Below are 70,689 nucleotides of genomic sequence, written 5' to 3'. Positions count from 1 at the left end.
GAACAGAAAGGGACATCCTTAACCTGATTAAGGACATCTACAAAAAACAAACATCTTGCTTAAAGGTGAAAAATGGGAAGCTTTCCTCTGAGATTAATAACAAGGAAAAGATGTCCACTCTCACCACTCGTATTTAACATTGTTTGGAGTTCCTAGCCAGTGCAGTAAGGTGAGATAAAGAAATAAAAGGCATAGAGATTGGAAAAGTTGAAAGAGAACTTATTGTCTTATAGTCTTATTGTCAGATGACATGACTGTCTACATAGAAAATCTCAAGGAAAATGGAACAAAGGCCTAAATATAATAACTAAAACTATAAAATTTCCAGAAGAAAACATAAGAGAAAATATGCATGACCCTGGGTTAGCGAAGATTTCTTAATATGACAACCAAAAGATGATTCATCCAAAAAAAATTCTTTTGATAAATCGGACATCATTAAAATTAAGAACCTCTGCTCAGTGAAAGACACTGTTCGGAGAATGAAAGAACAAATCCAGAATATGAGAAAATGTTTGCAAAACACATTTCTGAAAAATCTTTTGTTTCAGAATATAAAAAGAACTCAAAACTCAGTGTAAGAAAACAAGCAATCCAATTTTATACAGGCAAAAGATTCGAATACTTCATGAAAGAAAATATATGGATGGCAAGTAAGCATATGAAAAGATGCTTAACATCATTAGTCCTTAGGGAAATGCAAGACCAAGACCACAGTGGAAGATGACTATGCCTTAATAGAACGACAGAAAAAAAAAAAATACAACTGCTGGGGAGGCACTGCAACTCTGGTACATTGCTGTGTGTATAAACACACGAGTACAAATATATGTGTTCTATACATAAATACTTGTGTGTACACACACACATGCAAACAAAATGATTCTCTCATTGCTTTGTGTGTGTGTGTGTGTATATCACCCCAAACTGGAAACAACCCAACATGTCTTTCATCTGACGAAGGAATGAGCACCTTGTGGTGCACCCACATGGTGAAATACGACTCAGCGATAAAGAGAAATGAACAACTGATAGATTCAACAACCTGATGAAATTCAGTGCCTTACGCTGAGGAAAAGAAGCCAGGCTCAAAGGGGTACACATTGTATGATGCTATGACAGTTTGGAAAATGTCATAGACATTATGACATTCTGAAAAGGCCAAATTATAGGAACAAATCAGCAGTTGTCAGGGGCTAGAGGCTAAGGGGGAACATGACTACCAAGGGACAGCGCCAGGTCATCCTGGGGTGAATTGGAACTGTTCTGTATCTTGATTATGGGATGATTACATGACTACATGCATTTGTTAAAATTCAGACACCAATAAAGTGTGAATTTTCCTGTAATTTAGAAAAGGGAATGCGGGACCTGGCTGCAGTGGGGCAGGGGCTGGGTCACGGCTGTAGCTGGATTTCGAACTGGGGTTAGAGTGATGGTTAGAGATAACGTGACGGGACAGCCTCTGCAGGAGCATTGGAGAGAGGGCTAGGGACGGACGAGGAGCAGGTGGGAGGACCCATAAGGGCTCCAGCCAGCAAGGCAGTGGAAACTACAAGACTGCCACAGATCTCAGACATCTCATCCATGCCTTCCCCCACTTGATGTGTATGAGAATCATTTGGAGAATGCATCAGACAGACAGATTCCTGCCAGTGCAGTCCACATGCTCCCAGGTGCCCCTGGGAGGGTACGTGGGTACCTCTTTTGTGAGGGCAGTTGAGGAGGTCCCCACACTGGCCATGTGCCCTGAGAAGCCAAAGGATGGGGTCAGCGCTGAGAACAACTTTCACATTAATGTGACGAGGGCAGGGTGGATGCTCCTACGGTGAGGTTTTCAATGAAGAGGCACGTGTCACTCAGTAAAACCTTTCATGAGCACGTATGCAAACTCGATGGGCAATCCCAGCAAAAGAGACACAGCTCACACAGCTGTCGAGGGAGGATGGACATAGAATTATGTGCTCCGGCAGCAGGCAGGAGGGATCTACCACATCCTGATGACTCTAATCCAGTTTTCTCTCCCCTTCCATTTCCTTTATTGCACATAAAGCCACAAATGCATGTGCAAAAGTGTATTGCAATTTTACTTTTTTATTTTTTGCTACATGGCCAGTGATTCATTTTCATGGACATCAAATGCAGATGAAAAATGAATTTTGTTAAAATCCCTCCTTGCTTCATTACCGAATTGCTCATTCTACTTTTATCTTCATCTTCTAGTAAATTTTTTTTGTCCTCCATGTTTAGCAGCAACAAATCCTTGCGTATCTTATTTGGAGAATTTCAATGTTTTCCATTTTTTGTAAAGAAAGGACTGTTTTGTAACTTTTTGGCATGTAACCATTTCATGTGAGGCAATTTATCTTAGCTGGGAATATGACACTCTAAGTAGAGACTTTTCCCTTCATGTCAAGTATCTGGGTTTTCTGATTCTGAGGTTCTGGCTCTGTGGCTCTGGAGCGAGACCCAGGATGCTGTAGTTTGAACAAGTGTCGGAAGTGAGACTGATGCTATCAACGTCCACCAGCCTGTGGGGCACACTGTTCTCATCTAGAGATGGAAAAACTGAGGTCCTGTCCCGTGTGTTTGACTGAAGTTGGGACGCTCTGTGAGAGGATGCTCCTGACTCGCTTTTGGAGGCAGGAAGAGAGAATGGTTTAAACACCAACGGCGCCTAATACAGCGCTTGCTGCCCAGAAGGCATAGCAGAAGAAGAAAGCATGGTTTCTACTTGGGTGCCTTGGACAATGGACCGTGGGAGGGGTGAGTGGGAGTCTGGGCTGTGAGCCCCTGGGTGTGGCGGGATGAGGGATGGCTGGAGACCAGGTCTGAAGCCACAGAGAGGCACATCAGAGGGACATTTTCATACAACACTTTGGGTTCTTTGTAAAAGATTTGGGGGTATGGGAAGGGAGGGTTCCCACCTATCCTCCGCATACCCCATCCACTAGAAAGCCAGCTCTTCCTCCCAGGGCTGTCTTGGATAATCGTCACCCCAACTCTCTAACCTCCCAAGAGCCCAAGGAAGAGCTTTGGGTTGCAGCGTGTGCCAAGGGTGCAGTATGAGGACATCAGTTGCAGGGGTCAAAAGAGGGATGAATTGACCTGCAAGCAAAAGCGTGTGCGCCTCATAGCGGCCACCTCCTCCGCCAAGCCTGAGCGTCTCCCCGTCCCAGCCCCCCGGCCCCTCCCCAGGTGGGGCTGTGAGCCTTGCCTGACCAGAGAAGGCACCATGGTGGCCATTTAACATTCAGGGGCTCCTTCCTTCCCTCCCCTCCCACCCCCAGGGAACACTCAGGGTCTTTCTTCCTCCTTCCCTTCAGGAGACAAAGGCTCTTCCACTGTCACGGGTAATTTCAGGCTCTTTTCAAGGCAGAGTTTCTCATCACACCTAAGCCGGACATACTTACTTGCCTGGTTCTGCAGATCACTCAGAGAGCAGGGCACAGACAATAATAGCACAGGGAAAAATTCCACTCCTTCTGGGCAGGGATCCATTTTCCAATTATTTCTTTATCCCATTTACTTGATGACCAAATCTAGTGTCATCCCATATTTTTATGGCCATGAGCAGACCCCTGATAAGGGGAACTGGCTTCATGTCACTGCCAATGGGGGGCCTGCCTCCTGAAAGCCTGGAGGGACGCAAGGTTGCTACTCCTCTTTCTCTGCACCTGTGCACCTGCCACGCCTCCAGGAGCACCTACCCCTGCCCACATTTGAAGCTTCAGCTCTGTCCATTCCTGGGTCAGTCCACGAAGCAGCAAACCCCACCCCCAGCCTTGCAAAGCTCTTCTCGCCCTGGCTCTCTCTTAAGCATCCTCACCTCCTTGCCCGCACCTTGCACAGAAGCTGCCGGTGACTGGCACTATCCACGGCAAGGCACTGTGCCAAGTGCTTTTCTAACCATTGTGTCCATTAGTAGACCAGAGCTGTTAAGTGATTTGCCCAAGGTCACACAGGCAGGAAGTAAAGGAGCTACAACCTGAACCCAGCTCTGATTGTAAAACCTGTGCTCTCAATCAGTGCCCCAACCAGGCCCCCCAAGGCCACCAGGGGCCTCCCCAAACCAACCTGTGGCTCCCCTTGGCCTCAGCCTCCTTGACGTTCAAGTAACATTTGACTCCTCTGACTTCTGAGATCTCCTTTGCTGTCCTCCTCTGTGTCTCTTCCCCTCGACCCTCCCCTCTCGGCCATCAGTGCCCCATCCCTTCCCCCACCCCAGGTCAGATCTTCAGCCTTCTTCTCTTCTCCCTCTACTTTATCCAGTTGACTCCAAGTTCCAACTCTTTACCAAATGCCTGTCCAATCTGTGTGAAGAGCTCTCCCCAAACTTCTCAGCTCTATATGTGTGTTTGCAAAGGATTCACCCTTCCTCCCCATACTCTCTTTGCCAGAATCTGTGTCAGAGATACCTGGGCCGCCTTCTTCCTGCCCACGTGGGCTTGAGACTCCAGGGTCAGCTTTGCCTCCCTCCATCTTGCCGTACTCTGCACTAATGAAATCGGCTGCCCACATTTCTCTCCCTGTGAATTCTCATCCTTCATCCTGCAGCTTAGGTGTCCCTTGGAAGCCATTGGGAGCTTGTAATCTCCATCCTCTTCAGGAACCTGCAGTGTACTGATGGGTACCAGTCCTGGAACCCCTCATCTGAGCCGAGACCTCTGTGCCTTTCTTGCCAGTCAAGTTGGCACACAGAGGGTTAGCACTGGACTTGGCTCAGGAGTCACCTCCACCTGGAAGCCACCCCTCTTAACTGGGCACTTTCTCCTCTGGACTCTGATAGCACCTGGACTAACCTTAATACATGGTTTTTCTGTGCTAGGCAAGGTATGTGCCTAGTAGTGGGATCGCTGGGTCATATGGTAGTTCTATTTTTAGTTTTTTAAGGAACCTCCATATTGTTCTCCATAGAGGCTGTATCAATTTACATTCCAACCAACAGTGTAGGAGGGCTCCCTTTTCTCCACACCCTTGCCAGCATTTATTTTTTGTAGATTTTTTGATGATGGCCATTCTGACTGGTGTGAGGTGATACCTCACTGTAGTTTTGATTTGCATTTCTCTAATAATAAGTGATGTTGAGCAGCTTTTCATGTGCTTCTTGGCCATCTGTATGCCTTCTTTGGAGAAATGTCTATTTAGGTCTTCTGCCCATTTGTGGATTGGGTGGTTTGGTTTTTTGATATTGAGCTGCATGAACTGCTTGCATATTTTGGAGATTAATCCTTTGTCAGTTGCTTCATTTGAAAATATTTTCTCTCATGCTGAGGGTTGTCTTTTCATCTTGTTTATGGTTTCCTTTGCTGTGCAAAAGCTTTGAAGTTTCATTAGATTCCATTTGTTTGTTTTTGTTTTTATTTCCATTTCTTTAGCAGGTGGGTCAAAAAGGATCTTGCTGTGATTTATGTCATAGAATATTCTACCTACATTTTCTTCTAAGAGTTTTATAGTGTCTGGCCTTACATTTAGGTATTTAATCCATTTTGAGTTTATTTTTGTGTATGGTGTTAGGGAGTGCTCTAATTTAATTCTCTTACATGTAGCTGTCCAGTTTTCCCAGCACCACTTATTGAAGAGGCTGTCTTTTCTTTATTGTATCTTCTTGCTTCATTTATCAAAGATGAGGTGAACATATGTGCACAGCTTTATCTCTGGGCTTTCTATCCTGTTTCTTTGATCTATATTTCTGTTTTTGTGCCAGTAGCATACTGTCTTGATGACTGTAGCTTTGTAGTATAGTCTGAAGGCAGGAAGCCTGATTCCTCCAGGTCTGCTTTTCTTTCTCAAGATTGCTTTGGCTATTCGGGGTCTTTTGTGTTTCTATACAAATGTGAAATTTCTTGTTCTAGTTCTGTGAAAAATGCCATTGGATTGCTTTGGGTTGTATAGTCATTTTCACAATGTTGATTCTTCCAATCCAAGAACATGGTATATCTTTCCATCTGTTTGTATCATCTTTAATTTCTTTCATTGGTGTCTTATAGTTTCCTACATACAGGTCTTTTGTCTTCTCAGGTAGGTTTATTCCTAGGTATTTTATTCTTTTCGTTGCAGTGGTAAATGGGAGTGTTTCCTTAATTTCTCTTTCAGATTTTTCATTGTTAGTGTAAAGGGATGCAAGAGGTTTCTGTGTATTAATTTTGGATCCTGCTACTTTACCAAATTTATTGATGAGCTCTCGTAGTTTTCTGGTAGCATCTTTAGGATGTATAGTATTGTGTCATCTGCAAACAGTGACAATTTTACTTCTTCTTTTCCAATTTGGATTCCTTTTATTTCTTTTTCTTCTCTGATTGCTGTGGCTAAAACTTCCAAAAGTATGTTGAATAATAGTGGTGAGAGTGGGCAAACTTGTCTTGTTCCTGATCTTAGTGGAAATGCTTTCAACTTTTCACCATTGAGGATGATGTTGGCTGTGGGTTTGTCATATATGGCCTTTATTATGTTGAGGTAAGTTCCTTCTATGCCTATTTATGGAGGGTTTTTATCATAAATGGGTGTTGGATTTTGTCAAAATCTTTTTCTGCATCTATTGAGATGATCATATGGTTTTTCTCCTTCAGTCTGTTAATATGGTTTATCACATTGATTGATTTGCATATATTGAAGAATCCTTGCATTCCTGGGATAAACCCCACTTGATCATTGTGTATGATCATTTTAATATGCTGTTGGATTCTGTTTGCTAGTATTTTGTTGAGGATTTTTGCATCTATGTTCATCAGTGATATTGGTCTGTAGTTTTCTTTTTTTGTGACATCTTTGTCTGGTTTTGGTATCAGGGTGATGGTGGCCTTGTTGAATGAGTTTAGGAGTGTTCCTCCCTCTGCTATATTTTGGAAGAGTTTGAGAAGGATAGGTGTTATCTCTTCTCTAAATGTTTGATAGAATTCGCCTGTAGAGCCATCTGATCCTGGACTTTTGTTTGTTGGAAGATTTTTAGTCACAGTCTCAATTTCAGTACTTGTGATCGGTCTGTTTGTATTTTCTATTTATTCCTGGTTCAGTCTCAGAAGATTGTGCTTTTCTAAGAATTTGTCCACTTCTTCCAGGTTGCCCATCCATTTTATTGGCATATAGTTGCTTGTAGTAATCTCTCATGATCCTTTGTATTTCTACTGTATCAGTTGTTACTTCTTTTTCATTTCTCATTCTATTGATTCGAGTCTTCTCCCTTTTTCTCTTGTGAGTCTGGCTCATGGTTTATCAATTTTGTTTATCTTTTCAAAGAACCAGCTCTTAGCTTTATTGATCTTTGCTATCATTTCCTTCATTTCTTTTTCATTTATTTCTGCTCTAATCTTTATGATTTCTTTCCTTCTGCTAACTTTGGGGGTTTTTTGTTCTTCTTTCTCTAATTGCTTTAGGTGTAAAGCCAGGTTGTTTATTTGAGATTTTTCTTGTTTCTTGAGGTAGGATTGTATTGCTATAAACTTCCCTCTTAGAACTGCTTTTGCTTCATCCCATAGGTTTTGGGTTGTCTTGTTTTCATTGTCATTTGTTTCTAGGTGTCTTTTGACTTCCTCTTTGATTTCTTCAGTGATCTCTTGGTTATTAAGTAGTGTATTGTTTAGCCTCCATGTGTTTGTAGTTTTTACAGTTTTTTTCCTGTAATCAATACCTAGTCTCATAGTGTTAGGAAAAGATACTTGATATGATTTCAATATTCTTAAATTTACCAAGGCTTGATTTCTGACCCAAGATATGATCTATCCTGGAGAATGTTCCATGAGCACTTGAGGAGAAAGTGTATTCTGTTGTTTTTGGATGGAATGTCCTGTAAATATCAATTAAGTCCACCTGGTCTGACGTGTCAATTAAAGCTTGTGTTTCCTTATTTATTTTCATTTTGGATGATCTATCCATTGGTGTAAATGGGGTGTTAAAGTCCCCCACTGTTATTGTGTTACTGTCAATTTCCCCTTTATGGTTGTTAGCATTTGCCTTATGTATTGAGGTGCTCTTACGTTGGGCGCATAAATATTTGCAATTGTTATATCTTCTTCTTGGATTGATCCATTGATCACTATGTAGTGCCTTTCTTTGTCTCTTATAATAGTCTTTATTTTAAAGTCTATTTTGTCTTATATGAGTATGGCTACTCCAGCGTTCTTTTGATTTCCATTTGCCTGGAATATCTTTTTCCATCCCCTCACTTTCAGTCTGTATGTGTCCCTAGGTCTGAAGTGGGTCTCTTGTAGACAGCATATATATATGGGTCTTGTTTTTGTATCCATTCAGCCAGTCTGTGTCTTCTTGTTGGAGCATTTAATCCATTTACATTTAAGGTAATTATCAATATATATGTTCCTATTACCATTTTCTTAATTGTTTTGGGCTTGTTTTTGTAGGTCTTTTCCTTCTCTTTCATTTCCTGCCTGAGAAGTTCCTTTAGCATTTGTTGTAAAGCTGGTTTGGTGGTGCTGAATTCTCTTAACTTTTGCTTGTCTGTAAAGGTTTTAATTTCTCCATCAAATCTGAATGAGATCCTTGCTGGGTAATATTGGTTGTAGGTTTTTCCCTTTCATCACTTTAAATATGTCCTGCCACTCCCTTCTGGCTTGCAGAATTTCTGTTGAAAATCAGCTGTTAACCTTATGGGGATTCCCTTGCATGATATTTTTTGCTTTTCCCTTGCTGCTTTTAACACTGTTTCTTTGTATTTAATTTTTGATAGTTTGATTAATATGTGTCTTGACGTGTTTCTCCTTGGATTTATCCTGTATGGGACTCTGCATTTGCTGGACTTTACTGACAATTTCCTTTCCCATGTTAGGGAAGTTTTTTACTATAATCTCTTCAAATATTTTCTCAGACCCTTTCTTTTTCTCTTCTTCTTCTGGGACCCCTATAATTCGAATATTGGTGCATTTAATGTTGTCCCAGAGGTCTCTGAGACCTCCTTAATTCTTTTCCTTCTTTTTTCTTTATTCTGCTCTGTGGTAGTTATTTCTACTATTTTATCTTCCAGGTCACTTATCCATTCTTCTGCCTCAGTTATTGTGCTATTGATTCCTTCTAGATAATTTTTAATTGCATTTATTGTGTTGTTCATCATTATTTGTTTGCTCTTTAATTCTTCTCGGTCCTTGTGACACATTTCTTGTATTTTCTCCATTCTATTTCCAAGACTTTGGATCATCTTTACTATCATTACTCTGAATTCTTTTCCAGGTAGACTGCCTATTTCCTCTTCATTTGTTTGGTCTGGTGGGTTTTTACCTTGCTCCTTCATCTGCTACATATTTCTCTGTCTTCTCATTTTGTTGAACCTACTGTGTTTGGGGTCTCCTTTTCTCAGACTGCAGGTTCGTAGTTCCTCTTAGTTCTGGTGTCTGTCCCCAGTGGATGAGGTTGGTTCAGTGGTTTGTGTAGACTTCCTGGTTGGGGGAACTGGTGCCTGTGTTCTTGTGGGTGGCACTGGATCTTGTCCTTCTGGTGGGCAGGGCTGTGTCCAGTGGTGTGTTTTGGGGTGTCTGTGAACTTAGTATGACTTTAGGCAGCCTGTCTGCTAATGTGTGGGGTTGTGTTCCTGTCTTGCTAGTTGTTTAACATGGGATGTCTAGCACTGGAACTTGCTGGTTGTTGGGTGGAGCTGGGTCTTAGTGTTGAAACCAAGATCTCTGGGAGAGCTCTTGCTGATTAATATTACATGGGGCCAGGAGGTCTCTGGTGGTCCAGGGTCCTGGACTTGGCTTTCCCACCTCAGAGGCTCAGGCCCGATACCTGGCTGGAACACCAAGATCCTGCCAGCTGTGTGGCATGGAAGAAAAGGAAAAACAAACAAACAAACAGAAAAACACCAAACAAAACAAACAAAACAGACAGAACCACAAGACAAATGATAAAAGCAAAACTAAACAGACAAAATCACACAAAGAAACATACACACGCACACTCTCAAAAAGAGAAAAAAAAAAGGAAAAGAGTAACCATACCAATAAACAAACCCACAGATGAAAACAAACACTAAAAACTAAACTAAGGACTTCCCTCGTGGCACAGTGGTTAAGAATCCACCTGCCAATGCAGGGGACACAGGTTCGATCCCTGGTCTGGGAAGATCCCACATGCCGTGGAGCGACTAAGCCCATGCGCCACAACTACTGAGCCTGCACTCTGGAGTCCACAAGTCACAACTACTGAACACGTGTGCCACAACTACTGAAGCCCACACGCCTAGAGCCCATGCTCCACAGCAAGAGAATCCACCGCAATGAGAAGCCCGTACACCGTAATGAAGAGTAGCCCCGCTCACCGCAACTAGAGATAACCCGTGTGCAGCAACGAAGACCCAACACAGCCAAAAATAAATAAATTGAAAAAAAAAACCAACTAAACTAAGATTAACATAAAACCAAAAACAAATCAAATGCAGAAAGCAAACCCCAAGTCCAAAGTTGCCCCCAAAGTCTACCACCTCAGTTTTGGGAACACTTGTTTTCTATTCAGGTATTCCACGGATGCAGGGTTTGCCAAGCCCACTGTGGGGATTTAATCAGCTGCTCCTGAGGCTGCACGGAGAGATTTCCTTTTCTCCTCTTTGTTTGCACAGCTCCTGGGGTTCAGCTTCGGTTTTGGCCCTGCCTCTGCTTGTAGGCCACCCTCAGGCATCTGTTCTCTGCCCAGACAGGAGGGGGTTAAAGCAGCGGCTGATTAGGGCTCTCTTGCTCACTCAGGCCGGGGAGAGGGAGGGGTACAGTAGTCATAATTGGGCTTCCGGGAATGCCTGCATCAGCAGAGGTCAACATGTAGTTGGAACAGCCTGAGACGCGCCGTGTGTTCTGCGGGGGAAGTTGGCCCTGGATCGCAGCACAGGTTCCCGGGGGGGTGTGGGTAGCGACCTGCATTTGCACACAGGACTCTTGGTGGCAGCCGTGGCACCAGTAGCAGTCTGTGCCCGCCTCTGTTGTCCGAGACGATCGCCGTGGCTCGCGGCCATCTCTGGAGCTTGCTTAGGTGGTGCTCTGCTGTCTGTGGGCGCACGGAACAGGAAGCCCTTCTCCTCGTGTACCCTGAAACAATGGTCTCTTGTCTCTCCAGCAGGTCCAGAATTTTTCCCAGACTCCTTCCCAGATAGCTGTGGCACACTAGCCCCCTTCAGGCTGTCTTCAAACCGCCAGCTCCGGTCCTCTCCCTGGGGTCTGACCTCCAAAGCCCGAGCCTCAGCTCCCAGCCCCCACCCGCCCCGGCAGGTGAGCAGACAAGCCTCTCGGGCTGGTGAGTGCCGGTCGGCACCGACCCTCTGTGCGGAAATCTCTCCGCTTTGCCCTCCGCACCCCTGTGGCTGTGCTCTCCTCCGCGGCTCTGAAGCTTCCCCCCTCCGCCACCCGCAGTCTCCACCCACGAAGGGGTTTCCTAGTGTGTGGAAACCGTTCCTCCTTCACAGCTCCCTCCCAGAGGTGCAGGACCCATCCTTATTCCTTTGTCTCTTTTTTTTCCTTTCTTCTTTTGCCCTACCCAGGTACGTGGGGAGTTTCTTGCCTTTTGGGAGGTCTGAGGTCTTCTGCCAGCGTTCAGTAGGTGTTCTGTAGGAGTTGTTCCACATGTACATGTATTTTTGATGTATCTGTGGGGAGGAAGGTGATCTCCGCGTCTTACTCCTCTGCCATCTTGAAGGTCTCCTTAGTTTCCTTATCTTTAAACAAGAGATGGGGTAAGATTATCTCCAAGGCTGCTTCCACTGATTGTTTTATGGGTTAGTTCATGCTTTCAACAAAGCATGCCTTTCTGGAAGAGCTCTACTGGGTTAAAAACATGGGGAAATTTAGGCTCAGAGAGAGGAAAGATGAATCGCCCAATGTTAAACAGAACCAGAAGTACAGACACAGAAAGGAGAATCCATATAACTGTAGGACTCCAAATTCTGTAAGAACTGATGCTCGCTCTTTAAACAGAGCTCTCATCTCTTGCACTTAAGACTTTGTTTGCAGATCAATACCCATTAACAATTGGGGGAGATGAGCCAAGGCTCCACCAAAGGCCAGGTCTTCCTTGATGTGTCCAGAATAACGGGGACTCACCCTCCAGGTGGTGTAGTAAGTCAGTAGAGGCACTCCGAGCTGGCCCTGCCCACCCTCACCCCCTACCCCCCACCCCGCAGAGCTCTCTAGGACTTCATGGTGAATCCCTCAACGCATAGGCTGCCTTCTGAAGACACGTAACTTCGCTCTCATTTTACTGTAATAAAATGGGCATAGTTGTTGAACAAATGAATACATTGAACCTCAATTTTCCCTGTAAGTGAGAAGATTGAGCTAGAATTAACAAGGGGTCTTTTTTTTTTTTTTTTTTTTTTGCAGTACGCGGGCCTCTCACTGTTGTGGCCTCTCCCGTTGCGGAGCACAGGCTCCGGACGCGCAGGCTCAGCGGCCACGGTTCATGGGCCCAGCCGCTCCGCGGCATGTGGGATCTTCCCGGACCGGGGCACGACCCCGTGTCCCCTGCATCGGCAGGCGGACTCTCAACCACTGCGCCACCAGGGAAGCCCTAACAAAGGATCTTTGAAGCAAGCTCCTTCCAGTTCTGACATTGTCATCTGTTGCTCACTCGTTGTGAAACTGGATTATGTAAAGTCCTGGCCTCACCAGCTGTTTGGAAGGATCCTGTCTTTCGTCCCCAGCCAGACGATGATGCGCCTGAAGGCAGGGCTTATGCCAACACTCACCAGGTATGTGTGTCAATGTCTGTGGATGGTGTGATGGGGGTCTCAGTGCTGGCCCACTGCGCCTGTCCCTTGCTGTACCTCTAGTGTCCCATCTCACACTCCCTGAACCTCCCCTCTGACCACAGCGGTGCCCAGTCTGCCCCCAGCTCAGAAGTGCAGGACAGCTAAGGATCCTTGGAACAGCTCTCAGTGGCCATGAGGCTGGGGCGTCTGCAGAAGAACATAAACTCCCCAGAAGCTTCCAGCAGGATGGAGAGAATGTCAAACAACATACCCTTGACTTGGCTTTTCCTCCTCCATTTCACTCCCTCAGTCCTTCACTCTGCTCCCTGAGCTCTCCCCTCAAATACACCACGTGCACACTGGCCTGAGGCTCTGCCCTGGGTGGCACTCCAAGCTGAGACATGCCCCAGGGATCTGAGCCAGAGCCAGAGAGCAAGAGAGCTGTGGGCTGCAGCCCATGAGGGCTTCCTGGATGTGGTGTAGGATCTGGGGCAGGAGAGAGGGGATGGGACACGAGGAAGGAGGAGAAACACCAAGACAAAAACAACCAAACAAGAGGGTTTCTGACAGGTTCAGAGGGCCTTTGGTTAATCCAGGGTTTTTCAATTTCTTGACTTCTTGGGCTGGACAGTGTTTTGTTGTGGAGTGGCTGTCCTATGCACTGCAGCCTCTCTGGCCTCTACCCACTAGATGCCAGTAGCTTCCATGACATGCCATGACAGCCAAAGACAGCCAAAGATGTCTCCAGACATTGCCAAGTGTTCCTGGGGGGGGGGGGGAGGGGGGAGGTAGTACAATTGGCCCAGATGAGAACCACTGAGTTAATCAGAAATGATTCAAGAGACATACTCCAGTTTGAGAGCTATTCACTAGAGAGAGTGGTGACGTCTATGGCACTGGGGAGTGCCTCAGTTTCCTCATCTATAAAATGAGGATGATAGTCATGGAACAAGTTCATGGGTTGCCCGTGAGACTTGATGAAATAACGTATGTCAGGACATATATATGACAGAGTCTCGCACCTGTAAGCGTTGTGTGAATGTGACCTCTCATTACTTGTCTCTTAAGAAGAAGGGACCCTAAAGGCAAAATAGGACAGTAAGTGATTCCTTTAGGGGATCCTGGCTTTTCCTTACTGATTTCCCAGCTTAAAGAAAAATAGGTAGAGTTAGCAAACACCCAGCAAAGGACAGTGGCAGGCGAGTCTGGTGGGTGCTGCACGAGGCATGACCACTCTGCAGGGCTGGCGGGAGAGATGGCCGTGAAACCCAAACGTGCCGGGACCAGAGTATCTTGAATGTTCAGGGGCTCATGTTGTCCTGACCAGTCGGCACAGCGGCCTGCTCCCAGCCATCAGCGGGGCTTCCACAGCTCCGGCTCCACGTCCCAGGCGCCTGGCATGGACATAGCCTGCTCCCCTTTCCTCAGTCCCCAGAGCCTGCGAACTACACGCAGGTGTTCGAGACAGGCGCTCACCGAAGTCTCAGAACACAGGCCATGGAAAACGCTGAGCAGAATGTCCCACAGCACAGTCTCCAGAAAGAAGCCTCCTAGATTCCATCCTGTTTCAGGGTCCCTTTTCTCTCTAGGTCTGCCTTCTGTCTGAGTTTGAGCTCTGGCTCCGAACCCTGTCTCCCAGGTTGCCCGAAAGGCAAACTTCCTGTTATTTAAAATACAAGAAAATGTATCTCCCACGAGTCTGGTCCCTCTTCTCCCAGGTGTGAAGTGAAGGCTTAGAGAGGAGTTTGCCTTTCATGGTAAAGGTGGCATCCCAAAGGAGCAGACCTCTCTCTCTTTCCCCCCCGAGAGGAATTCTGCCTTCCTTCTAGCCCAGGGCACTCAGATTGTAGCCTGTCTTTAAAAATAATATACTTCTCCTCCATATTAAAGAAACATCCACCTGTTCCAATACAAAAGAGATGGAATTGCCCACTAAGTGGTGAAGAGCTCTGAGAACAGGGTGAGCGGGTCTGAAGCTTGGCTGTGGTGTCTGGGTGTGTAATCGTGACTACGTTCCTGGATGCTGACATCCGAAGGGCTGGAGGAGGCCCAGAAAAGAGGGGCATATCAGGCAGCCTGACTCCCCACCTGCGATGCTTCCTGAGTGCCCAGAACAGCAACAGGAGGCCTCAGACCTGGCTGCCAGCCCCCGCAAGGCCTACCCACTTCTCCATCCTTCACCTCTGCCCAACTGCCCCTGCAGTGCTGCCAGCCCCTCTCGGCCCCTGGTGGCTCTTCCCTCAGTGCCTCCAGCCTCTAACTAGGCAGAACTTTACAGCCTAGAAAGTCAAATTCAAGTTGGAGCAATCCCAGAACATCCAAGCTGGAGCAGCCCATGGGTGTTATCAACTACAGCTGTCTCAGTGCCCTGATAAGAAACTGAGAACAGAGAGAATGACTAAGTCAAAGCCACCCAGGCAGGTTAGGGAAGCTGGGTCCCTGCGAGATGCAGAGTAGATGCCTCAGACCCCAGGCACCCCCTGGGCTACAGGCTCGAGAGTCACGTGGCTAGGACAGTCTTCCACCCATTTCTCACTTACGCGGGCCCCAGCATACGGATCCTGAAATGCCACAACCCGCCACCACAGCGACCACAGCGTGCTGGCAGCACCACTTCCTGACCAGGTGCACGTGGCTGCCTGCCGGTGTTTGCAAATTTCAGTCTACCTCTTTATTAGAGGGTTGGGTCAACAAGTTTTTATTTTTAAAAACATTTTTTTAACATCTTATATTGCAGTATAATTGCTTTACAATGGTGTGTTAGTTTCTGCTGTGTAACAAAGTGAATCACCTATACATACACATATATCCCCATATCCCCTCCCTCTTGTGTCTCCCTCCCACCCTCTCTGGCCCACCCCTCTAGGTGGTCACAGAGCACGACAAGCTTTTTCTTTAATGAAGCGGAAGAGAATAAAAGTTTAAATATCAAGTCTTATCCCACGTGGTGAGGTTAACTTTTGTCTCCTAACACTTTTTTTAATTAATTCATTAAATTATATTTTTATTCATTTTGGCTGCGTTGGGTCTTCGCTGCTGCGCGTGGGCCCTCTCCAGTTGCAGCGAGCGGTGGGCACTCCTCGCCGGGGCACGCGGTCTTCTCCCTGCAGTGGCCTCCCCCGTTTGCGGAGCACAGGCATCCAGGCGTGCGGGCTTCCGCAGTTGCCACAGACAGAGCGCAGGCTCAGCAGCCGCGGCGCACGGGGCCCAGGCGCTCCGAGGCCTGTGGGATCCTCCCAGACCAGGGATCGAACCCGCGTCCCCCGCCCTGGCAGGCGGACTCCCAACCACTGCACCACCAGGGAAGCCCTGTGTGCTAACCCTTTTGTTTCAGGTATGGATCTATAAACTATATTTGAGTATATATGTACTGGGTGTATATATATCCTGGGTACAGGATTCTACCACCCTGTGAAAGAGCGTGAAATGCATCGCCTTGTACCCATTTGACAAACCAACCACCCATCAAAAGCTTTCCAATACAAAATCTGTCAACTGAAAGGGGAGAGCCTGAGCCTGGAAGAAACCCCGGGTCTCAGGTGCTGTCTCCCTCGGCAAGGAGAGGGTTGAGGCCAAATTCGCGCTCAGTGCAGCCCTGAGCTTGCCTGTTTGTAGCACCATCTGCCACGTGGCTTCTTCAGCTCTCACTGCTGGAGGATCAGTGTTCTTGCTTGAGAAATGGGCAGATGCTGAGGGCCGGCCTAGAAGGGTGCTGAAGACGTTAGAGATAATGAAAGTGGAGCGGCCAGCGCACGCACCGGAGAGCTGGCTGGCAGGTGAGGGGACCCAGCGCCAGGCAGAGGGAACACCAGGGCCTCCTGGCCTTCCACCCAGGCTCTCTCCTGCCCCAGCTCAGGTAGGATCTCTGCCCAGGAGTGTTTCCAACCGACTGGACTTCCGCCTTAAGAAAGCACCGTTGGGGGCTGAGTGGGGAATGTGGACCTGCTTAAGAGTGTGTGCCACAGGGGAATGCCCCCGAGGTGAGAGAGCAGAGCCTTGGAGGAGGGTCGAGGATGGCTTCCCAGACCTGAGTCTTAAGTGGGGACCATGAAAGAGATGCCCCAGTCCTCAGGGTCACTGCCTCAACCACACTCCTGGGAAAGGCTCTATGCGGCAGAATCCATGTCTTTCCACTGTCTCTTCTTTTCCAAAAGCCCTGCCCATCACTGGCCCGCCTCTCGGGCCCACGTCGTGCCTTGGAGCCCCTAAGGGGATGTTCCTCTGCAAAGTGCATTACCTAGGCCTGTGGTTAATTTTTCAACAGTTGCTCGCCTTGCTAATGGTCTGGGAAACGGACTGGGCCTCCAACCCTACCTAAGTGCTCAGGCACCTCACTTCTGCCCTGCTTGGGCAAGAAGCCCAGCGCTGCCCCCAAGCCGGGCTCCCCACACTGCCAGCCGCTGCCGTTTGCCCTGCGCCAAGGACCTGAGCCCCTGCTTTGTGGTTTGGAAGCTTATTTTACCAGTAACTTACCTGGTCCCTGCATGAAAAGCCTGGGAAAGTGAAAAGCTGTGTCTTATTTCACTTGGGGAACCAGTCACATTCTGAAGTAAATGCCGCTTGGGAGGAGATTCCAGTGCTCAGAGCTTGGCAGTAAAAGGGGGCTGGACGCTGGGCCCAGGGACCCCAGAGCTGCCACCAGTTCTGCCTGGACTCCCCAGCCCCTGCCGGCTCTGGCCACACCTTCTGCCATCATGGCACTGGCCTCCATGGGTGTCTATCCATGCTGTGCCTGACCAGTCCACAGGGTTTCTGAGCCCATCAGCCTGCGATTCCCAAAAAGAAAATACCCTTGCATTTTAGGCTGAAGTCTTTGTACCACAAGTTTCTACCATCATCTACCCAGAAAGTTATCCCCTCTCAAAGTATACCTGCTGTTGCCCCCCATTATTTCTGAGTATTTCCCAGAAAGCTGCCTCCAAGGGCTCCTGCATGAGGCCCTTCCTCCAGCCTCTGGTCTGACCACCACGTTGCAAATGACCATATGAGATGGCCATGTGTGCACTTGTGTGGGCACAGCTGTCTCACTGGGGACCACTGATGACCCCACTGGCTTTGGAGAAGGAATGGGATCTCTGATTGCCCGCAGCACAACTAGGCCCAACCATGACTCTGAGGAAAACATCCCTCAAAGTTTGGAGTTAACCCAAGTCCGGCACTCTTAGCTCACGCAGATCTTACAACTCACACTCAGTTCATAACCTTACAATTGACTGACCTTACAACTCCACTCTATTCTTGCCCATGCCTGTGTGATCCCCTAGCACTGAAGTTGGAATGGGAAAGGGCTGGAGAGGGGACGAGGGAAGTTGCCACTCAACGCCCACTGGCTGGAACCCTTGCCCCTCCTTCTCTGAGCATTCAGGTCAACACTCTCCAGCCCCGGGACGGACCTCCTTTGCCCAATTCTAAAGGCCCCTACTTTCCCACAGCTGCTTTGCCCATGACCTGACCAGCTAATAGAAATCCATTCTCTGCAGCAAGAAAACCCCACCCCCAGCTATCCTCCTGGTATGGCCAGGCCTGGACCAGGCTGACTTAAGGGCAACAAATACCTTGAGTAGCTGAACTAGACTTTAAGTACCTACACTAAAGATAAGTTTTCAGGCATTCCTGAAAACATTAACTGAGCACCTACTAAGCTCCAGGCTCCGAGTCTGGGAATGGGGACGTGGCCCAGGGCTACCACGTTAGGCGGGCCTGGGTCCCAGTGCAGGGATCTGGAGGCTCTACGCGACCCCATTCCCACATGTATGCACACATGGAATAGTATTTAGCTGTCAGGTAGCACAGCACTGTAGACTGTGGTCATGGTGAAGGGGCATGGAGTCAGAATCAGACAGCCTTGGACTGAACTCCAGTCCTGTCACTTCTAGCTGGGTGATGGGGAAATTCACCCCACCTCTCCAAGCCTCACTGTCCTTTTCTATGGAATGAAGACATTGTCCCAAATCAGACTGTCTGCAATCTTCCTCTCCGGTGCCCCCTCGGTGGCCCTGGTGCCTTCCTACACAGTGAGACCTACTCATGGTTGGCACTCCATAGTTGCTTGTCTTTGGCTTAAGCCCACTGAGGAGTGGGATTGTGCAAAGGGAAGGCTATGGGCCTCTCCCTGTGAGGTCCTCAGGGGCCTGAGGCAAAGTCAGAAGTAAGATGGAGGCATCCCATCCCAGCTGCCATCCCAGGGAACGCAGCCTAAGGCCAGCTTCATACGCGTGTTATTTGCATAAATTTGCGTAAGCACCATATCCTGTGCCTTGTAGCCAATTATTTCATTCCTGCATCTCTGCTTTCCAGGAAAGGGCACCAGCAGAGGTGTGGCCCCCTGGGCTTCATGTCAAGAGGGTACCCAGAGTCTCTGCCCCACCTCCAGCAGAAAATGTCTCCCACGGGCCTGCGCTTCCCCTCCTCGCCCTCACCTACCTGCTGCCCCGAACCCCCATCAGAGCCTACTACCCACTGCCTTTAGCTGTGACCACCAGAAGTTCCCAGTACCTGGGAGAGGCAGGACTTGGCAACTCCAATCATTCCCCACTCCTCAGTAGCCCTAATTTAACCAGCTTAGAATCTTAAATGTGGAGGGGACTTTCCGGATGTCTAATCCAAGGGCATTCAACTTGATTTCACACAGAGACAGGTAACGGTAGCCCTGCTCTAGAAGAGGGTGGGCGCAGCCTGGAGTCGCACCCTTGGACTAGTCTTTCACCCCGCAGAGGCATCTGCAGGGACCTCAGGCTCCTCAGAGCGTTTGAAACCCACCCTCATTTTATATCTGGACAAACAGAGGCCCAAGGAGGGGAAGAGTCTCAGTCAAGGTCACAGTGGCTGCAGCAGAGCTGGAACCGGAACCAGAGGAGCTGGCGTGCCTGGTCCCATTGAAACTGAGTCCCTCTAAGCCCAGTTCCTCTACCAAGTTCATGATTAACCTCTCCATCCAAGACTTTGTTCCCTTTCTCGTCTTGCACATGTTCTCCTCAAGATGGAGGAGTATCAAAGAAAAGGTGGGGGGGCTCCCCTGGTGGCGCAGTGGTTGAGAGGCTGCCTGCCAATGCAGGGGACACGGGTTCGTGCCCCGGTCCGAGAAGATCCCACATGCCGCGGAGCGGCTGGGCCCGTGAGCCATGGCCACTGAGCCTGCGTTCTGCAACGGTGGTGGGGAGGCCCGCGTACCGCAAAAAAAAAAAAAAAAAAAAAAGAAAGAAAAGGGAGGATTGAAAAACTGAGCAGGACCCTGCAGGGCCCTCCCGCGTACAAAAGCCTTTCCATGTCCTCCATTTCTTATTTGTAGAAAAAGGCTTCAGCCTTCTAGACCTTCTGTGAGTTCCAAAGGGCAGATTCAAACAGTTACTCGTTAGAGAAGTAAGGGAATGCAGAATCAGAGGAAAAGCAGTCGAGAAACAACAGTGCAGTGATAAAGCAGAGTCCTAGTTCCTCCTCAAGGGATAACGACCTGATACACATCTTTGAGTGTCCTACAGGAACTAAGCCCTCACCCCTTCCATGTGGAGGATGGTGACTCCATGCTCAGCGCAAGATTCTGGAACACCACCCTGCTACCTCACCGCCAATCAATCAGAAGAAAGTCACGCACCCTGCAGCCCTCACCCCAGTGTTGCCTATAAAAACTATTCCCTGAAAACAATCAGGGAGTTCAGGTCTTCTGAGCACGAGTCCCCGGTCTCTTTGCTCGGCCCTGCAATGAACCTCTCTCTGCTCCAAACTCCGGCGTTTTGATTTGCTTGGCCTCACTGTGTCGGGCCCATGAACTTGGGTTCAACAACTCCAGCAGAGCTGGAGACCATGCCCAGGAGGCTCCAGGCTTCAGAGAGCAGTTCCAGAGGCAGAGTAGCCAGCTGAGCCTGGAGCAGAAAGGGGAAAGACGGGTCCCTCCCTGCTTCCCACCCTTGGAGAATGAGGGTTCCTGGAACTTCAGGAAAGATTGTGAGGGGAGAGCTGAGGGAAGACTGGGCCTTGCAGCCACACAGTTCAGGCCTTCCAGCCAGGACTGGGCCAGGGCCAAGGGACAGAGTGTAGCCTGCGTCCTAGCACCCGCCTTCCATCCCCCCAGGCACTGGAATCCAGGGGATTGATTGAGGCAGAGGAGAATAAGGAACCCAGGAGTATAGGTGAGGGGAGGTGGGGAATTAACCTGTGTTCAAGCCTAACTGTACCATCTGCACTTGGTTTACTCCCCTGCTGTCATCGTCTCCATTTTACAGATGAGAAAACTGAGGCTCAGGAATCAAACCTAGATCCTTGTCACTTCAAAAGCCTTGTGTTCTCACCAGGTATCAAAGTCAGGAGGTGGACCACGGGTCCTGCAGTCACCTCCCTTCCTGGACCCCTGAAGGCAAGAGATTTGACCTCGGCTAAATGACCCTTCTGAACCCCCTTTATACCCCCAGGCAGAGGCCTACTTGGGCAGTTGCTCTGAACTCTGATTAAATGTGCAGCCCTTAGGCCTCCCAACACACAAGATTTACTAGACTTACTGTGTCCTCTAAGTAGACTTCAAAACACAGCCCCTCCGAGCCTCTCATGTGCCTTTTATGATCCAGCCCCACGGCTGCCAGAGAGAGAGGAGCTTTGGAAATGAACAGCTTCCGGACAACAGGAAGGTAGAGGTAGGGGGTGGGCACCAAAACACATCCACGGCGTTTCAATCCCAGCTCTACCACTATCGGTTTCCCATTCAGCAGGTGACTTAACCTCCCCATACCTGTTTCCTCATTTGAAAATGGGGAAAATGTACCATGAAGACTGTTGGGCTGCACCCTGCAGGCCTGCAAGCCTTGCAGCTGCCCAGCCTCGAGACCAAAGAAAGAGCCCAGAGACAGCAACAGAGATATCAATCGTTTATTAGACAGGGACTTCCGTGGTGGTCCAGTGGTAAAGAATCCGCCTTCCAATGAAGGGGACGTGGGTTCGATCCCTGGTCGGGGAACTAAGATCCCACATGCCACGGGGCAACTAAGACCATGTGCCGTAACTACTGAGCTCGAGCGCCTCAACTACAGAGCCCATGCGCCCTGGAGCCCACGTGCGACAACTAGAGAGAGGAAACCCACACGCCACAGCTAGAGAGAAGCTTACGCGCCACAGGGAAGAGCCTATGCCGCAATGAAAGAAACCGCACGCCTCAACGAAGACCCCACGTGCTGCAACTAAGACCCGATGCAGCCAAAAAAACAAATTAATTAAATAAGATAGTTTATTGGACAGGGGGATCTTACACAAAGGGTCCTGGAGTGACACCCCACCACATGTGGCAGATGGTAGAAGGGACATGACAGCAGTCTTTGCTACTCAGGGGAGAAGGAGGCTACCATTTATAGGGGAATTGAAGTCAGGTGGGCTTATCAGTTACCAGGGACTAATTAAGCCCCATAATTAAAACGATTAGTTAGTCATGTAAGTGGAGCAGGCCTGGTTGAGGAGGGGACATACAGAGAACAAGAGAACAGCCATCTTGAATGGCCTGACCATACGAGGATTAAATGAGTTAATACAGTTAACATGCTTAGAACAGTGCCTGGTATACAGGATGCCTCAAAAACTGTTAGCTATTATTATCACACACACTCATGCCTCTTCAAATCCTCCTGGCCCCCCGGGGCCAGCAGGATAAAGCCTCGATTTTCACCCATAGGCAAACCAGGCCTCTCTTCATCTGTCCCCTTCGTCCTCAGCCCCATCTGCTGCAGCACTTTTCAGAGACCCCCAGATCATGCACAGGGCAGGGCCTGTTCACAGGACTCTCAAGGCAGTGGGGGAACTTTCAGACACTATGTTTTCAGACACCTCGAGCTGACAGGGGCAGAAGACCCAGGAAGAAGATTCTACAGTCGGCCCGGAGGCTGACTAGGGGGCCCACGTGCCCGCTGACCGCCGGACGGGGCAGACGTAGCTGGTATTCATTGCCCCCCTGGGGGTCCTCGACATGGGGTCAGAGGAGAGGCAGTTCCCTGAGGGCTTCTCAGAGGCAGGGAGAGTTTAGATCAGGACACAGGAGGAAGACTTTTCGAAGGGGGAAGAGAGGGGCCTGACAATAGGTGCAGTTATTACGGAAATGGCTCTTCCAGCCGTCTGCCCTTCTCACTCTTCCTTAATGGCTGACTACATTTATTGAGCAACTGCTAAGCGCCAGGCACTTTCCTGGCAGTTTATCACCTCTTTCTCACAACCACCTGAGGAGGTATATACGCTCATCCTGCAGCTGAGGAAACCAAGGTTCAGTGGAGAGACCACGTTGGGACCCAGGTCAGTATGCTGCTCTGCCCTGCAGATTCCTCCAAAGACCAAGGCCTGGTCCCTCTCCTCCCTGGAGGCCCCAGTACCTGGCTGACTGTGGCCGTGGCCCTTGGCACATGTACCAGATTTGGCCCACTATCTCCCTTATTTGTCCTGCAGGGACCTGGCTTCTCACATGCTGCCAGGGACCAGCAAACATCTACACATGACTCTGAGATGACGGCTCGCTTGTGCATGTCAATGAAGTCAGGCAGTACACTGGAAAGAACCAGACTCTTGAAATCCTACCTCACATTCCACAGACCTGCTTCCAGGCTGTGCAGATCTCAGGTAGACAGGTTGGTGGAGCCGTCGCCTCTGAGAGGCCGGGGAGGTGTGGCTCATAGGCTCTCACCTAGGTGGGACAGGGCTGCAAGCGTTTGGGAGTGACCCAGGTCCGTCTCCCCTTTGGTCACGCTGCATGGACGGCCCCTGCTCTCCCCCCACACTGAGCTGGCCCCGGTCCTTGGCGCGAGGTGTGCTGGCCACTGCCCACAGGAGCCGTCCACCTCGTGAGGCAGAGGTAGCCTGCCCGGTGGTCAGGCAGACCTGGTTCGAGTCCCAGCTCTACCATTTCCTCACTGCAGGATGCTTTCCTCATCTGAAAATGAGGCTGATTCCATTCACCTCACAACGTCTGGATGGGGCTTAAAGCAGGTGATTTAAACATAGCACAGTCTTTGGCTCAAGGTGGGTCTTCAAAAATGCCACTTCCCTCCTCCCCTTGGGAGCCAAGATCCAGGAAGCGGAGAGTTAAGGCGGTTGAAAACATCCCCAGGGCTGGAGGGAGGGCCTATCTGGGCTGCTGACCACAGTGTGTTTGCAGATAACCCTGAGGTCAGTGACGCCCATCTGGGCTGGGCCGGGCTCTGACCCTCCTGCCCTTGAGCCGCCTCAGCTGACTCTCCCCACGGCCCACCCCCCACGCCATGCCGAGTGAGCGCTGGCCACCCAATAGGGGACCTAGCAGCAGAAGAGGCAGCACATGGAAAGCCTGCAACTGGGGCCCCTGGTGAGCAGGGCCCCTGCCCCGGGCTGGGAAAAGTCGCCTGACATGGAGGACAGCACCTTGCACCCCCAATCAGGTGAGCTGGGAACTGACTGGCAGGGAGAGAGCAGGCAGGAGCACAGGGTGAGTGTCACGATGCCCCACCGCCACCTCCCCAGTGTCGCCTACCTTTTTGGGCTTTCTTTTCTCAGTAACTTTGGGCAGAAGTCCATGGACTCATCCTTCTCCCAAGCCCTCCGTCCTCTTCTCAAAAATCCAGCGGAGGATAGGAATGACCCTGTTCTTGCCATGAAAGGGTAATGGCCACCCAGGGGAAAAAGAATTTGCCACTGTAGCACACAGATGTTACCTATTTATTTTGCTTAAACAATTGGCTTTTTCCAAAAGCAGCTTAGAACCCCTTATAACGAAGAGCTTCACAATACAGTTAATAGTAAACTAGACACAGAAAATCATGGGCTGGGGGAAAATAAAGCAGAACTTAAATACATTTAGTAAGGATAATATAGTCATGAATATGAGTCTGAGTATCCTAGTCACCATGGTGAAAAGGGAACTAAGCACCACTGTAAAGCAATTATACCCCAATAAAGATGTTAAAAAAAAAAAAAGGGAAATAAGATCAGCAATTGGAAAGGAATAAGCATACTAGTCTTATACTTTTTTCTCAGAGCTTTGTATAATAGGCGTTGAGTATTGTGCAGGACAGGTCACTTACTTCATATTTATAAGAATTCAGAAGCACATGAAATCAGGTTATTTGGTTCACAAGGACCTTTGAGAAAGCAAAGGGGATGATATTAAAGAACCAGCCAGTGAGGGTGAAGGCAGCCCAGTACAGGGTTCTGATGATCTGCCCTGGCCCAGGTGTTCAGGGAGTTGTCCGTTTTCTCATCTGTGCTGTACACCCTGATTTCTCAAACTTTAATGTGCATACCGTCTCTGGCGGGTCTTGTGAAAATGCATTTCTGATTCAGATCTGGGGTGGGTCTGAGACTCTGCCATTGTAAAAACCTCCCAGGCCACCACGTGCACCACCCTTGGAGCAAGGGGCTAAAGCCCAGACTTCTCTAGTTGTGCACCTGTGCAACCTCCCTCCCACTGAGGGCAACGCAGGGCTACCACAGTTCCCGCTGGCCAGGGATGTCCAGTCACAAGCCAAGATGCCTGGTCTCACACAGAGATTAAGAACCTACCATGTGCCAGAGCTTCCTTAGCAGAATGGTTGCTGCAGCCCACCCCTCCCCTAGTCCCTTATCTGCCCACCCCTCCCCCTGAAAGCATCTGCCTTTCAAACCTTGTCCACACTCCAGTGCTGCCACAGATAAATCTCTTGTGGATGCGCAGTTTCTCATCCCACTGAGCTCAGAGGGCTTTTCTTCTGGAGAGAGCTCATGTTTCAATAGAGAACTAGAAGGAGGGCGAGCCTTATGCGAAAGCAGAGTACCAAGCCCTGGGGTGCAGGGGCAGGGGCGGTGCCCGGTGCTCTGTTAGCCATGCCTTATAACGCCTTACAGTATTGGCTCGAAGTAAACCGCCACGTGCAAGGGTCTAAGCTTAAACGCCAGGCCCTGAGCACACTTTTGCAGCCTGCCTCCCCATCCGGTGCCTGCCCTTTACAGACCGTGCCCGTCGCCCGCTGCCCTGCCTCACCTCTGGGCGCCTTAGACATGGCTTCATCCACTGGGTCTTCGAGGAAGAAGAGACAACCCCTCCGTTTTCCCTCAGAATCCCTACTCCAAGCCGCAGCCCCTCTCCGTCCTTCACAGGAAGAAGCAGCTCCCTGTGCCCAGACGCTTGGTCGGAGGAGTCTTACCTGGCCTGGGCTGGGCAGTGGAGGCCAGGGCACCTTCCCTGGGCCCACAGCCCGGCCTGGGCAGGGCTAGGTTCAGGTCGCCTGGCTCCCAGCCAGGCTGTCAGAATACATCCAGCACTCGTGACCATCTTGATTTAGTAGTCATTTAGAGTATTTATTTTGTGAAATGGATGTGCTCTGTCTCAGCTTACAAGTGCGGGATCAATCCAAGAAGCGGAGCTTCCGTCCTTCTCTCTGGCCCAAGTAGGAGACGAATCTAGATTCTCTTCCTGAATACTCTCATTTTCTTAGCCAAAGGAGTAGCCTTGTCTTCAGGAAAAAGGGCAATCTCAGGAGACTGACACCCAGGGGCTCCCGGTCCAGATATCCACCAGTGCGTGTACTGAGCGCCTCCTGTGTGCCTGCAGTGGGCTAGCTCTGGGGCAAGCAAGGGGGGAGACCAGAGGTGGGCAGGAGCCCTGGGGCAGCTTCCCAGAGATGCTGGGAGATGCAGAAGGTTGAGAATGGCAGTGCATTCATTCAACAGCTATTTACAGAGCACTGTGCCAGGTTCTGATCCACGCACTGGGAACACAGACGTGAAGGAAGCAGATAAAACTCCCTTCCCTGGGGGAGCTCGCGTTTCTGTGGGGGCAGACAGTTAATACACAGCAAACAGAGAAGGTGTGTCTTATAGTGTGTTCGAAGGAAAAAAGGCTGAGTGAAAAGAAACGAAACAGGGCAGGGTACACAGATGACGGATGGGGATGATTGGGGCGTGGGTCTCGTGGAGGTGGTGTTATTCTGCAAGGCTCCAGAGGAGGGAGGGAAAAGGCCAGCGCCGCAGGGCTGAGAGAGCAGAGAGAGGGGAACCGGACACAAGGTCCCACTGGGCCTGGTCGCCATTACCAGGACTTTGCTTTGACTCCGAGAGACCAGGGAGCCAGGGCAGGTTTTGAGCCGAGGAGTAACATGATCTGACAAATGTCTCAGAAAGATGGCTCCAAATGCTCTGCCCTTGGCCTGGCCAAGGACACGAGTCTGGCACAGAGGAAGTGCTCAACCAGTGTCGGTGCCACTCTCCCTCCCTGCTCAGCAGAGGGCTCGTCTGCCTCCCAGGAGTTTGGCCCCGGGAAACATGTATTGAGCTCTCACCCTTACCAGGCCCTATGCCAGGCGAGATAGGGAGACAGACAGGCAAAGCACCAAAGCCCAACGGCGTGCTTGGGCCCAACAGTGCTTGGCCTCAGCAGGTGTTCACCTCCCTCCCTCGCTGTGGCTTTCAAGGCCCTGATTGTTCTCTTGCAGAAGTTCATGCTCTACTAGGACATTCCTTGGTGCTTCTCTGCCACTCCAGCCTTCAGCTCGCTCTCCAACTCATTGGGAGCCCCTCAGAGGCCCACCAGGTCTCTTTGGAAGGATTCTGGACAGATCCTTTGAGAATGCTGGAAGACCTCTCAGTGTCTCCATTTCCCAAGCTTTATCTCCTTGTGCCTCCCTTTGGAGTTGCAGGAAGGGTGCTCAGAGACTCCCCCATAAGCCAGAGCAGATACTTAAAGAGTACCTACTATGTGCGGGGCACCATGCTAAGGGCACCAAAGAGGGCTAGGCGCTCATTCTTGTCTCCCCAAAGTCTACAACCCACTGCAGAGGCAACTTGCCATCCAAGGGCCAGAACCAGGCATGGGGCATCTGTGTCCCCAGCACCTGGAACACTGGTATGGTGGGGTTCCCTGAGTGTGGAATGCATGAAGACCTATGAGAACTGCCACAGGAGCTCAGAGAGGTCCCGGGGCAGGGTGGGGCAGGAGGGTCACCGAAGGAGGTGGGAGCAGACCTGGGCCTTGGGGCCCGGCAGAGCAGCGAGCTGGGGAAGGAAGGTATTTTAGGCAGGAGGAAACCTGTGGAAGTGAGGAAGCATTGGATGCTCATGGGTGGGTCTCCACAGGGTCGGAGGATGGAGGAGAGGCCCCTCACGCCACCACCCCGCCAGGTCTGCCCCTCCCCCATTGTGGTCTAGCTGTGAGGCCATTCCCGAGGCCCAGCCCCCTGCCTCTCTGGTCTCGGGGATCAGATAACCCCTCCCTAGGACTTATCTCTCCAGAACAGGTTGTTATCCTGGAGTAATTTGAAGCTCTTTATCAAGGGCTGGCGGAATATGTACTACAGGAATAATCCAGAAAGAGTCACAGGACTCAGGTAACCCCCCGTCAGCCTCCCAGAAGATGAGTGACATTGGTGCCCTACAACCATCGGGGTCCCCATGTCCTCACCTGTAAAAGGGGGAGGTAGAGCTGTCAGCAGCACATGATGTGAGGTTGTAGGTGAGAAAGGGCTTCAGGTGAAGGCACACACCTCTAGAAAGGTACCCAAAAGATATCCTTAACTTGCACCTGACTCACTGCTGTGCGGGATGCCACTAGCATGGGGGAGGGGAGGACAGTGCCCAGGGCCGGAGGTCATCTTTCTCAGGGGCAGAGGGGTGGTTTGAAGCCCAGGAAGTCTAGACATAGAGACAAGCTCCTAAGGGCCCTCCACCAGCTCCCAGGACCTGAAACTGAGGACTTCAGGAGGGTCAGAGTTCTGTCCTAAGGGTAGACAAGGGACAGAGGAGAAACAAGGAACCAAAGGCCGGGATGCAGCCTCGTCCAGGGGGGGCCTGTACTGCCTGCTCCCCTTGCAGGAAGGAAGGAAGGGAGGAAGCCAGGTTGACTCTGGTGACTCTCTTGCCACCTGTGTGAACTTGGCCTGCCACTCAACCTCGGTTATACAATGGACGTGGATTTGAGATGTCCCTCAGGTGAAGGGAGCGAGTGGGTTCCAGAAGTTACCCTGGCCTCCACACGCCCCCCTTGTCCCGGTTAAGAGTTGGTCCGGGAGTTCTGCACCCTTTAAATCGGGGAAGGGGGCGCCGATCAACACGTGTCCCAAGCTCAGGCCAGGGGCTGAGGGGCGGAGGATCGTTGGTGCCTGCCGCCCGAGGACCCTGCGGCTCTCCGATTGTGGCCCCGGGGGAGGCGGCCGAGCCGGATAAGCAGCAGCGGCCTGGCGGGCGGCCACCTCCCCCGCAGGTCCGGCCCCGCGGGCAGGCGGGGCGGGGGGAGAGGAGGAGCCTCCGGGCAGCGCCAGCGCCTCCGCCGCGGACCTTCTGCCGCCGCCGCTGCTCCGAGCGGCGGGCCTGAGAGGTGAGTGACCCGTCGCCCGCTCGCCCCCCGCCCCGGAGCCCGCCCCGGAGCGCCCTCGTCGCGCGCCGCCGCGCGCGTGCTGGAGACCTGGGCCGCTGGGACCGAGCCACGTGTGCCCGGCGGCAGCGAACCCGGGTCCTGGGTCCCCCACTCCGTGGGCGCCTTCCTTCCCCAGGGACGCAAACCTCAGGCGCCACTCTGGCCGGCCTGCGCCGGGGGCCAGACTGAAGGGGCCACGCTAAGCCCCCGGGCTGCTGCCTCTCGCGCCCCAGCCCGCGGACCCGCCAAGTCCTCCGGCCCCCGGTTCCCCGCAGCTCCGGGCCCGCGGTCTCCGAGGAGGGGGGGAGCGGTGGGCGGGCTAGGCAGGCGGCAGGGGCGGGGGCTCCCGACCTTGATCGGGAGGCGGCTGGACGCACCAGTGTGCTCTGCCCGCGGAGCCTGGCAGACTTACCCCATTTCCCTTGCCCGTTTCCCCGAAATCGGGGGCAGGCTGCCCAGAGAGGTGTGGTTGGAACTTTGTTCACTCTGGATAGGTGAAGGGGAGGGTACGACAAGCTGATATTTCCTTTGAGGGCCAGGAGGCTGGGTCCACGGGGAAAATGCAGACAGGTCTCGTTGGAGCCCCGGCAGAGGACGCCGCGGAGAGGCCTCGCGGGTTTCCAGGGCCGCCTCTCCAGCTCCAGAAGTAGGGATTCTGGAAATACCCACAGGGAAATATTTCTGTCCATCAGAGTGCAGTGATGATATAATTAATAGCAGACATTTATTGTGCGCTCATCTGTGCCAGACATCTTGCTTTGCACACAATATCCCAGTTAATCCTCAGCATAGGAAGGCACCTATTATCTCGTTTAAGACGGGGAAACTGAGCCTCAGAGAGCATGGGTATTTTGCAAGGATACCCGGGTAGCAAGTTGCAAAAGTAGGATTTATCTGACTTGAGAGCCCAGAGGAGCCTGCTAGTGGGAGAAGAGACAGGCCATGTTCTCAGAGGATTGTGGCAGCCTGAAGGATGCAGTAGTGGGGGTCAGAATAGCCACATGACCAAAGAGTCTCACCTGGGTGTGCCCCTTCAGTCACCTGCATGGTTTCTTAAAAAAAAAAAAAATACAGGTGCCTAGGTCCTACCCACAGCTGGCTGAATCCAATTCTGCAGAGTGAACCCCTCCTACATCCAGTCAGGGGTGCCTGGAGGGCTGGCACTGTATCTGACTCATCTCTATTCCCACTTTATCCACAATGGCAGGCAGAGGGGTCGCCTTGGAGCAGGTGTTTAATCAATGTCTGATGGATGAATGGACCTAGTGGGGCAGGGGCTATCACTGGGGTAGAAAGGTTTCCCCGAAGGAGGCCTTGAATGGTGGACAGGTAGCCTCAGCCAGGCCTGGGGGAGGAAGGCCTGGAGTTGGCATGGGGTGACCCTGGCCTCAGAGCTCGCAGGGAGCTCAGGCCGGGCCATTTGTTCACTAGAGGGTTGGACAGCCAGCCCCAAGCCCGCTGAGCTCCCCAGGACCAGGCCTGGTCACACGGGGACCACAGGTGTGCCCTCTCCAGCCTAGAGATGCCGAACAGGTAAATTCCTCTCCCCTTCAAGTTTCCCGTCCTTAACTCAGGGCCCTTCCCTCGCTGGACGTCTCAGAGTATTGGGCAGGGCTTCAGGTAGTTGAAAAGGGAAATTTAAGGACTAAAGCCCAAGCCGCACACCTGAGCAGTGGAGAGGCTGCCTGCAGGGGAGGGCACCTGGCTTTGCAGTCAGGTGGACCCCCAAGTCTGAATCACAGCTCTTTACCATGTGGCCTTGGCCAAGTCCTCAGTTCTCTGAACCTGCTTCGTCTACAAAAACTTGCTAAGGGCTTGGGACATAATCTTCCTGTAAAACAGGAACAATAATGCCTGCCGGGGGTGGTGTATGTGCACTGTGTGAAGTGCTGGGTTTTAGGAGTGCAGTAAATATCAGATCCCTCCCCCTTCCCCCAGAGTTTGTGTTGAAGTCAGCTGGGGACCTTCCAGGCTTATTGGTCTTCTGCTCTGAATCCCTCAGCTCACTAGAGCGTGGCCTCCATGCTCCCCTTCTCTGTTGCAGACCTGACCTCGGGCCCAGGCCTCAATTTGGGAGCTGTGGAGATTACAGAACTTGGAGGTGGGGAGGCAAGGGTTGAGGGGACAGGGCGCTCTAGGTGATTTTCAAGTCTGACTTCCTTCTGCCTGCTCGCTGCAGCTGGACCCACCTCCCCGTCCAACCTGCCCCGCTGTTCCCAGACCTCTGCATGTCAGCCCTTCACATCCTTGGCGTGCCGTGAGCACCTCTTCCTTCACACCTGAAACGGCAATTGTCACCATCACTGAACGTCCCGCTTCCCACACGCCAAGCATGTTATGTGTGTGAGCACACTGAAACCTTCCGACTCTCTTACGAAGTAGACGGTGCTGTTCTCCCAGCCATGTAACTTTCCCAAGAACACGAGACTCCATTCTTTTGAGCCCAGATTTGTGCTCCTAACCGCTAACTCTATGCTTGTCCAAATTCTGCCTCATCGTTTATTCTTTCAGCATTTACTGAGCACTGACTTGGTGCCAGGCACTCAGGACCTGGCCGAGTCCCGCTTCTGGCAGGATGAGTGTCCATTGCCATTTATCATCCCACGAAAACCCACGCCCTCCACTTATGTCTGAATACAAGTGGGGCAGCTGAGGCCCAGGTCCCACAGCTAATGCCAGTCAGGATTCCAAAGCGGAGACGGCTCCCGCCTAGCTGGAGGTATTGACCGCTGTGCCTGCTGTCAGGGTGGGATCGGTGGCTGCTAATTTATGCAGGATCCTAAACCCCTGCATTGGCACTCCAACCCAGAGCAAAATGTTTCCCTCCTCCTCAGGTGCGGAAAACTGTCACTAGAGAATTACTCTTTCCAATCAGTCTGTCCTCATCGGTCACCACAGTCACCGGGCAGAATGTGCGACGGGTGAGCCCTGATTGTCCTACAATCAGGCAGTAACTTACTCCTTGTTCCCTCTTCTGCTTAACGAGAGCCAGGTGGGGTCGGAGCACAGCACAGTTTTAAGCCTTTTGGAGCTCTCGAATTAGGAGATTAAACGGTGAAAAATGCAGCCCCAAGACTATCAAATCAGTCACAGGCAAATGGAGAGGAATTTAGGGACTGGTGAATGGGCTTCCTAAGCTTTCCACGGGGAGTGGGCCTAAGCTTTCTTGGTTCACGTGTAGACAGCAGGTTTCCCAGAGCCGGTGTGCCGGGTCTGTGACGGGAGGACCGTTCCCGTTACTGGATCGTCCGATGCCTATGGTGGCCGTCAGGCTGTGGGAAGGGTAGGCCTGTGATTTGACTGGCGGGCTTGGGAGGGTGACAGCATGCCCTGCAGTCGGGGTGAAGGTCTCTCTGAAGCTGAATGACTCAGGGCTCACAGCTGAGGCTGTTAGGGGGCTTCAGGTGGCCCTGTGAGACGGGCCCCCCAGGGGGAGTCTGCGCAAAGACAGGACGGCCAAACGCAGGGCCTGTGGAGTCACCCAAACGGGCCTTTTGGGATCCAAGGGGCCTGTGCTGAGCCCGGGCGCCCAGTCGGACGTGTACCTGGGTCGGTAACGCACTGGACGCGGCCTGAGCCGCCGCTGCAGGTCAGGGAACGCACGCCCTTTGCGGCTGGTCTGCGGAGATGGCTCCACTCTGGCTGGAAGTCAGGTGGCGCCTGGAACTGGAAGGGAAGAAAGCAAGACGTGCCGGGCCAGGTGGCCAAGGGTTGTGACGGGGGCTCAGGGCGTTCCATCGGGGAAGCCCCGCCCTCCTGGTGTTGCTGGATTAGAAGCCTGGAGGCTGGAGACCTGACTGCTTTGTGAGTTCTGGCTTGGCTGCCTTTTGTCCTCCCGTAACTTTTGCTACAACTCTTCTTGAACATTCTGATCCGGGGTGGCTATGTGTGGCAAGCGAGGGGAGAGGGGGCATCCCAAGATTGGGGGGAGCTCAGGGAGAACCCCAGGGGACAGGACATCACAGCTGGAGCCATGGGGGTGTGCCAGGACATCCTGTCTGCTCATACCTGGCGGGTTTGCTTTCAGAAGGAAGTGCGGTTTCCTGACTGTGCAGCTTCTCCAAGGGGCTAGGAGACCACCCGGTAGCTCTGATGGGAACAGAGCGTGCTGAGCCCACCCCAACTACTGCATCAGGCAGCGGCTCCACGCACAGAGCTGCCCAGAAGTCCGCTGCCGAAACTCCTGGGCGATTTGGTGTTCACTGTTCTAGAGCACTGCCGAGAGCCCCCAGCCCGCAGGCGTCTACCAGCCTCACTGAGGCTGGGGGCTGGGTAGGTACACAGGAGTGGAGAGCCCTCAGGGAGCTTGTAGTCAATTGGGAAGCTGAGTGAAGATGCAGAATGCTACCAGGCGGCAGAGGGAGAAGAGGCCAGGGCTGCCTGTGGCCGGTGGCCCACAGTGGAACGCAGGACATGCGTAAGTAAGAGCAACGCTAAGATGTGGGTTTGGGGCTTTCATGTTCGCTGTCTCACTTAACCATCAGAACAGAGGAGGAAAATAGCCTGCCCAAGGTCACACTGCTGGTACACGGCCAAACCTGAATTCACACCTAGGTCTGTCTAACTAGATCTCCCACCTGAACAGCTGCCTCTGTATTCAGAGCGGGGGAGAGGGTTTCAGAACTCTGGGGGGCTGGGAGGTACCTGGCAGGCCCAAGGGCCCAGGCTGGGTCTTTAGGGAAGGGGCATTTGGATGGCCATGAGGCTGTCAGGACTTCAGGTGGAGGCTGCAGCCCTGGCAGAAGTGGGGGGCAGCGGGGACTGAAGGAGGCAGGGTGAGCTGAGTAGGGGAAAGTCGGTCTGCACATGCTGGCCTAGGCTGGACTACAGAAGATGCCAGAATGCCCCTGCCCACAGGCGGGTGCGCTCGAGTAGAAGTGACAGGTCCTAGGAGCCACAGCGGAGAACCGTGCAGGCCCTGATCTGTTGCTGGTAATAAGAGTAAACCTGTCAGGAGCCCAGGGTGATGTATTCTGGTCATCAAAGGCCCGGATGCCCAGGCTTACTCAGAGCTAGTTTCCCAAGATCGCCAGTTTTCCAACCAGTTGAAAACAATCAAATACACCTGTCGTGAGACTGAACTTGGCATAATTAACTTCAATGATACGAAAGCCTCCAAACCTCTAGCCTCCCTCTGTGCTGTTGGTGTGGCCTCCAGGGTCGCTGGCAGAGCAGGGTCACCGGCACGGGCAGGCCCACCCCATCCATGCTTTGCCCTCCGAACGGGGTTGTCTTTCTGTGGGTCCTCCTGTCTGTCTGTCTTTCTCCGCACCATGGGCACAGACTAGCAAGTAAAGACGACTGTGAAGCCTTTGCTGGTACAAAACGTAACGAGTTATCACTAAGCCAGTGACAGCCACAGTGATTGCAATGCGTCACCCACCCAGCAACTGGTAGATTGCCATTGTCTGCAGCCATTACGTTCGGCTTTGTATCCGAGAAGTAAAGGCGTCCCTCTCTTTCTCTTTCTCTTTCTCCTTCTCCTTCTCTCTCTCTCTCTCTCTCTCTCACACACACACACACACACACACAGCCCTGTGGTGAGGCAGTCCGCCCTGCAGTGGATGACGTTTATTCATTTTATGTATCCTGGGTTCTGCTGTCTGTCCCGCCTCAGTTCCTGTAGCAAAGAGACTTGACTCTGAGCCACTGATTACCACCAGTGAGGTTTCCTCCCTAAACAGGAAGCATGAAGACAGAGCCACTCTCCCGCAGTGCACTCTGAAACCGAGCATCAGTCACTACCCCATCCACTCCCTGCAGCCAGGGACTGGAGTGCAGGTTGAGGGGGCCGGCAGCCTGGCCCGTGGCAGGTCCCACGCCTCCTCAGCATCCTCCTGTCTTCAAAACCAAAGTCAGGCTGCTCGCAGGTCAGAGGGAGACCCCAGCAGGAACGGGTGGCCAGATCACAGTGGGGCTGTCAAGGACCCATGCTTCAGACCCTCACGTCAGCCTGTCGTGGGTGAGTCCGGTGAGAGCCAAGGTGGCCTGGGCAGTGTGTGGGCCCCTCCCTCCAGCCCCACGAGCCCCTGGCCTGCTTACGTGGACCCCGGCACCTCAGGGAGCCCCCGTTTGGCAACTGGCACCAAAGAGCACAGTCTGGTGAAGTTCTTGCCAAGATGGGAGATCTTATCACGTGCACGTTAAGTCAGGAACCTTTTCAGAATAAGGGGTTTAAGGATTTATCACACACAGTGCCTTCAGTTAATGAGAACAAGAGCTTTGCGGGTTCTGGTGTGTTACAAAAAAAAAAAGGTTCATGTTTATGATGTATTTCTGTGGAAGGCAGGTCCATTGGGGAATTGTAAATTTTACTTATCGGTAACCACTTCTGGGTTGGTTTATCAGAGAACGACTAGTGTAAGTAATCAAACCGGATTTTTCTAGAATGTTTCAAAAATCTAAGTGTCTGTATAAAGCCCTAAAAATTATTCATTCACTTCTATTTTGCAAGCGGTGTGGTGATAAACCTCTTTTCTGTCCAAGCAAACTTGCACATGCGTGTATCTGTGTGTGTACAGGCTTGTATGAGCGTGTACGCACCCGTGCTTCTCGTATTCTCTTTTGTAGGAGCTCCTCAGCCTTCTTTTTAAAACTGTAATGATTTTTTAATGATGTCTAAATAACGATTCCAGGCAGTATTACAAGAAATGTAACAGTAAAATGTTTGTAAGAGTCCATCAGAAAGGCAAAATGCCCACAGAGAAAACAGAAATGCACCAATTAAGATGTGTGTGGCTATGACCCAGCTTTTAAACCTGGATTTGAGACTGGCATCTTCTATGCTGTCTCCCCTCAAGTCGGCTGTCGGCGGGGAGGGTGTGTGTGTGTGAGGGGCACCTGGACTCAGGTAGCACCTCCTTCTTGCCCCCTGGACCCATTCATCTGAGATCAGCGAGGGAGGGCCTGCACTGCCTTGGTTTAGAATCTAGGAGAAGAGGGCAGCCCCAGATTTGCAGATACAGCCTGAGAACGAGAGGCTGGAAAGTATGAATTTGGGCAGCTCAGCAGGGCAGAGGGAGAACCACAAGGAAGCCAAGACCACCTCAGAGCCCCACGTAGATCAGGTAACCGGCTACGACTCATGCCCACGACCACGAGCTGCCCAGCCTCACTGCCCCAGAGGCAGCTTGAATGCAGGGACTGGACGGGACTAGGGCAAGAGCCAACAGTGGGGCCTCAACCTCAGTTTTCTCATCTGTAAAATGGAAGTAATGATCCCCTGAGTGTACAAGTCCACAGTCAGAGTCTCCCCGCCGTTTGAGTCGGGCCCCGCCTCACGGTAAGTCCTCTTCTTTGACTCCTGATCGACGGTGATGTGGCAGCTGCCAGGCACTAGTTGGGTGCCGGGATGTGACCTCCCAGCTGCATCCCGGTAGGGGAGGGCAGGCGAACCTCAGAGCCCCGGGGAGTCCCGGGATTTCTCCATGATGTGGCTTCAGGGCCAGTCACGTGGAGGGAAGGGGGAACTAGGGGACTTCCCTGAAAGCTGCTTCTATTTGCATAGCAAGTAGCCGGCTTTTTACTTAGATTGTCTGTTTCAGATCTATAAAATGGGAACGATTTTGTAGAAGGTGTTATTCACTTTACCTGACTGGGAAATGTAAATTATTCATACCAAGGGTATTCGTTTTCATACTAACATTAGCGCATAGGGAGGGGTGACGGAGATTAAAGGGGGCTAGGGACCCCACCGCCATCCACCCCTTGGACCTCTAAGTCCAAGTAGGTACTAAGGAAAGTACCTGCCATCGTGTGCTGGTTCCATCCTGTTACCTGTGCTGCAGAGAGCCAAGGGAACTAGGGGAGGGGCATTCATCCTGCCTTGAAGGGGAGGTAGGGTGAGGACTTCACAGAGGAGTGGCCTTTCTGCTGCACTGTGAATTTTGTCCTTTGGAGGAAAAGGAATTTCCAGGCACAGAGATTAAATCTATGACTTGAGCGGGGGGGGGGGGGGAAGCATAAGGGGGGATGGCCAGAGTCGAGACTATAGATCAGGCGGGCCTTGGTTGGGAAAAGCCACGGAGGCCATCTGCCGGAAGCCGCAGCTGGGCCTCACCTGCCCCAGACGCTTCTCCCTGATGGAGACTGGGCAGACCGCTCTACCCCCTGGCTCAGAGGCTCATTGGGCCCTGGAGCCATCGACCCAGCATCCCTGAAGCCTCCTTCCCTGGGTATGCACTTACCAGGCTGCACCCTGATGTGCCTCGGCTATGGGGTTTGATTTCCTACTTTTGCCAGAGTTGCATAAGCTAAGCTGCATTTGTGTTATTCTGTTTGTTTGCAGTGTTTAAGCACAGCTGTGCATTGGTCTGTGTTACAAAGTTCATCAAATAGTGAAATGTCTGGCCAGTTCTAACAGTATGGCCAGGCTACCGGAGGGACTCGAAACGCATTGTATGATTGAATCCCCACTGGGTGCAGGAGGACCCCGGCTAGGTTCTGGAGATAACAGCCAGGACTCACTCAAGCGCACTCTGCCCTCAGGCACAGAATCTAGCAGTTAAGTCATTCAAGCCACAAACATTGATCGAGCACCTACATGGTGCCAGGCCCCAGGCTGGATGCTAGAGACACAGAAATGAGTTGGAAGTGGCCCCCAGTCTGGCGGGGTGACAGATGAGTGAACCGGTGTGTGCAGTCAGTGGTAATGTGACAGGAGTGCGGAGGCCACCTGGAAAAGGTGACCCATCCGCAGGGCGGAGCTGGGGAAGCCTAGGCTCCGCAACCCAAGAAACTGGCCACGTGAGGCGGGCTGAACTCCTCGGCAGGAGCCCCGGGAGCTGCCTCTCTCTGGCTCGGCTGCCTGCCTCTGCCCCTTTCCCGTCCACCAGCCTCACCGGGAGCAGGGTGCCCATTGCTGAATCCGCAGATTTACGCCACGGCAAGGGGGAAGGTGGGGACAGCAACATCCCATGAGACCCATCTGGTCCCACGGGTTGCAGCAGCGGGTGTCCCTGGAAAGCAAGAAGCCACCCAACCCCAGGTGCTAAGGCTGCAGGTTCAGCGGCCACTGCCGACAGCCTCTAGCCTGGTGGGATTAAGGGGTCCAGGGATCTGGCTGCTTCCACACGCCAGCGCCCCGACCTCCCTGGGCAGAGACAGGCATTCCTCCCTGGCTGCCGCAGAGCTGGGCATGCCCTCTTGCAAGCACTTCTCTCTTAGCTGCGGGGTGTAGCTGGCCTTTCCCCTAAGAGTCCCGAGAGGACAAGCCGTCTTCTAGCCACCTGCCAGAACACCTGCTGGGTACAGGTACTCAGGGAGTAACAAATGAGGAGATTTTTCAGACGAGCATTGGCAGGACCAACCTTTGCATCAAACTGTACAGGCTGTGCACTGTACGTCTCCAGAGGGCCCTGTTCACACGGATCACAGTGTAAATCACGCCCCTGGGGTTGGGCAGCATGGGGACCCTAGCATCTTCCCGCTTTGCGCCCCTGGTCTTGGCGCTGACCACCGACTCCCTCCCCCTCGCAACCAGCACTGACCACCCTCCTGCCTCTGTGCCCGTGAGCACTTGCTCCAGGCCTGGCTATTAAATCTTAGTGAAAGGAAGTCATGAATATGGTGTCAGGCCGTCTGAATTCTAGGTCATCCAGGAAACTCGTACTCTGGGATAATCACCCCAGTTGTTGTGTTGGGGGCTCCTGGGTCCCCAGGATCTGTGTGGTCTCCCAGTTCTACTACTCCCTTCACCCTCAGCCTGCAGTGGGCCTGGTGACCCACGTACAGGAGGGGAGGGGACCGTGGGAGCGATTCTCCTGGAGGGTTTGCCTCGTTGGCTGAGTGGGCAATGCCGCCATGGCCTGGACCACCTTCTCCTTACCAGAAGGAGCCAGCTTTGGGAGGCCAGGGTGTGCAGCAATGGGGCACACACACCTGACCCTCAAGACCAAGAGGAACATAAGGGGAGATACTGATACCAGGGGCCCTGTGGGTCAGGGAGGGCTTTATGGAGAGCTGGGCCCGACTATAAGAATTAGAGAAGTGATGCATTAATTCACTCACCCCTCACATAGACCTTTTGTGAACATCTACTGCAGTGATTTTCAGCCGGGGGTCCTATGACCGGCAGCATCAGAAATCCTGAGGAAGGGCTTCCCTGGTGGCGCAGTGGTTGAGAGTCCACCTGCCAACGCAGGGGACACGGGTTCGTGCCCCGGTCCGGGAGGATCCCACATGCCGCGGAGCGGCTGGGCCCGTGAGCCATGGCCGCTGAGCCTGCGTGTCCGGAGCCTGTACTCCGCAACGGGAGAGGCCACGACAGTGAGAGGCCCGCGTACCGCAAAAAAAAAAAAAAAAAGAAATCCTGGGGCTGCAGCCCAGCAGTATGTTTTAACAGGCCCACCAGATGACTCCAGTGTAGCTCAGGCTTGACCTAATGGCCCTGGGCTAAGTGCTGGGATTACAGAAGGGAGTTTCACTCTTTTCTCGCCCCCAAGGAACTTGGAGTCCGGGGAGGAGGCAGGCAGGAAGGAGAGAAATACTGTCAGTGGGAAAGGGCTGTTCTCAACGGGTGGGAAGGCAGAGAGGCAGCTAGTAGGGTTTGATCCAGGAGCTGGGGATGCTGGTGAGGAAGGGTGGCCGGGGACCTCAATGGCATGAGGAGCCATTAGGGAGCCCGGTGTTGGGACTAGCAACCCCTAGAGGGCTCACTGCCCAGTCCCAGACCACCCTGGTGCCCTGCCCCTGACCACCAGCCTCTTCCTACTATACCCCTCCCTGCTCTACTGCCCCCCTCTTCTTAGCTCTTCCCGAGTCCCAAAGAGTAGCAAGTCTTTTCCTCCAGTTGTCTTGGTGAGAAATGTGTGCAGATCCCCAGACCGTTATCTCAGAGCTTATTTTTAGAAAATTTCAGAGTAAATTTTTCCATTCAGCAGAGAACACCGTGTATTGATTTAGGCGCTTCTATGTATGCGTTACACAGACCAAAGGTTTTTAAAACTCCTGGGCAGAAAGGAACGTCTTGAAAATTGTGTGACTTTAACGGGCTCAGACCATGGCACTTGGCTCATCTCATCTAATCCTTCCTACATTTCATTCAGGTAAGTAACATCGCTCCATTGTACAGATGAGGAAACTGAGGCTCAGAGGGGTAAAGTGACTTGCCAAAGCCACCCAGCTCATAAGGGACGCAGCTGAACTATGACCCCATAGCTGCCTGGGTTCTTGCTGGCCTGTCTCGCAGTTTACGAAGGCGTCTGATCCTGAGTAAACCCAGAGCATCCAGATGTTTTCCCGAGACCACATTCTGCTGGACGAGCTTCCCCATGGCCAGTGATGGCTCTCGGGGGCTGATCTGCTGCCTCGTTAAGGAGGGAATGCGTTTGGTGGGGAGAGATGAATGGATCGGACCTAACGCAAGCAGATTTGCAGTGGTGTGCCAGTTTCTAGCCATATGTCTTTATATAAACCCTCAGCCACTTGGATGGGTAGCAGATGCCTGCCAGTCCCCTCTCACTGGAACACATCTGTCCTGTTCACTGACCCACCCTGGGAGCTGGCAGGGTGGGCCGCAGGCCTCAGTACCCTTCCTCGCATGCCGTCCAGTGTGGCTCTAGGACAGCTGTCTGTTGGCATGGGGTGGAGTGCAGAGAAGTAGCCGTGTGGGCAGAAGCTGCAGGGCCCACTCAGGAGCCAAGAGGGCTGTTTAGCCCATGGTACCATCTCCCCTACACCAACATAAGCCTCACTTTGCTAGAGGTCCTGGGGCTTAGAAACCTCAAATTTTGGAAAACAGCTAAGAAATAACTTTGGAAGGTTGCAGAATCACCAGCATTGATGTCACAAAATTCACGCATTAAGCTCACTGAAGAGTCCTTAAACTCTCACCAAAGCATATTTATTCTTAGTTTACACACATTAATAACAGGCTGTGTGGTATCTCAGCTTTTTTTTTTTTTTTTTTTTTTTGCGGTACACGGGCCTCTGACTGCTGCGGCCTCTCCCGTTGCGGAGCACAGGCTCCGGACGCGCAGGCTCAGCGGCCATGGCTCACGGGCCCAGCCGCTCCGCGGCATGTGGGATCTTCCCGGACCAGGGCACGAACCCGTGTCCCCTGCACTGGCAGGCGGACTCTCAACCACTGCGCCACCAGGGAAGCCCTCAGCTTTTCTGTAACAACTTTAATGAGCTATAATTCACATGCTATATAATTCATCCATTTAAAGTAAACAACCAGTGGTTTTTCGTGTGTGCACAGAGCTGTACAACCACCACTACAGTCAATTTTAGAACATTTTCATCCCTTCCAAAAAGAAACCCTGTACCATTCCCCCACCCCTTCTCCCCTTACTCCCTGGCAGCCTCTCTTCTACTTTCTGTTTCTATAGATTTGCCTATTTCTAGGCATTTCCTATAAATGGAATCATACAATAGGTGACCTTTTGTGACTGGCTGCTTTCATTTAGCGTAATATTTTCAGGGTTCGTCGTGTTGTAGCATGTATCAGTACCTCATTCCTTTTCATTACTGAATATTATTCTATTGTGTGCATAAACTACATGTTGTTGATGCATCCGTCAGTTGACGGTCGTTGTGTTGTTTCCACTCTTTGGGTATTGTGAATGTGCTACTAGGAATATTGGTGCACCTATTTTTTTTTTTTTTTAAACTGGGCCAACCTTTTTTTTTTTTTTAAACCCCACATTTGTTTATTTATTTATTTTTTGGCTGTGTTGGGTCTTCGTTTCTGTGCGAGGGCTTTCTCTAATTGTGGCCAGCGGGGGCCACTCTTCATCGTGGTTCGCGTGCCTCTCACTATCGCGGTCTCTTTTGTTGCAGAGCACAGGCTCCAGACGCGCAGGCTCAGTAGTTGTGGCTCACGGGCCTAGTTGCTCCGTGGCATGTGGGATGTTCCCAGACCAGGGCTCGAAACCGTGTCCCCTGCATTGGCAGGCAGATTCTCAACCACTGCGCCACCAGGGAAGCCCGGGTGCACGTATTTTTGTGTGTACATATGCTTTCATTTCTCTAGGTTATATATGTTCCTAGGAGTGGGATTGCTGGGGCATATAGAAACTCTGTGTTTAACGTTTTGAGGAGCTTCCAGACTCTTTTCCCTATGGTGGCTACACCATTTTACTTTCCCACTAGCAGCGGATGAGGGTTCTGATTTCTCTACATCCTCACCAACACTTATCTTCTCTGTGTTGTTTTGATGAAGCCATCCTAGTGGGTGTAAAGAGGTATCCCGTGGTTTTAATTTGCATTTCCCTGGGGGCTGTTATGTTGAGCATCCTTTTATGTGCTTATTGACAGCTAGTATATTGTTGGAGAAATGTCTACTCAAATCCTTTGCCCATTTTTATATAGGTTGTCTTTTTAATATTGAGTTGTAAGAGTTCTTTATATATTTAGAAACAAGTCCCTTACCAGATATATGATTTGTAAAATTGGTCTCTCATTCTGTGGGTTGTGTTTTCACTTTCTTGATAGTGTGTTATCTGTATTTCTTGTCCACAGCAAGTGAGCAGGACCCGGGAGGGCTTTAATTAAGAGGCCAGCAGGCTGACAGCTGTGATAAATATCCTGACAATGAGGGAGGATATAAGGCTATAGAACTTTCCTATGGAAACAAGACGAGACTCAAGAACATCCCTTCTTGCAGCTCAGGTTGATCTCTGGGTTCTGGGTGAGGACCTGACTGCCTTCTCTTGAAATATGCACTGCATTTTGGAAGGATTTCTGCCCCCAAAGGACAAAATAGAGTAAGGTTTGAAGCTGTAAGCTCCCGTGATGTGTATCTCTGGCCACAGACATGCACGGAACTTCTGCAGTGTGCCAGGCACAGAGCTGGGTTTTGGAGTCGGGCCACGGAACAAGCATGGTGATCTCTATCTACCCTCCCAAAGCTGACTGGAAGTGGGGCGGCGCAGGGGTGCACAGAGAAGCCAACAGGCAAAGGACCCGGGGAAGCCCCCAACCACAGGCAAAGCCCCAGGCCCTTAACTACCCCATGCTCACTGAGCGAGGCCGGGCAGCCCTCGGTCATTTTACAGATGATGAAGCTAGGGGGAAGATGTAACTTGTCCAGTGTCTACTGGTGAGGAAATCGTCGGGATAGAACCCAGAGTTTCAGCCTCTCGGATCCATACTCTTTTCATCCCTATAATTTTTAGGTTTAAAAAAAAGTTCTGGGCAAGAATTTGTGTTTTCATTTATGGCTTGCCAACTCCCGGGTGCTGGCTGTAGGCGCGCACCAGTTTGCCCCCGGGGCCGCAAGCTGTCCGTGGACACCTGCTCTTTGGCCCCTGGGCCTTTGCTCACACAGGCTCTTCTTTCTAGAAGGCTTTTCCAGGCTCCCTCTCACATCCTTCAAGGCTCAGCTCAGGCCCACCTCCTGCAGGAAGCCGCCCAGCTGCCCTGCCTGAAGGCAGCGTCCTCTCTCAGGAGACCTTGTTCAATTGCGTCTTGGCGCCTGTCACTCCGCAGGGACCCAGGTGTCTAGGAGGGTGTGGACCTTCCCAGGGATGGTAAGGGGTCATCCCTGGGAGCAGGAAGAAAGCTCAGAGCTTCTGTCTGTGTTTAAATTTTAGACTTATCTCTTTACCTTTATATTTGTTTATATGCGATTTATTCTGTATATAACATTATAGTGCACCAGTCATATTTAAATATATTTATAAATAAATAGAGCAGTAATAGGAATGTGTCCCCCAAATTTAATGTTAAAATCTAAAACTAAAGTTTGAAGATAACTGTGGGCTGCTTGAGGACAAGAACTGGGCCATATTCCTCTGTCAGTCTCCGAGGCCAGAAGTGCTACCTGAGTCAGCCTCTGGCTGGGAGGGGGTGGGCGGCACCCCAGTTGGCTTGTAGACCATCCGGCCGCCGGCTGCCCAGCTGGTCACCCCACCGCCACCTACCCACACCCAACTCCATGGTGATCCCTTCCCGGCCGTGGCCTGCTCCGGCCACTGGGGTCTGAAGGGCTGCATGCTGCCCGTGCAGAACAGGCTGCGGCTTGTCCACGCCCTGCCTGCCCACGTGCCTGGGGGCCACGCCTGGCCCGCCGGCCTGCCCAAGAGTGGACGGGAGCTGGCAGGTAGGCCGGTGGGCCAGGCGCGGCTCCCAGCCACAAACAGCCCATGTCAGGGCCCTGCCGGGAAGGAGGCGAGACCGGGCAAGGCAGGCAGAGACCCAGAGAGGACTGGGAACTGTAGCTGGTGCCAGTGCCTGCACACCCGGGCCTCCGTGCTGCTTCGTCCGCAACCTGGGAGGGGGAAACGGGCAGGTTTGTGTGTGCAGGCCGCAGGCCCCCCGAGCCCAGCGGCTGCTGGATTCCTCCCCCCACCCCCAGATCTGTAAATAGAACAGCCAGGGAGCCAGGGCCCAGCCAGGATTAGGCACTCTCACCTTTGGGCCACATGGACAGTCAACAAGGACTCTGCTGGACCTTTGGGGCCTCCAGGACTCTACCACCTGTCCTACCCTCGCCAGCATCACGCCAGCAGCAGGCCTTGTGCTGGGCACTGGGAGGGTGGAAGAATTTTGAAAGGCCCGTGAAGCACTTCAGAGAATACACACACACACACACACACACACACACACACACACACACACACGCACGTGTACACATAGCACTAGCCAGAAAAGGTGGCTCTGAGCTCTCGTTAACTAGTTTCATCCTCACAACAAGGCATGGTAGAGGTACAATTCGTGTCCGCATTTTAAACGTGAGGGGACTAAGGTGCAGAGGCACCTGGGTAGTGAGTGATGGGCGTGGCTATGATTAGAACCCAGCACCTCTGCCCAGGTGGCTGTGTCCCTGCGTCCGAGCTGGAGGAGAAGGAGGCGTTACAACCTGGCGTTTTCCTGTCCCAAGGATCGAATTTTGGTAGCAAGCACTTTAGAGGTGCTTTACGTTTAATTTCCATTTACCCTGCCGCTAAAAGCAGGGCCCCGTAGGACCATAAGTCTGGGATGTTTAATAGGGTCCCCAGATGCTCTCATGTCCCAGGGCCAGTTTGGGGCAAAGCTGGGACCAGCCCCAGGCCGTCAGGCCCATGCCCTTGGCTTCCCTCTGCTGCAGCTGCCTCGTCTGGGGTCCCCAAAAGGGGACCGAATGAGGTTCTCAGCAGTGAGCCCTGAGTGCCAGCCCCAAACCCTTCCTCCCCCCGTCGTGATGCTAAGTCTCGAGATAAACGAGGACAGGATGCAAAGTCCAGGTCTCACTGACTTTCTCTTTGGGCTGGTTCAGGTTTGCCGTGAGGCTGTGAATCAGTCGGGGCTCTGCAAGGACCAGCAGATGCTGTGTGTGCCATGAAGCCCTCCCTGGCTGCCCCTTTGGCAGCCGCATCCCTTCCTTCCCTGCATCCACTCATGGGTGGACACGCCACCCGACACGCACAGGATTATAAACCATCCGAAAGTGGGAAGCACATCTTGTTCATCCTTATGTTCCTAAGTGTTCAGCACGTGGTAGTTGCCCAGGAGATGGGAGGGAGAAGAGAGAGAGCAAAGCCGGAGGAGAGGCTTCTGTCCAGGAGGGGATCTACTTGGGATCCTCCAAATTGCTAGCAAATGTGAAGACGACCTGAAGGCCTCAGCGTGGTGACTCTCCCTCCCCGTAGGGACAAAACCTGCCCCAGGACTGGTGTCTCCAGGTGGCTGAGGCAGGGACTGGGGAAAGCCCTGGGGTATCTGTCCCAGTCATGACTGACCCATAGGGAAGGCTGGAGTCCCTGGGGAGGGATTTACAATTACCTTGGCCCAAATCCCTGGCTCTGGCCTGGGAGTCTGAGGCCACCTGCAAGGCCCCTGTCACCACTCGCCCCTCTTCCCAGGGCTGCAGAGGTGCTGACAGGGTCTCTACATCCTTACTTTGCCTCATCCCCGCTGCTGGGACAGTGCTGGCAACCAGTGTCTGCGTCATTGCCGACAGCCATCCACCCAGTGCTTACGACATACCGAGAGCTCTGTTCTGAGTGCTATACCCACATTGGCTTCATTCCTACAACCTCCCCATAAGGAAGGTACTGTGATCTCTCCCTTTTATAGCTGGGGAACTGGGGCACTGACAGGCCCAAGGTGGCAGAGTGAGAACTAGAACCCAGGCTTACCCGACGGTCAGTCGGGTGCTAAGGCAGCCCGTGGACACACGACCCTAAGCCTGGGCTCCGGGGATCCTCGGGAGGCCCATTTGCGTCTACAAAGCATAGATCATCACCACTTGGAAAAATATCCTGTACCCAGACCAGGCAGAAAACGCTCTTTCCCGTTTTTCAGGGAGTGGCAATCCCCGTCTGAGCCCACAGTCAGCCTGGCCTGAGCAGCGTGGAGGCCCTGGCTGGTGCTTGTATGTCTGTGTGGTCATGGCCCCTCCATTTGTGTGTCCCCCCAAAAAATGACCCTGAAGGGGCTTAGCTCAGCTGGTCCCTGGTGTCTGTGATAGGGACAGGGCGATGCTCTGAAACCACTTCAGAGGCGCGAGACGCTAGGGGAGTTGCCTGTATTTGGCGGACGCAGGACAGCAACACGTGTCCCTGACTCTCGGTCACTGCGTCCGCTTCCACACTGACCCTCTCTTCTTAGCCAGAGTGGTCCCAGCTCTGCTACTTGCTGGACAGGTCACTGTCCTCCATCTGGGCAGTAAGACTCTTGGGGAAGTTCAGACTACAGAGGCCGACAGACCTGTGTCCCATTCTTCCTTCCTCCGCTTCCCCTCTGTGCCACCTGAAGCAGGTGTCTCAACCTCTCTGAGCCTCCATTTCGTCTTCTTTCAGTTGGGGATAATAATGGCCCTACGTCATGGGGTTCTGTGAGGACTGGATGACCGCCACTCGTCAACGCATCACACATCACCTACAGCAGTGCCTGGCACGTGGTGGCCATCCCATAGCTAGGAGCTGCTGCTGCCCCCTTGTAAAACGTCCAGGTCAGTTTTCAAAGCCTTTTAAGATTGCATTGTCTGCCATCTCGGAGCAGAGATTGTGACCTCCATTTACAAAGGTGGAAGCTGGGGCCCAGAGAGGCACAGGGGCTTGTCCAAGGACACACAGCTGGTTCGTGGGAGAGCCAGGACACAGCCTCCCGGTTCCCCTGCACCCCCTTGTGTTAGATCTTGTGCCTCCCACCTCACCCGGTGTGTAGCACGTGCCAGGAGGCTTCCGTGGAAAGTGGGAAGAGGGTGTTAAAAAGCCATCCCTGCAGCTCCACTGGTTCCAGGCAGGAATTCTTAACCCTCCTATGCCGAGGACCCCCATGAATTCATAGACTGGTGAAGCCCCTAAACTTCTGCTCAGAATAACGCGCTTCTTACATACATAAAATTACATAGGGTTACAAAGAATACCTACTATATTGAAACACAGTCCCTAAAATATATTTTTAAAAGACGTGTAACAGTAACATGCATGATTCTTTATGTTAAGTCACAAGATCTAGTGACAGAATCTATTATTTACTATAATTTTAGTTTTTAATTTCCCCCCACCCTTATCGAGTTATGAAAGACAAATAAAATTGTGTATATTTAAGGTATACAATGTGATATTTTGATATACATATACATTGTGAACTAACTACCACAATAAAGCTAATTAGCGTATCCGTCACCTCACATAGTTTCCATTTTTGTGTGTGTTGGGCACACTTGAGAACTACTCTCTTAGAAAATTTCAGGTATGTAATACAGTATTATCAACCGTAGTCACCATAATATTCATTAGATCTCTCATCTTATAACTGAAAGTTTGTACCCTTTGACCAACATCTCCCCTTTTCTCCTGGTCACCGTTCTTTCCACTCTCTGCTTCTAAGTTTGACTTTTTCAGAACCACATGTAAGTGGGATCATGCAGCGTTTGTTAGTGTAATGTCCATTCCACTTAGTGTAATGTCCTCCAGGTTCATTACGTTGATGCAAATGTCAGGATTTCCTTCTTTTTTAAGGTTGAATAATATTTCATTGTACATATGCACCACATTTGCATTACCCATTCATCCATCAACAGACACTGAGGTTGTTTCCCTATCTTGTCTACTATGAATTATACTGCAATAAACATGGGGTGCAGATCTCTTCAAGATAGTGATTTTATCTCCTTTGGGTGAATACCCAGTAGTGGATTGCTGGATCATATGGTAGTTCTATTTTTAATATTTTGAGGAGCCGCCATGCTGTTTTCCATAATGGCTGTACAAATTTACATTCCCACCAGCAACGCACAAGGGTTCCCTTTTCTCTACATGTGTGCCAACACTTATTATCTTTTGACTTTTTGACACTAGTCATCCTAAAAGGTGTGAGGTTTTGATTTACATTTTCCTGATGATAAGCATCTTTTTATAATACTTGTTGACCATTTATAATACTTGTTGACCACAAAGATAATTTTATTTCTTCCTTACCAATTTGGATGCCTTTGTTCTTTTTCTTGTCTGATTGCTCAAGCTAGGACTTCTAGTACTTCAGACTTTGTATGTCTTCCTTAGAAAAATGTCTGTTCAGTTCCTTTGCATTTTTAATTGGATTATTTGGGTTTTTAACTATTGAGTTATATGATTTCCTTATATATTTTGGAAATTAACCCCTTATTGGATATATGGTTTACAAATATTTGCTCCCATTCTATAGGTTACCTTTTCATGTTGTTGATTATTTCCTTTGCTGTGCAAAAACATTTTAGTTTGACTTAAGTCAGACTAGACTTGTTTGCTTTTACTTTTGTTGCCTGTACTTTTGGTGTCAAATCCAAAAACAGTCATTGATAAGACCAGTGTTTTCTTCTAAGACAGTAATACAGTTTCAGGTCTCACCTTTTTTTTTTTTTTTTTTGAGTTTAAGTCTTGAATCCATTTTGAGTTGATTTTTGTGTCTGATCCATCCATGGTTGAAAGTGGGGTAGGGAAGTCCCCTACTGTTATTTATAAAGTTGTCTATTTTCCCTTCAGATATGTTAATATTTGCTTTCTGTATTTAAGTGTTGCACGTACCATAATTTTGAAATAATGATGAGTTTAAATTGTATTTGTAGAGTTCTTTCACAATTAAATTTGTGATGTGACATGGGTCATTACTGGTGACAAACTCACAGGTAGGCTAATACTACTGTGTTGCTGCTCACATTCATACCTGAAGAAAATAGCAACTTTCAGTTAGAAGTTGGTGACCATTAAAACAAATAAGTTTCCCACCCAAGTTTACTATAAATTCGTGGCCCAAGTCCAGGGTTTCCTCCATGTCCCCTCATATCTCAGACTTAGTAAAGGAGCTCCCAGGGCACCCACCCAATCTTAGGGTCCCATTCACTGTCATGTCCCACTCCAATCCCACCCTCAGACAGTAGGATTTCAGTGTTCATTCATTCAGCAAACATTGAACACTAGCTCTGTGCCAGGCCTTGGGACAAATGGTGAGATCCAAAGTCAAATAAGATGAGGTCCCTGCCTTTAAGCTGCTCGTCATCTACTTAAAGAAGAGCATCAGAGACACCATCCCAAAATGCAAAATGTAAACAAGCCCAGGAACATGTCTACCCTTCCTGGTAATCGGATAAACCCAGTGATGCTGAGGTTGGGTCACTCCTGGGTAGTAACACCGGCCATCACATAAGCCTTTTGAGAAGACGTATGGCCCTGCGTAGCATCGATCACAGAAATTCCATACCCTTCTTTCTCAGCACTCTCACGCTTGCAGATTTGTACCAAGGAAATAACTCAGGACAAAGGACGGAGTGTGGAGGGCAGAGGTCCTTTCCTCTCCTTTTCTGGAGGCTGTGTCCTCCTCAGGAAGGGGCTGGGTCTTGTTCAGCTTGTGCCCCCGTGCTCGCACATGTTAATACTCATAAAGCCCTGTTGGGTGAATGTTGGACCCCCGTGCAGCTCCAGCGGACAAGAGAGGGAGCTGGTAGGAGGGGCAGTCCAGAAGCCCTCCACTGATCAAGTTCCTGTTTTCTCTTCTAGCCACCAGAACATCAGGAGAGATGGACAAGCCACTCATCAGCCGCCACCTGGTGGACAGTGACGGCAGCCTTGCCGAGGCCCCCAGGGAGGTTCCCAAAGTGGGCATCCTGGGCAGCGGGGACTTTGCCCGCTCCCTGGCCACACGCCTGGTGGGCTCAGGCTTCAGCGTGGTGGTGGGGAGCCGCAACCCCAAACGCACGGCTGGGTTGTTCCCCTCAGCAGCACAAGTGACTCTCCAGGAGGAGGCAGTGGGGTCCCCAGAGGTCATCTTCGTGGCTATGTTCCGGGAACACTACTCCACACTATGTGGTCTCAGTGACCAGCTGGCCGGCAAGATCCTGGTGGACGTGAGCAACCCCACACAGCAGGAGCACCTTCGGCACCATGAGTCCAATGCTGAGTACCTGGCCTCCCTCTTCCCCACCTGCACAGTGGTCAAGGCCTTCAATGTCATCTCTGCCTGGACCCTGCAGGCTGGCCCAAGGGATGGAAACAGGCAGGTAGGTGCTGGAGGAATGCCAGTCACATAACAATAAATGTAAATGGCTAAGTTCCATTGAGGGCCCTTGGTGTACCAGACTCTTTATGTACATTATCTCAGCTCATCTCACAGCCCTGCAAAGTTCCATTTTACAGAGCAGGAAACTGAGGCTCAGAGATGTTAATGAACTTACACTAGGTCTCACAGCTTGGTGAGCTGGGATTTGAACCCAGTTCCTAGGAACCTGAAATCATGTTCTTTCTTCTATGGTAATTTGATTTCCAAGAAGACAGGGAGGAAAAGGTTGATGGCTTTCTTTTTACTATTTGGAGTCAAGAAGAGGAGAGATTTTGCTTTTAGGATTGGACTTAGAAAGACGAAGGTAACACACTCATGTGCCAGGTCCTAAGGAAGCAGGCATGTCCCAAACTTTATCTCATTTATTCCAGGGGCTTCCAAAAACTGTGTGGATTTCTCAGCATAGTCAACAGCAGGTTTTTCTGAGGGCGGAAAATGGCTCCAGAAAACAGCCATTGCTGCATACTGTTGTTGGCAGGAGGAGCTCTAACCAAGACAAGGTGGTCTTTTTGTTTGTATTTTTGTGGGGGTTTTTTTGCGGTACGTGGGCCTCTCACTGCTGTGGCCTCTCCCGTTGCGGAGCTCAGGCTCCAGACGCGCAGGCTCAGCGGCCATGGCTCACGGGCCCAGCCGCTCCGCGGCATGTGGGATCTTCCCGGACCGGGGCACGAACCCGTGTCCCCTGCATCGGCAGGCGGACTCCCAACCACTGCGCCACCAGGGAGGCCCGACAAGGTGGTTTTTAATGCCAAGAGGCAACCTGTACTTGCCTCAGGGAAGCATGCTAGGCTCCACATGTGTTTGAGAACTTCCACCAATGAGTCCAGCTCAGATGCCTTGTCTGCCCAGCTCCATGCCAGGCTGTGGGGAGCCCACAGGTACCCAGCCACCCGTGACTGGAGGGCCCTCCATGCAGCCTGCATCTTGGGACTCCTACATTTGGACAGGCAAGAACAGTGGGGGAGTGTAGGGTAGCAGGGCCTGGGAGGGAGCAGAGCTAGAGGCTGGCTGGGGAAGACTTTGAGATCAGCCTTGGCCTTTGCCCTACCTTAAGTTGTCAGGCACAGGGAACATGAAGGGCGTTCCAAGCTGAGGGGACAACCCACAGAGGCACAGAGGTGGGGAACAGTGTTCCCAAACGATGTTCCCACATGGCGACAATAGGACCTACTTGCAGGCTTGTGACGAGGCGGAGGGTTCACACGTGTAACGCCTGGCACACAGCGGGTGCGGAGTCAGTGTTGGTAGACCGCCTGACCACAGCGGTGTCAGGAAGACCCGTGGAGTGTTCAGGGGTCAGAGGACACCCGTGGGCCTGCGTTGGGGCGCGGGGAGGGGAGCAGTGGGCTACGAGGCTGGGGCTGGCTTGTGGAAGGCCTTGTGTGGTGGCTGAGGGCTGTGAGGGGCCAGAGGACATGGTCAGAGGGGACACTTCTGGACTGAGGGACGGAGCTGCAGCCACAGCTGCACTTTCTGGGCCATATGCAAAGCCCAGGTGCTGAACGACCCCCAGGGCAGGCCGCAGTCCTTTGAGGCACCTACTCCAAGGGCCCCTGGGGGCCGCCAGATGGGCGTTTTGCTTGTGGATGCTGATGGCAGTGAACTGGGCGAGATGCTCACTGTTGGGTGAGCATTGGCTGTTTTCCTCGAGAAGCGGGCATTGCTGGGCCAGAGACTAGGAGCCCACAGGGAGCCGAGGAAAGGCCCCGGGCCGGGATTCAGGGCCTCCTTGTGCTCCAGCCGTACCCTTACCTGGCAGATCGCTGAGCCTCAGTTTCCTCACCTGCTCCGTGAGGAGCTTGGCCAAGATGCTCTCCGAGGCCCCGCTCAACCCTCCGGGGACCCCACCTGACCCCCCCCCACCTTCCTCCCCGCAGGTGCCCATCTGCAGTGACCAGCCAGAAGCCAAACGCGCCGTCTTGGAGCTGGCGCAGGCCATGGGCTTCACCCCCGTGGACATGGGGTCCCTGGCCTCGGCCCGGGAGGTGGAGGCCATGCCCCTGCGCCTCCTCCCAGGCTGGAAGGTGCCTGCTCTCCTGGCCCTGGGGCTCTTCGTCTTCTTCTACACCTACAACTTCATCCGGGATGTGCTGCAGCCCTACCTGCAGGAGGGCAAGAACAAGTTCTACCAGCTGCCCGTGTCCGTGGTCAACACGACGCTGCCCTGCGTGGCCTATGTGCTGCTGTCGCTGGTGTACCTGCCCGGCGTGGTGGCGGCGGCCCTGCAGCTGCGCCGCGGCACCAAGTACCGCCGCTTCCCCGACTGGCTGGACCACTGGCTGCAGCACCGCAAGCAGATGGGGCTGCTCAGCTTCTTCTGCGCCGCCCTGCACGCGCTCTACAGCTTCTGCCTGCCGCTGCGCCGCTCCCACCGCTACGAGCTGGTCAACCAGGCCGTCAAGCAGGTACGGTGCCAATCACAGCGCCGGGGTGGGGGCGCCCGTGGGTGCAGCCCGCCAGTTGTCACCTGCCGATCCTGCCCGGACTGGATCACGCCCACATCCTGCTGTCCGAGGTTTGGCGTATCAGCGAACAGAACGTGAAAAGCGCTCTGCCCCCAAGCCAGGGAGACTTAAGTGCAGCTGTGAGTTACAGAGGGTACGTAGAAGGTAGCGAAGTGCTAAGGAGGAAGATCAAGCGGGGGGTGGGGGGTGCAGTATTAAAGGGTGGTGAGGGAGGCCTGGCTGAGCGGGGGACATGTGAGCCCAGGTCGGAAGGACAGGAGGACAGGAGCTGTCTGGCACCTTTGAGGATCGGCAAGGAGGCCCTCTTGGTGGAGCCAGGGGACGGGGTGGTGGGCGGGGCCTGGGAGGCGGAAGCCACACCAGAGAAGCCTTAAAGGCTGAGGAAGGGCTTGGGCCTTAGACTTGAAGCCGAGCAAAGGTTTTGAGTAGAGGAGTGATGCGCCGTCTGGGGTTTTAACTGGCTCACTCTGCTGCTAGATGGAGAACAGACAATCAAAGATCAAACGCACATGCTGGGAAACCAGTTAGGAGGCAGTGCAGGAACCCAGATGAGAGGCCACGGAGGCTTGGAGTGGGCTGGGAGCAGCAGAGAGACAAGAAGGTGTTGAAGGCGTATTCTGAAGCCAGGGTACACAGAACTGCTGTAATAGACATGGGGTTCATGAGGTGGTGGAGGACGACTCTGGGTTTTCAGCCTGAGCACCTGGAGGGATGGAGTTGCCATCCCCTGAGACGGGAAAGGCTGCAGGAGCATGTGGGTTTTTTGGTTTTTTTGCGGTACGCGGGCCTCTCACTGTTGTGGCCTCTCCCGTTGCGGAGCACAGGCTCCGGACGCGCAGGCTCAGCGGCCATGGCTCACGGGCCCAGCCGCTCCGCGGCATGTGGGATCTTCCCGGACCGGGGCACGAACCTGCGTCCCCTGGATCGGCAGGCGGACTCTCAACCGCTGCGCCACCAGGGAAGCCCAGCATGTGTATTTTGAGGGGGTGGAAGGGCACAGTAATTATTCATTTAGGAAAGCCGTAGGGTGCTCTTTTGCCAGCGGGATTCCTGGGAATGGAGGGCCTTCGGGTCAAGCCAGGTGGTATCGCAGGCAGCAGCCCCTGGCACCTGTACCCACAGAAATAGTCCCCCCAGATGCTTCCTCCGGGTTCACAAGCTCACGGGGCCTGATTCTGAGTCCCAAGCTCAGGTCTGCAAGCAACCCTGCCTTTATTTTCCCCGACCTGCTAATTCCACCTCTAGCCCTCAGCCTCTGGCCTGGTGCGAGGGTCCTACCCACTCCAGGACACTCAGCCGCCCAATGAGACACTTCTCTTCTACCCCTGGTTCCAGCTGCCGTTTTGTTCTTGCTTGGGAAGCAGGGATCTTACTGAGGCTGGGCCCTCCCCAGGTGCCCCCACCATGCGGCCATCCCCTCGGAGGCCTGACCACTTCCCAGAGCAGAGCCAGGAGGCAAGGCTGGGCCACTTCCTGGGAATCACAGACCTCAGTCCCTGTTCACTCTAGTTCCTGCTTCCTTGCTGGCAGCTCCTCAAATGCCCTTGTCATTCCCCGCCCACGGACACCTGGCACCATTCCATCTGTAGGCTTGGGCTTTCATAAGAGAAAGGAGGAACCCCAGACTTCAGGCAAAGCAGCAAGACACCTGCTGGAAATGAGAGAGGAAGGGAAAAAATAATAGTCACTAACGCTTAAAAAGCGCTTAGTGTGTTCCAGGTACCATCTAAGAGCTTTACATACCCAGTGTGAATTCATTGAACTCTTATCCCTATAAGGCAGGTGCTGTACTACCTTATTTTACAGATGATAAAACTGAGGCACAGAGAGGTTAAGTAACTTGGTCAAAGTCACTCAGCCAGTAAGTGGCTGAGCTGGGATCCAGGTCCAGCCAATCTCCTCCAAATCCGTGTTCATGCCCGTACTGCTTTCTACGGGGAAAACAAGTCCAAATTAACAGTTGAATGAATGATCCCGGAACTCATTCATTCTCTGAGTTCTACTCTACCGGGCCCTGAGGCCACGGGATGAAATCAGACAGTCTCGTCCCTCACCTCAGCTGGCGTGGGGTGGCGTGGAGGCCTGCAGGCCAGAGCCCTAGACTCTTGTCCTCCAGCATCACTGACTGGAACAAAGAGCTTGACCTTAATAAGCAAGTCACAACCCCTCTTTGGTCCTCAGGGCCCTGGTGTAGATGGAGGTCTCACCCAGTGCTAATGTTTTTTGATGCTCTTTCATGATATTTTCTTACTCCTAAGAAGAGTCAGCCTGCTGGGCAGGAAGCTCTGCGTGGCTCCTCGGAGAGTGGAGCAATGTTTGCTGCCCAGGAGGTGGGGGGTGTTTCAGGCAGTGGATGGGGAAGAAGGTAACGCCCCTTCCCCATTAGAGCACAAGGCAAAACTCCTGCCCTCTCCTCCCCGTGCCCACCCTCTGACTGCCATTCTCCAAATTCTCCACCCTGTCAAGGCTCTCCTTGATATTACGTTAATATCGTTTTGCCGTGATGCAAATACCAGGGCACATTGAGGCCCGTGTGAGGTAATTTTCCCTGAGTTCCAAAGCCCTGTAAGGCTGCAGGCCCCCGTGGAGGTTGCCAGGCAACCATCGCTCCCACAGGACGGGATCAGAGACACACAGCAAGGCCTGTCAGGCAAAGGGGCTGAACCTTGTTCTGCAGAGTTCTGGAGGGCAGAGCCAGGGCTGATGCGGCTTGTCAGGGAGGGGCGTGGAAATGGGGGGGAGGGATTAACAGAGCAGAGCAGCCCAGAAGAGGGGTGGGCGGCCAAAAAGTACATCAATGGTGCCTTAGAACGCATGTCAAGATCAAAATCCGAAATCAAATAAGGATCAAAGAAAGTGTTTTACCCACACACTGTGTTCTCCGCCCTGTCACCCCAAATCTAGTCCAGGCTGTCGGAGAGAACCGTCTAAATCTCACGTCTGAGCCTCCTGCCCTTGGGCCCTTCAGCTTCGAGCTTGCAACCTACAGGGAAAGGAAACCCCAAACGGGGATGGCAGCGTTCCATCTCTTGTTGACGAGCGCTGTCCTGGTCGTGCTCGAGGCAGCCGGCTTGATTAGCTCTGAACATGAGAGCATCAGTAGGGGAGTGGAGAGCTGTTTCTCCCACGTCCCAGTTTGCCGTCTGTGACGCCGGTCGCTGGGGAGCCCTGAGAACAGCACTGTAGTTCAGTCAGTGGGGTGAGACTCCCACAGGCTACCGAAGGTGGTCGGGAGCCAGACGCTTATGCAGGTACCTCATCCCACCCCTTCCCAGTGTCGCGGCTGAGTGGAAATATTAGAGGAAAAGACAAGACATTTTGCAAGCAGATGTGGTGTGTGTAATCGTCCAAGCTCTGACTTGGGACATTAACTTCCTGATCTTACCAAAATGCAGAAGGGAGCGACTAATGAAGTATATTTGAAGGACAAACAACTTACAACTCGGGGATGACCCACTGAGCGGCCGTCGTTAGTGCAGGGAAGGTAAGAGTTAGCCTTCTCTGGGCTCAGTTACCTGGGAGACCCCCCTGCCCCCTGCAGGGTACCGTCGGCCCCGCCTTTCTCGTTAGTGCTGACATTTGCTTGGCACACAGCAAAATCACAGGATTTTAGACGTGACCTCTTCCAGCTCTGTCAGTGGAGAAGCGGAGGCCCAGAGATGGAGCTGCCCAGAGTCTCACAGGACTCAAGGTCAGGGTGAGACTCCTGGTCCTTTTGTGGCTTAAAGGCACCAGGGAGAGCCAGCCTGCCCTGAAATAGAACAGAGGCCCTCGTTTCTCTCAAACTGCAGGAAAAGTACCCAGTGGATGGCATTTTCTCAGTTCCTTTCAACGTTCTCTCATAAGCTTTTCAACCATTTTTGCTCAGACCACTAGATTCATTTTTAATATTTTACCTTCTAACTGCACTTGGGTTATTTTTTTCCTGCTGAAATAGTTTCTCAAAAACCTGTATGAGTCACTCTGTTTTGCAAAGCAGAGACCTCCTTACTAAAGCCTAGTCATGTATCCTAATGGAAATGCTGTTCCTTGTTGTGTGGGTAGAACTGAAGCAGCAGCGTTTCCTGGTGTTTCTCAGAAAACATCTTGACGTCCAGGAACTCTGCAATGTGGTCTAGTTCGGAAATGATGGTTCTGACAGAAGGATCTTGATAAAAGCTCTTCCTCGTGTGCACGGTACGAGTGAGCGTTGGCCAGGCTGTGGGGGAAAGGTGGGGCTGAGGTGCAAGGGGTCTCTGAGTGGAGAGGGAGGGGGTGGAAACCTCTGGGCCTGCAGGGACTCCCCCATTGGTGCGTGCCTGGGGCTCACTGGGGGATTCCAGAACTCTGGGAGGGCAGGTATCTTTGCTCTCTGCAGCCCAGGGCCTGGCACACAGTAGGTGCTTATGAAGCCCCTACTGTGTGCTGGGTGCTTCGTAAGTGCTCATGGGCCTGCTTGGCGAATGGCTGTCGGCCTCTGTTGCCTGGCAGTGGTTGACTCAAAGCTACATTCCTCAGACAGAAATGGGGAGCTGGGTGGGAAGATGGGAGCTGGGGGCTCGTTAGGAAATGTTGAGGGGTTTGGCGTATGTGTGTCTGGAATATGAGCCAGTGACAGGGGCAGCTTGGGGGACCAAGGATCCAGGGTGAGACAGGCTGAAGGTAGCAGAGGCAGCAGCCTGTCTGGCGGAAGGGATTCTGAGTTAAGAGAGCGCCTCCTCCCTGCTGGGGATTTGGGCACCAGAAAACCTTGTGAGATGGTCATATTTGAAGGTTCTCTATGTCTTGTCAAATTCTCTGGCTCCTTACGCTTGGATCGTGACTGTTCTGATCGACTGGCCCCAGACTGATTTGTGAAAGCCGTGGGGAGGGAGGAGCCTTGTCTTCCGAGCCAGCTGCCTGGGTCCTGATCTCAGCTCTGCCATCTCCTAAGCTGTGTGTGACCGTGGAAAGGTTACTGGATCTCTGTGCCTCATTTCCCTCATCTGGAAAATGGGGACAACAGTGACCTCTGCCTCACGGGGTTGCTGTAAGGCTCAGGTGAGCTGATACCTGAGAAGCGCTTAAACCAGAGGCAGACACATGTTACACGGAGTGGAAATTGGGAACGTTGGTCGTTACTGCGTTTTTCCCGTCCTAAATTCCTTGCTCGCCCAAATCCCAGGGCATCGACCTTGGCCACAGTGTTCATGGTTTCCTTTCCATCCACACCAGGTCTTGACCAATAAAAGTCACCTCTGGATCGAGGAGGAAGTCTGGCGGATGGAGATCTACCTGTCCCTGGGAGTGCTCGCCCTCGGCACGCTGTCCCTGCTGGCTGTCACCTCACTGCCATCCATCGCAAACTCACTCAACTGGAGGGAGTTCAGCTTTGTTCAGGTAAAGTAGTTCTGTCTCTGCTGGTGAGCCTCGGCGTGGCCCTGGCCCTGCCTCTCCCGTGCAAGCACCTTCCCACCCACGCGCCACCTGGGCTTTCGTAATCTGTGCAACAGAACCGCCCAGTCAGGTGCCCGCGCCTCCCCACGCCTGGCAGGCTCACCCACGTCTCCTGGTAAAGGGGCTGCCTGGGACGAGCTCATCCTCGTGACACCGGGAGATGCCAGATTTAGGCATGTGTAAAATTCAGACAGCAGAATGCTGAACCCTGGACTACACATTCTCAGTATCTACAATTCTTGGGCTTCCCAAACAAATCCCATAATACGTAGTCCCTGGACGTGTCGCTGATCTGTCTGGGCCGTCAGTGAGCCCTTGGATGAGCCGAACTGCCCAGCCAGCACCCTCCGCTGAACCCGGCCCTGTTGTTTCCTTTAACCTCTGGATTCATGCAGGGTGGATGGGAGGTGAGATTAGGGCCTTCAGTTTATAGGAAATAAAATACAGCATTTCCCAAAGGACACCATTCATATTAAAAAGGACACATAGAGTCAAATAAATCTGGGAGGGCTTCCCTGGTGGCGCAGTGGTTGGGAGTCCGCCTGCCGATGCAGGGGACACGGGTTCGTGCCCTGGTCTGGGAAGATCCCACATGCCGCGGAGCGGCTGGGCCCGTGAGCCATGGCTGCTGAGCCTGCGCGTCCGGAGCCTGTGCTCCGCAACGGGAGAGGCCACAACAGTGAGAGGCCCGCGCACCGCAAAAAATAAAAAATAAAATAAATAAAATAAATCTGGGAAAAGATTTGCTTCCCGCTCAGCGAGTCACAATGCACTTTGGCACATCAAGTACTGTCTACAGCAAGCAAACCTTGTTAAGCAGACTTATTTCGGTATTGGCGTCCTCCCCCCCACCCCCATTTTTCTTTCACTGTCTACACTCCACAGAACACACTTTGGAAGATGCTACTAGTGGCAAAGGTTCTTTATGCATTTATTCACTCAGTGTTTATTGAACACATACTGCATGCCCAGCGTCATGCTAGACCTGGGATGCAAGAGGGAACGAGACAGGTATAGCCACGCTTTAATTATAAGGACCACTGGGGCAGGGACGTTTTTTACATTCCTTTGGCATCTCCCACTGTTCTCCACACACAGCACGTGCTCAGCCCCCAGGTGCTGGCGGATTAACTCGTCCCCTCCATTGATGGGTGCTGACTGATGGTTCTGCCATCCATATGGTATCAGGGCAGGGAACAGATATCACACCCATCCCCGACGTCAACAAAAAATCTGTCCCATATCTTCTCTGTGCAGCAAGGACACAGGACGGGATTCCAAGAGGGACACCAACAGGGCAGTGCTCTTATGTAATCCAATTAATTATCCCTCATTGGGGATGCATGCGTACCCTAGAACAAACAGAGTTGTGGGTTTGGGGGGTTTTTTTTAAGTGTGTCTGTTTCTGAATCTCACTGGCTCTGCTCATCTCGGAAGGTCTCTGGAGGTGTGCTCAGGCCTGACACATGCCGGCAAAAGGGGGAAGAAAGAATTTTATTTATCGGCCACTAATCCTCACGTGTCGCACACCCAAATCTGGGATTTTCGTGTTCCTGCCTGGAGTATGCTGGGGTGCATAGTTTATCCACAACTAAAACAGACTGCAGTTCGCTCCGCTCACCGGAAAGTTGCTCCCTTAAGCAGCTGTAGATTACAAGCTCCAGCTCCAGCTGCCAGAGAAAGCCGGAGAATTTGGTTTTGTTAGCAAAAGCTGACTGGGATTCAGCAGCTGTTCTACTTTACATACTGAGGAGTCGAAATACAAATAGGAAAGTCCTTATGCTGCTGCAAGAAGAGGGATGTGGAAAGCCGAGAGATGGGTAGAAAGACAGGGGTTTACATAAGGAAATCAAATGCCCACATTCTGTCCACAAATGCTCTATCTCCCTGGAGTGCTGATACAGAGGAGGAACCGGCACATCCCAGCTCTGTAACCATTAGCAGATCACGTGCGCTCCCCGAGCCTCACTTTACGCTCTTGTAAAATGGAGTTAGTTCCCTACAGATGTGTTGTGAGCCACTGTGCAAGATTACGTGTAAAAGAAACATACAAAGTAATTTGCTGTGATTCTTGGGGCATGTAGCCACATTTCCATGATCTCTGACTAAGCCACCCATTTCTGAGTCAGTAGGAGGCAGCAAGAGACAGGCAAGAGACTCCCACCCAGAGCCGCAGAATGGTCCGGGGCAGTGTTTGCAAACTGCAGTTGACACTTGTTGGTGGGTTATGAAATCAATTTTTGTGGACCACAACAAGCTTTTTTTTTTTTTTTTTTTTGCGATACGCGGGCCTCTCACTGTTGTGGCCTCTCCCGTTGCGGAGCACAGGCTCGGGACGCGCAGGCTCAGCAGCCATGGCTCACGGGCCCAGCCGCTCCGCGGTATGTGGGGTCTTCCCAGACCGGGGCACGAACCCGTGTCCCCTGCATCGGCAGGCAGACTCTCAACCACTGCGCCACCAGGGAAGCCCACAACAAGCTTTTCAAACATGAAATAGAGTAGAATGTCTCCAAAAATGTCAGAGTTCTTTACATGTTCTAAGCACAGACATTTTTTCAGTTGTATCAATTCAGTAGTTATATTACATATGTGGGCATACTTCACTGTGTACTGGGCAGTAATGAAAATGTGATTCTTAATGGGAGCCGCCATCGAAAAGTTTGAAGTCACGGAGCTCTTGGAGAAATGCAGATACCCTTGACCTGTGGACTCAGATGCCCGGGGTCGGCTCTGGAGTCTATTTTTATAGGCTCCTTGGGTGACTTAAGTGCATGTGATGCAGTAGGTGACAATCTCTGGGGTGGGGGACGCAGGCTGTGGAGCCAGCAGACCTGGGTTTCAGTCCCAAGACCACCACTTACCAGCCCTGCACCACTAGACAGTTCCTAGCGTCTCCAAGCATCTGCATCCTGACCTGTCTGTATCCACCTCCTGTAGTCGTTGGGAGGATTTGTGCTGATGACATGTATACATGCACCCAATAGTGGCTGTACAGGTTTTGAGGTGAGCTGCAACCTTCTCCTGTAAGGTGAGCGCTGCTTTAGAACAAGGAGCTACCTGGACCCCATTTCCTTTCCCAGCCACGAATGACTGCGACAGGTCACCAGTACTTAGAAAGTGGCTGTGGAGACACCGTGGTTCTCAGTGGGCCTGGCCTGACCCCTGGGTCTGTAATGATTTATTGAGCTAGAAAGCCATCAAAACAGGGTGTGGATTCCACAGCCGTGACTTGTGCTTGCGTGTATCCTTTTGTTCCTGAGGCTGTTTTCGAAGTTTTTAATTTGGGGTTTTGTTTGTCTGGGTGTTTTTGTTCCTACTGTTTTGGTTTGCTTTCGGCTGTGCTAACTGCTCCTAATTAAGCCAGTTAAACATTCTTAGGTTGCCAAATACCCGGGTCGGTGCAGCTCCCCTGGACAGAGAAATCAGTGTTCGGCTCTTAGCACCTTCGGTTCTGCCCCATCGTTAGAGGAGCTTCCTGGGGCCTTGCCCACTCCTGCCACCTGCCTGAGATAATAACAGAGCCCTGTGCTGACTCCAGCTTTGTGAGCAATTGTCCAAAGCCCCTTCCCGCCACGGTAATGGATCACCACCAGCGGCCAACAACAACCTGGCTGTCTCTGTTTTGCTAACAAGCTTACATATAATAAAAATGGCCCTAGCTTGTTGTGGGCGTTATGAATTGCCCCGTGAGGATGCCTCCCTTTCTTTTGGCTTCCTTTGACTGTTATGGGATTTTAAAAATTGTTCCCAAGGAGAGAGAGTTTTAGGGAAACAAACTTGCTGGAATCACCCAGGCTTCCCATTGGGATTGGAAAGTCAGAAGGCCCTTTGTTACTGGCTGGTCTTTGGGGCCTCCTGCCATCTGGAATCACACGGGATTCTGGATGGCAAAGGGAAGCAGATATATGGGCAGGAGAAGGTCTTCATACTCTCCCAGGGCAGGTCTTGTTTGCCCAGCACAGTCCATCGCTCTCCAGATTAGGGCAGGGGACAGTGGTGAACATGGGCCAAACACTGGAGCCCCAGGGCAGGTCACTGAGGGAGGTGCTAAGGCCTTTCTGGGGCCACCAGGACTCAGTTCCCAGGCCTGGGTGGCTTCTCACTGCTGCAGCATCTGGGAGAGCTTCACGATGCAGAGTGTGAGCCCATTCAGGCCCTCAATGGGTCTTTGTCTAAGGAACAGAAAGGACCGGGTCCACCCCAGTCAAATAGCCTGGGCAGAGGGACCCTGAAGACTTCTCAACCTGAAGTTAGAAGGGCTCAGGTGATAAGAGTCTCCTAAATTAGTGGTTCTTAGTCCTGTCTGCATGTCAGCATCATCTCTGAGCTTATAGAAGCTACCATGCCTGAGCTCCACCGCTATCCAATTTAATCCGATTTTCTGGGACCGGGGCCTGGGCATTAAGATTTTCCCCATGCTCCCCAGATGATTTTACCACGTAGCCAGATTTGAAAACCACGCCTCAGGCCGCTATACTCTCAGGGGTAAAAAGGCACGTCCCAGCCATCTCAGCAAAGCCCAGTAAATTCACCTGAGTGAGGGGAGCAACAGTTTGGGACTTGGAAGCTGGTGGGGGAATAACAAGGTGGTTGTCAGGCTAGTTCAAGATTTATTCCTGATGGTCAATGCTGGGGCCTTTCCTCCCCTCAATTTTTTTTAATTTTTATTTTTTTATGGTACGCGGGCCTCTCACTGTTGTGGCCTCTCCCGTTGCGGAGCACAGGCTCCAGACGCGCAGGCTCAGTGGCCATGGCTCACGGGCCCAGCCGCTCCGCGGCACGTGGGATCTTCCCGGACCGGGGCACGAGCCCACATCCCCTGCATCGGCAGGCGGACTCTCAACCACTGCGCCACCAGGGAAGCTCCCCAATTTTTTTTTTATTGTGGTAAAGTAACATAACAAAAGTTATCACCTTAACCGTTTTGAAGTGTGCGGTTCAGTAATATTAAGTATATTCACTTTGTCGTGCAACCATCACCACCATCTATCTCCAGAGCTCTTTTCATCTTGCAGAACTGAAACTCTGTCCCCGTTAAACACTAACTCCCCATTCCTCTCTTCTCCCAGCCTCTGGCAATTACCATTCTACATTCTGGGCCAGTGATTTCTACTACCTCATACAGGCACCTTATATAAGTGGAATTATCCAGTACTTGTCTTCTTGTGACTGGCCTACTTCACTTAGCATGATGTCCTCAAAGTTCATCCATACTGTAGCCTGTGACAGAAGTTTATTCTTATTTAAGGCTGAATAGTATTCCATTGTATAGAGATACTACATTTTGCTTATCTGTCTGTCAGTGGACACTGGGGTTGCTTCTACATTTGAGCTATTATGAATAATGCTGCTGTGGACATGGGTGTATAAATAACTCTTCAAGACCCTGCTTTCAGTTATTTGGGGTGTATGCCAGAAGTGGGATTGCGGGAGCACACGGTGATTGTATTTTTAATTCACTGAGGATCCTCCATTACCATTTTCCATAGTAGCGGCACCCTTCTACATCCCCACTAGCAGTGCATAAGGGTTTTAATTTCTCCACATCTGCGCCAACACTTGTTTTCTTAACAGTAGCCATCCTAATGGGTGTGAAGTGATTTTGATTTGCATTTCCCTAACGATGAGCGATGTTGAGCATCTCTCCATGTGCTTCTTGGCCGTTCATATATCTTCTTTGGAGAAATTTCTATTCAAGTCCTTTGCCTATTTTTGAATTGGGTTGTTTGTTTTTGTCGTTGTTGAATTTAAGAGTTCTCTATACAGTCTGGATATTAATCCCAAATATTTTCTCAATGCTGGGGACTTTTTTAACCCCAGTCTTCATTTTCAATAGATCAGAACTTAGAAAAAGTTGGTGTAGTTCAGAAGTTGCTACGAGATTTGGAATTTTGATAGACACGACTGGAGGTGACAAGGATTTGGTTACACGTGACTCACAGTCAAAGAGGCTTCCATTTGGGGGCTGACCGTTTGCACATGACACGTGAAGTAGCCGTGGATAGGAGCATGGAGCCAACCATGGCCTTTCCCAACAGGCTGTGCTGAGCCAGGAAGTTGTTAAGGATGTAATAAACATATCCTTAAGTGGTCACAAAGCCAAAGAGAACCAGAGATGGCTAGGAAGGATAGAGACTGGGGATCTTTTGCCAGCGAGCATTTTGTTTAGGGTCAAAAATGTTATACTTGTGAACCTGTCTGTGAACTTGTCTGTATAGCCATTATTATTTTTAGTAAAAGCATTACAAACAATTCTTCTGAACCACGTTCTTCCACTTACTGAGGTTCACCACCCTGGTGTTTATACTGGAGAAGGTGTAAGCAGCAAAGCGACCCTCATGCTAGGGAGGAGTGAGAATGAGACATGGTAGCAGAATCAGACCCACTGAGAGCCGTGTCTGGGGGGAGTGCAAACAAGACAGTGTCCCCCAGCCAAGCCCCTGGATTGATGCTGACAAGCTGGGCTGGAAGGAAATCCAGGAGGCCTGATTACAGTTTCTCTGTGGAAAGCTCAAAACCAACCCGTAAAGAGCACCCTGAGGCATCGTCATGCTGCCACGTTTCAATTAAACCCTTGCCGTGTCTCGTTGGAGAAAATGCGGATGTGTTCATCGCCTGATGGGTCACTGCTCTCTTCATTCCTTGTGTAATAAACACAGGTCTCTCCCGCCCGGAATCTCTCGGTGTCCTGTGCCCCTCCTCTCGACCCTCCACGAAGTCCTAACCCTGGCTGCCCTCTGCTCTGCACCACCGCCTGCCGGGTCTGGGGGCTGGAGAATGCTGCATCTATACAGCACTTTCCCTACAATTCTGACTTTACTTTTGTAATCACTTCCTTCTCACTGAGACTAATTAAGCAACTTGCTGAGGGTCACAGTGTCAGTTGAGACTAGCGCCAACAGTAGAATCCGGAAGGCATCATTTGTAGTTTGCAAGAAGCCCTACGTGCAAAAGCTTCCCAGAGGCTAGAGTTACAGATCATCACTTCCTGGCTATTTTCACATCACACTTCCCATAGAAAGTCATGATTGTATAGCACTTGGGGTGACAAGGAGCTGCTCATGGCTGGAAGTGACCCACAAAAGCCCACACCTGGCTCAAGGGGCAAGATGCTCTGCCGCTCAACGGCTTGCACCATTTCCATTTGGATCTGTGACGGTCTTGATCTCCCCAGCATCACTAATCTCCTTCCGGGCAGGAGAGTAATCCTGGCGGGGTTTGTACCTGGGGTGTTCATAGCTCAGAGCATGGGCAGGAGGTGAGGGACCGGCACCCACAGAAAGCATCTTTGTGATGCTGTGGGCTTGATATACAGCGTCAGGACAACTAGCCTGCAAGCCCTTGTGAGTCACCTTCACTATTGGTGCCAAATCCATGTGCCAAGTAAATTTTTCCTTTGTGTTTATTTATTTATTTATTTATTTTTTGCAGTACTCGGGCCTCTCACTGTTGTGGCCCCTCCCGCTGCGGAGCACAGGCTCCGGACGCGCAGGCTCAGCGGCCATGGCTCACGGTCCCAGCCGCTCCGCGGCATGTGGGATCCTCCCAGACCGGGGCACGAACCCGCGTCCCCTGCATCGGCAGGCGGACTCTCAACCACTGCGCCACCAGGGAAGCCCCTTTGTGTTTATCTTTAAACCAACTTAAGATCCACTCACTTTTTACCTGGCTGTATCTTGTGCCAAATATTATCTGTGAAATTATGATTTTGATATGCTAGCAGACACATGACTCTGCACACATGAAAAGATACACAAAACGAGTAACATGTTTTTAAACTTCTTTAAATTTAATTCCACCTTAAGTCCTCTGGCAGCCACCAGAGTTATGAATAATACAGTTTGGAGAAAAGCATTGGGTTTTTTTGTTTCTGTTTTTTAATACATTTATTTATTTTTGGCTGCGTTGGGTCTTTGTTGCTGCGTGCGGGCTTTCTCTAGTTGCGGCGAGCGGGGGCTACGCTTCATTGCGGTGCGGGGGCTTCTCATTGCGGTGGCTTCTCTTGTTGCGGAGCACGGGCTCTAGACGCGCGGGCTCAGTAGTTGTGGTACGAGGGCTTAGTAGCTGTGGCACACAGGCTCAGTTGCTCCGTGGCATGTGGGATCCTCCCGGACCAGGGCTCGAACCCGTGTCCCCTGCATTGGCAGGCGGACTCTCAACCACTGCGCCACCAGGGAAGTCCCCAAGCATTGTTATTTTATAGCATTCTTATGAATCAATGAGTCCTTATATACTTTGACGTATGAGCATTGTTCTCTTGGGGAAACTGAGGCTCAGAGAGTTTAGACAGTAATAAGATCACACAGAGAGTGAGTGACGGGGCTGGGATTTGAACACAGAGCCCCACTAAAGCTGCCCTCCTTGCTTCCCCTCTGCCAGATAAGCAGACGAGCCATTGGTAGGATCGCTGTGTCCGTCCTCACCCTGGCCCTCATTCTAGCCTTCTTTTCTCCGGCAGTCCACTCTGGGCTTTGTGGGCCTGGTTCTGAGCACCCTGCATACGCTCACCTACGGCTGGACCCGCGCCTTCGAGGAGAGTCGCTACAAGTTCTACCTGCCCCCCACCTTCACACTAACCCTGCTGGTGCCCTGTGTTGTCATCCTGGCCAAAGGCCTGTTTCTCCTGCCCTGCTTCAGCCGCAGACTCTCCAGGATCCGGAGGGGCTGGGAGAAGGATGGCGCCGTCAAGTTCACGCTGCCAGTGGACTGCGCCCTGGCCCAGAAGACAAGCCATGTGTGAGGTGCCTGACACAGGCACCTGCCAGACACAGGCAGGACAGTGCCCAGAGTCTCTCAGGACTTCTCGCCTTGATCATGCAGGACAGCAGAATTACACACGGATTGGTGGGTTGAGGTCTGAATTCCTGGGACGTGTGTGGTAATATTCAGAATGACACACCTGTGTGTGAGATGTATGTCCATATGTATTTCATATATATAACAGGATTTGCAATTATACTTACTTAGCTAAAAAGTTGAGTCCCTGAGATTTCAACCTGTAGATTTAAAAGCAAGTGTCAGATGTTAGGAGAACAGCAGCTCACACTACTGTGACATTGACAGAGAGATGCACAGACTTTTTGCACAGAAAAGGCAGTGAGAGGCTTGCACTTTGGTGGCTTCCATCCATTTGTGCACCTCCCCGCCTGCCCCTTTTTGCTACTTTCCCAAGGCTTTTGCAGAACTGGGGCTCCAAGGTGGCAGGACAGACAGGAGCTCTGCCTGGAGCCCAATTTGGGTGCACAGGGCTGACGAGTCACCAGTGAGCAGCGGGTGCAGCTCCTTCTTTGGCTGCAGCAGGAGGCCAGGCGGGATTGAGGGCACTGGGGGTGAGCCTGTGTCTGTCCTGGGTGCCACCTGAAGGTCCATCCTTTGCCAGGTTGGGGGATCGGAAGGGGGAGGGATTGGAGCTGAGCGTGCTCCCCCTAATTCTCCCGGAGCTGGGAGATGTTTTCCTGAAAGTCGGAAGTCACCACGGCAGCTGCAAATTGATCCTCCTGTGGGAGTGTTGAAGTCACCTCCTTGCCAGAACCACTAATGAACCCTGTCTTGAGAAAAAGTGTAATTTCTTTCCTTCCTTTAAGTTGGTGATGCCCGTTCTTTAAACCGCTGTGCCTTCTCACCTTGTAAATCATTAGTTTGAATGTCTCCCAGGAAGGCCTAGAGCAGACCCTTTAAAAGTTGGTTCAGGGGGAGGGGAAAACAAGACCCAGAGCGCTGAGCGTGACAGCCCCGCCCTTCTTGGGACCCCATCCAGAGGGCTGAAGGATGGTTTGTCCTCACTGAACCGGTCCTGTGGAAGGACACTGGGGACCTCTTCAAATACCTTCTGCTGCTACCGGGCAGAGAGCCTGCCTTCCAAGCACCCTGAAAACTACACTGGCTCCAAGTTCCTCCTAATGCAGGGTTATGTTTCAAAACAGCTGGAAGGGTCTTTTCCTTCAAAGCCACAAATCTGAAACCCTGCTGCTCCAAAGCACAAGAGGCTGCAGGACGTGTATCCTTGAATCACATGCCATCCCTCACTGATTCCTACTGAAACTCTTTCTATTTCCCCTGTAGAGAGAATCAGCTGTTCTCGGCTGGGCCCCCAGCCCATGGCAGAATCAGGATGATGTGTCATCTTTGAACACAGAGGGGTGCGGCCCTGATGGAGGACATCAGTGAGACGTACCCAGGATGGGGGTGTTGGTCACGCTTATGTTCTTAGGTCTCCTGGGCCAGAGGGCATCTTAGGATGGAATAGAGTCAGCTGGCAAAAGCTGACCCAAGAGCGCCACAGGAGAGGATGCTCCTGCCTCCCCACAGAGACTGCACTAGCTCATGGCTGTGAAGCGCATTAGGGTCCTTTAGCGAAAAGGGAAAAGAGCCAAGTGCAAGCATATCTCATTGGGCCAGTGACTGATGGAGGCGAGGCAATGCAGGCAAAGCTGCCTGCTTCCTGCAGATGTGTTCCATCTGCAGCTCAAAGGCTGAGCGGCACAAGCTTGCCTCCCAGATGGGCCCTGATGGAGTGGCAGCCTTGGCCTCAGAGAGGCTTGCTGGAAAGGAAGCAGGGAGAACATGGGCAGCTGGGACCCACCAAGGATTATCAAGCCCGGTCGGTATTGGCTGCCCTTTTTCTCTGGCCCTCCCCAGGCCCAGGATGTTTCCTTATACCAAAGATGCTGACACAGAGCCAAGTTTAATGTGCTCCCTTCCCTTCCCCGCCCACCCCCTGCCGCAGGTGCTCCTCAGGCGGGGACAGGTGCAGCAGAGGACCTGGCCACCCCCAAACTGGACAATCAGCTCGTGAGAGGCAGGGTGGGCTGTGTGCTTGGCCTTGACCTGGTGTCTGCTGCTGTCCCCTACCTCATCAGGCAGCTGGCAACAGCACCCCCATGAGAGCAAGTCACTCCCTTACAGCCTGGGACATTCTATGTGCCTCTGGGTACAAAAGTGCCTGAACCAAAGTGCTCTGGAAACCCTAAATGCCATGGTCTGAGGTTGAACATTTAAAATCTATGCTACTGGAACTGTTTGTGTATTTTGTTTTTACCTTGTAGAGCTTGTCGGAGAAGCAGCGAAAATAAACACCTAACTTCCCGTGAGTTTCAGGCTTTTATTTCTGTTGCACTGATCACCCGCCCATTCATTCGTTCGTTGGCCTGGTGAGCCTCCTGATCGGCGTTTGCTCTGAGTCAGGCAGCGTGCAAAGTGAGCACAGAGTGATCTGGGCTAGAGCTCACCTGAGGAAGGGACATGCAGACCCGCAGAGACAAGGCCAGTAAGGATATGGACGAGATCCAGGTGATGAAGTGCCAAGATATGTGAAAGGAGTACCAGGAAGGCTTCCTGGAGGGAGCAGTGTCTGTGCTGTGGTCTGAAGGCTGTGGCTTTAATGTAGGTTACAGCAGCAGTGCCTCTCAAACTGTCATGCGCACAGGAGTTGCATAAGGATCTTGTTCAAACACAGGTTTGGATTCATGGCTCAGGGATGAGGCCCAAGACTGTGCATCTCTAATAAGTTCCCAGGTTACACACATGGTATTGATCCTCAGACAGAGTAACAAGGGCTTAGACAGCTTCCTTTGTCTCTGCTGTGCTATAGTCTATGGCCCACAGACCAGTGCATCTCTGCCCCATGAAGCTTCCTCTGGACTCTGGTTCCCTGGCTGCCCTGGTGAGATATGCCTCTGTACACTGCTGATGCTGCTGCAAGCCCCTTGTTCTCTTAAAGGCAGAGGGAGAAAACACTCCACCAGAGCCACAGCCTTGCACTCCGTGTGCTCCAGGTAGGATGCCTCCAGGTAGACCCACACATCAGCCCTGGGTCCATCAGGAAAACAGGAACTCTTCACAGAACACCCACCTGTCATGCAGTCAGTTGCTTGTCTACTGAAGCAACCAGGAGTGTCGTACTGTACTGGGAAATAAGAAGGAAACCTACATGCAGAAAGCAGCCTAGTGACTAAAAACCATTTCTTGGGAACAATAACCAAAAGATGGTTTTGCCATGTTGAGCCCATGGAAAGAGTTTTCCAAAATAAGAAACATGGGCAGAAAAAAACTTCACAACAAATAATTTTTAAAAAGAAAACAAAATCTTGCGCTTGAAGGTTTGTTTTTCTACTCTGCATCCTCCCATGCATAATGCTGGGAGAGTTAAGTTTAAAAAGAAATGATAAAATCAATGAAAAAGTATCCATTATTTTGGCAGTTCACATAAGAACTAAAGAACAACCAAAATAACTCATATTAGTTAAAGAGAAGAATTATCATTCAGCTACTTGAAAAGCTGAATCTGTTTCAAAAGCGATGAAGGGGGACCCTTGGAAGTACAGAAGCCCACTTGCCCTGGATCTCTTTAG

At 51.7% G+C, this 70,689-nt stretch overlaps 1 protein-coding gene across 1 annotated transcript; it reads left to right on the top strand.

Moving 5' to 3' along the window:
• The first annotated feature begins 28,938 nt into the window (after positions 1-28,938).
• On the top strand, positions 28,939-69,346 carry STEAP3 (STEAP3 metalloreductase). Its single transcript, XM_079924430.1, has 5 exons — positions 28,939-28,955; positions 49,901-50,400; positions 52,337-52,864; positions 58,118-58,282; positions 66,798-69,346. The coding sequence occupies exons 2-5, from the start codon at positions 49,921-49,923 to the stop codon at positions 67,077-67,079; spliced, it is 1,455 nt and encodes a 484-aa protein (XP_079780556.1). The 5' UTR covers positions 28,939-28,955; positions 49,901-49,920; the 3' UTR covers positions 67,080-69,346.
• The last annotated feature ends 1,343 nt before the right edge of the window (positions 69,347-70,689 follow it).

Source organism: Stenella coeruleoalba, assembly GCF_951394435.1.
Source record: "Stenella coeruleoalba genome assembly, chromosome: 6".
Taxonomy (NCBI): domain Eukaryota; kingdom Metazoa; phylum Chordata; class Mammalia; order Artiodactyla; family Delphinidae; genus Stenella; species Stenella coeruleoalba.
This window is presented reverse-complemented; position numbering and strand designations above follow the sequence as displayed.

Excerpts from the sequence above, each read along its gene's own strand:
- STEAP3 (XM_079924430.1), top strand. The coding sequence starts at position 49,921 with ATGGACAAGCCACTCATCAGCCGCCACCTGGTGGACAGTGACGGCAGC. Across the intron at positions 50,401-52,336 it reads CAAGGGATGGAAACAGGCAG|GTGCCCATCTGCAGTGACCA; the intron begins GTAGGTGCTGGA and ends TCCTCCCCGCAG. Across the intron at positions 58,283-66,797 it reads GGGAGTTCAGCTTTGTTCAG|TCCACTCTGGGCTTTGTGGG; the intron begins GTAAAGTAGTTC and ends TTTCTCCGGCAG.